We start from the raw sequence: 63701 nt of genomic DNA, 5'->3' as shown, positions 1-63701 counted from the left end.
CCGACATTCCGTCATTCGAGGGCGAGATGCTGTGGACCACCAAAGTTATGTTGAGCACCGCAGCGACGCACGGCTAGTTTATTACATTGCAGGTTATGTGGCGAGAAGACGTGTTTTGCCCACACATTGTGAAGACTGCGAAGCACCATAAAGGCAATATCCCCAGAGAGCTTCCACCAGAGGCATCCAAAGAGTGGGACCTTCAGGGCCTTTTATATCCCTCAGAATCGTTCTATAAGCTGGATAATGCCCTTGAAAACAAACTCACTCGTTTATTCAGTGTAACACCCGCCGTGGTTGCTCAGTGGCTATGGTGTTGGGCTGCTGAGCACGAGGTCGTGGGATCGAATCCCGGCCACGGCGGCCGCATATCGATGGGGGCGAAATGTGAAAACACCCGTGTACCTAGATCTAGGTGCACGTTAAAGAACCCCAGGTGGTCAAAATTTCCGGAGCCCTCCATTACGGCGTGCTTCATAATCAGAAAGTGGTTTTGGCACGTAGAACCCCATAATTTTTAGAGAGAGAGAGAATGAAAAGGAAAGGCAGGGAGGTTAACCAGATATGAGTCTCCGGTTTGCTACCCTACACTGGGGATGGGGGATAGGGGTTAGAAAGATGACAGAGAGGGAAAAAAAAGGAACGCGCACACATGGAGACACACACACAAAAGGCGTTCCAGTTAAAGTCGTTCACACAGGCCGGTAGATCGCAAGAAGCGCAAAAGCGCTTGCACGGCCTTCTTCTGTGAAGGTGGGTCCTTTCGATGTTGTAGAATTCTTTTTTCGGATAGCGGTTGGTTGTCCAGTTGGTCAAGTTCGTGGGTAAGGCATGCCTTCTGTGGACTGTACTGCGGGCAGGCGCACAAAATATGGCCAATTGATTCTTCATGGCCGCAGTGGTCACAGGTTGGTGTGTCGGTCATCCCTATGCGGAAGGCATAGGCTTTAGTAAAGGCAACGCCCAACCAAAGTCGTTATAAAAGCGTGGCGTCTCTACGGCGAAGCTGTGATGGCGCTCGAAGACTTAATGTTGGATCAAGTGAGTACAGTCGCGTATTTCTTAAATGTGGCTCATTCCATTGCGACGCGGTGCACTGCCGAGCAAGTAGGCGGAGCTTCCGTGCCGCGTCAGTTCTAGAAACAGGAATTGGGACGTGGCGCTCCTCAGTATGGGCTGAGCGGGCAGCGTGATCCGCCCGTTCATTGCCGATAATCCCGCAGTGACTTGGAAGCCACTGGAAGGTTATTTCATGGCCTGCATCACTTATATGGTGTAACGTCTCTGTAATATGGAATATTAGCTGTTCGTGCGGTCCGCGTCATAAAGGTGACAGTAGAGACTGCAGTGCCGCCTTCGAATCGCAGAATATTGTCCATTTGTGTGGCGGTTCATCACCAATGTGATGAAGGGCAGTAAAGAGCGCTGCGAGCTCTGCTGCCGTCGATGTTGTCGCGTGGGTCGTCCTAAATTTAATCGTCATACCAGCGAAAGCTACAACCATAATTTTTAATTCAGTGTAACACGCTAGCATGCCAAAGCTGTGGCCGAGATTTTGCAGTCATTTGGTCAAATGTCAAGATTGGTTGCCTAGACCATTCTGCTACCCTGACAGCCTCAGTTATACGTTTTTATTGCCTCACAAGGATTCACTTTTTGCTTAAAGGTGTCAATCAGCAGAGCAGTGAGAAGAAACGGAAAACACTGAAACCTTGTGTGTTGTAAATTTTTTTGCTCACTTGTAAATAAACGATTTCATGACCAGATCTGTTGTTTCACTGTCTGCAATCATAGTAAGTTCCTTATATGAGCGTCGAAATGACATACTACAGGTCTGCAAGCGCAGACAAAAAGTGGTTTGTAAATACGTCCAGACTTTATCAGGTAATGTCTGCAGTTTACAGGTCTTACGGCACGCATAGGGTGATTGACTGCTGATCTCGAGGACGACGGTCGCATTTTCAGGGAGGCGATATGCAAGGCGCCCGTGTGCCGTATGATGTCAGTGCGCGTTGAAGAACCCGAAGTGGTCGAAATTATTTCGAAGCCCCCACTAGCTCCTAACACCCAAAGCCAGCTCACGAAATGCGCACAGACAAAACGCGTTTGAATCTCGATAAAGTGCGAACTGGGCCCGTAAAATTTCACAGGAGTAATGATTTGGGCTGACATAACATTGTTTTCATGATAAAGATTCATTCTTTGACGCTCGCAGAAAGCGCGCGATACCCGAAACGGGCTCACTTTCACTTCGGTGGTAGAGATGCAGCCGACGCAAGGCTGGCGAGGCGCTAATTTCGGCTGCGTGCTTACCCCGCCTTGGTCAACAGCGCCGCCCCGCGGCATCGGTGCGCTGTGGGGTCACGTTTGCGCCGCCGGTATTCACACCTCCCCTTCGAGCCACCCTACCCCTGCTGCGTTACAGGTCTGACCGCCGCCTTGGACAGGTGCTGCGCAGCTGCTGGGGACTGAGGGAGTGTCTTTGCTAAAGCTTAAATATGATGATAATATATATATATATATATATATATATATATATGTATCAAGCAGCGTCTACTTTTGGCATCGTGTTCCAATTTCTAACTTTCAGAGCGTGAAATTTTCGCTTGGTCACTACCTGAAGGTAGTGACTTCCACATGAAAGAAAAATTTCATATTTAGCAGGCTTTCTCCCAAATAGTTTGTAGAGATAGCACCTTCACTTGCACGTACAGTTCTGATAGCGATCGGGGCCGATCCGGATCGGATTTCTTGATCGCAATCAACAATGGTCGCTGCCATTCAGTCCAACGATCTGGATCGAGTCATTATCGTCTGCTGATCGTCAGAAAATCGCAGAACTGCATAATGTATTGGCTACAAATTCAGATTTTAGAAATATGGTTAAATTTGGACAATATTTCAATTGTACAGCTTATTATTGGTGGTAAAAAGATTTTTAAACGTTTTTTATTGGGCTGCCTGCACTTCTTGTTTTTAGCGTGTTCGCAATACTGTGCTAGAGGGTGCAGACGTTAGCCTGCGATTGCGATAGATCAAGGCATTACCAAGCGTCGCGATTCGCGTATGGCGATCGCAAATGACCGGGTGGCAACACCCGATCCGGATCAAGCTCGATCCGTATAGGCCCCGATCGCGATCAGAAGTGTACGTGAGACACCGGTGTAAGCATCAAACAATTTCAGGCACTGTGCACGCGGCACTTTCGATCGCAATTAAGCCCGTCAAATTCCTCAAAATCATGCCATTGGCTTCCTTTCGCAGCTTGCTCAAGGGAGCCAATCTCGACCGCGTAGTTCGGTGCCCGATCGGGCTTTATCCGTGGGACTGTAGTATTACTAATGCGCAACACCCTTGCTTAAAGATTGCTAAAATAAAATTGCTAAGTCAAATACGTGCGCCTGCCAACGACTGGTAAGGTGCTCCTAGTTAATCATGTTGTGGAAAAAGAATAAAACTATGCATAAAGAGTTGACAACGGTGTCCAGATACATTCATTTTTTCGAAAGCGAAACTGAAAGTCACCGCATGGGGGACACTCGTTCTCTCGTTCTACGGTTGACAGCAACCGAACTACCTACGTAGCGCACGTCGTGCGGGACGCCGTGGTGTAGAGCAGAATGATGTCAAAAAAAGATGGAAAATAAGTGGGTGTTGTAATTTGTTCAGTTTCCTTAGTGGAGAGCGCTATTTTGGGAAGATCTTGGTATGTGAAGTAGGAAATCTGCACATCGTGGTGAGTAATGTTGTTGCGCCACGTGATTTAAAGGGAGTCGACAGAATAGTTGGGCAGCTGTTACCACTTGCTGGCGTGATAGGCTGCATGTTTTATGACCTATTCGTGCAGTGAAAATGTGGCAGCGTCTTGTCAACGTCATATCCATTGATATAGCTTTTAGCTTGTACTTCTAATAGCGAGCACATATAGTATTGCTATGCATTTTCGCTAATCTGCATGCGCTCTGTTGGCTCTGCATATACACAGGTTTTCCACACAAAACAAGCAGATTGAATACTGTCTCTTCTTCTGTGGTAATGAAACAGCAAATGTATTGTTAATTGTGAGTCAGACTTGGAGTGAAGGAATGCGAGTAACTGTCATGATGAATATGTGAGGAAAATTTATGCCAAAACAAATGAACCATACCCCCTTCATTTCCCACAGATTACCTGCTCAAGCTGAAAGGCGGAATAGGAAGGCTGTGGTGTTGACTGTAGGGAGATGAGAAGTTATCTGCGGGGAAAGTTGTGTATGCCATAACGCCGCAAAAGTAAAGTAAGTACAAGCTATTTTGAAAACAGGCAGACACGTGCGCAAGGTCTATCACGACTGCTAGCTGTACTATAAAACCATCTAAATTTCGGTGTGTAAAAAATTGCGAAAATGTATGTAGTTTTTCATATACACACACAATTCGTCTAACGAATGTCACTATAAGCTTGACATTTCGAGTAAGAGTTAAATTTTAAATAAGCAAATTCGTGTTGATCACTTATGGCCTTTCATATTATGCGTGGGTAATGAATGAGCATACAGATCTTTTACTGCAAATTGTATAGCGGTAGTTTTCCTCAGCTGGGATAATCAAATTTAGCTGAATTACCTCCATTTGATATGCTTGGCATTTGGTGACCTGCATTTGCTTTTATCACAGTATTGTAGGTTGTTGAAGCTGCACATTGCATGCAGTATACTTTCTGTACAGCTCATTGTATTTGCGCCATAAAACCCCACATATCATCATCAGCTCATTGTATACATACTGCCGGTTTTGATATCCCAACACTTCATTGTGCCTAGTTTTGTGTTGGGGCCTCTCACATGCATGTGAAGTTTGTGTGCTTTCTTGAGACAGCATAGTGTTACAATTGTTAGTTTGTGAATGATCCATGCTGGGGTTATGAAGTATTGATAGTTTGAGCCACATCGCAGTATGCAGTGAAGTGACTTCTTATATCTTATATTATTATGATAAAGGCCTCCACTGTGCTGTGTAAGCAACAGGGGAGAGACACATACGTTCTGTGGAATCCTGCATGGTGGCGAAGGTGTCATGAAAGGGAAGATTGTCATCCATCCAAATGTAGCATGAAGCTACAACGGAAACCCATATGGGTTTGTAATAAAATTTTGCATTTGAGGAAACATTCATCTTTGTAGCTTTGTGCTAGATTCGGGTGGATAACAATTTTCCGTTTCATGGGAAAGACGGCTTGAAATATTTAGCTGTGGGTGGTTTCATTAATAGCATTAAATGTACAGCATGTTATTGGCTATGCTTTAAACATTCTTCAATAGCTATGTGCAGCGCATTTAGTTAAGGGAGCCAAAGTAATTTTATGCAATCCTTATTGCAATTTTAAGGTGTTCTCAGTTGTCATGGCTAGGGGTGTGCGAATAGTGATTTTTGAGACTGAATTGACTACGAATCGAATAGTGCCAGCAGTGAATCGAGTACCAAAAGGATTTAAAGTAATGGTCAGCCTTTATCACAATTAATATAAAATCATGTTCGCATTCTACCATTCTTAATGTTAGCAAGTTTGAAGTTTGAAGTTTGAAGTTTATTTCCTTTCTTCACTACAGAAAGAGGAAGCAAGAGCTAAAGGCCATTTGGCCTGACAGGGGCTCTTGCTCCTAAGTGCGTTCGGCTTACATGATGATCCCATGTACTAAAAAAGCAAATATAACAAATATAACTGTAGCAAATATAACTGTCATTATATGGTATGTTATGAGGCGTTGTTTATTAAAAGCACGAATGGAGCATTAGGAGCAAACAAGCAGTTTCTTCGCATGCGCAGGAATCTTCAGAGAGTGTGAATGATCGCTGTATAGCCTGTATATTATGTCTACCTAAGCAATGTAGCCTGTGCTACTACGCAAGTTCTTATGGTATATCTATACTATGCCCGTGGGAGTGAACATTTAGCATAATTTCTTGCTCCAATTTTATGCTTAATTGGGAGGATTTGACGTTTTGAAATATTCAAAAAAGTATTTGCTAAATACCTGCATTTACTAGTAGGGACTATTCGATTCAAAGACCAAATCGAGTGGGACACTATTTGATTTGTTATTCGAAAGTTTCAAATATTCACACACCCTTAGTCATGTCATCATTCTGTGAAAGTATATGCCTATACGTTAGTCTATTGTTGTTTTCCTTTGGCTTTAGATTTTCACTTATGGTGCAGTGCAGGTGGGGACAAAATTTTGTGGGATCTGCGAGCATGTGCGAAACGGCATTCTTGTACCCCTGAAGAAGCAAGTGCCTTATATTGTGTATTGGCTGATGCATGAAAATGAAAGGCAGCGCATGTGCAATGCCATGTCTGGACACTTGGCGCTTGCTTCATCAGACAGTGCAAGAATGCAGATTGGCAAGTGCTTGCAGATCCTGCATAGCTTTGTCTCCACCTGTACATAATGGTTATAATGCTTTGAGTAGTTAACTGTGCAAGCTGGGTGAAAACGTTACTGGTTTGGGATCCTTTCTTCTGGATGCCAGTGAGTTGTCTGCAGTGTTCAGGCTGCTCATACTAATTTGCAAAATGGTGTAGTTTATTACTTAACGCCTTTTGTGCGCTTTCTTTGTGTGTTTTGACTGTTCTGTGTCTGTTTGCACCTTTAACCTTAGGAGAGCAGTAAGAATGCCGCCAAAGTTTAGAAGGTATCTTTCTGAGGAAGATGTCACAGAGGCTGCTGAACCTGAAAAGGCAAGCTCACTTTCTTTGCATTTGGTGCCATTGTACTTAACCTTTGTAGGCACTGTGTGCACAGTTCTGCATGCCAAGGTAGTGCATCAGAAGCAAAAGCACTGTCAAAATAATGATATTTAATATGTGTCATATACATCTTGAAAGACTTGGATAATTGGATATGTGCTACAAGCTTTAGAATACATGTGAAGTGTTTTAGTAAAATGAGTTGGAAGGTTTCATGGCTCAATCCTTGCTTTCAGTGTCAGTATGCCATCATGTTGCAGGTTCACATCTTTCATTGTTTTTCACGCTGCTTTATGTCAGACGTAGCCTTCAAACAGCTAGATTGGTGCTTTCCAAGTATGCTGGGCTTGATATAGTGGATGTTCACATATCTGAAGTTCCTGCGTTCCTGCAGAGAGTTCTTGCATGGAGCTCATATTCTGTAAAATTGAAAACACTTACAGAAGAATTGAAAATTCTTAATCAGTTATTCAGCTTTGTGCTTTTCACGATTCTGCAGATGCAAGAAATGTGATGAAACTAAATTTTTGATGGACGAAATTACTGACACTTAAAGGGGAGGAGTAGGGAATATGTGCTTTTCATTTGCAGTTGCATTATATAAATAGATGTCATTCATGTGCCTTCTTTTGCAGGAAAAGCTTTTGCAAGATGAAGATGAAGATTTTTTCCTTAAGTATGTACACCCTATTTGATCTTTATATTATTGAATTACTGCATGATTAAAGCCTTGTCTGATGGACAATGCATTTATACTGAAAGCCTTAATCATACTATATTTGAAAATCTTTGTACTGAAAATGGAGTATGCAGAATTTTGCAGAAATTGACTTGAACCTGCAGCTGCTAACAACAGGGCTGTGCACATGTTAGCATATTCGCATTTGTGTCTTAGGTGTCTGAGCACATTTCTTCAGGAAAAAATAGTTTTACTAAATACTCGCTGCCATAGGAGAGAGCACCAATTTTAAAAATGCTTTGATGTAATTTTTTACTGTAAGAACTAGTAGCCATAACACATTAGTGGCGGTTGTTCTTCCAAGGTAAAAGTATAAGAAGTAATTAGTCTGGTGTTTTTCCAGCATCTGTCAAATTAGGATACTCAAGAAAACTTAAAAGGAGAATGCTTACAGCTGCATTTAAATGTGCTGCAGTTGAATGGGCTCTCGAACTCAAATTAAGCTGCTGCTTATGTTTTGTTGTCGGGTTAGAGTGGTTGTTGATGCTGTCAGTGTTTGTTGTAGCACCAATATCAAAGTATTTATTGTTTCAATCTCTCCAATAATTCAAAGCACTTGGGCTGACTGCAATCAACACACAAAGCGACGGCTTCAGCACCACTGTAAAGGAAGCAATGCCATCTGTGGTGCCTCTCACTATTGGGTAAACCCAGAGTGTGTCAGCAATGTTTCTAATCAGCTTCTATGTAGGGACATATGTTACACTTTTTCTTTTAAGCTTTTCAAATTCTTTCATACCTGTGAGAAAAATGCTTGGCTATATAGAAGTGATGCCCTAAAGTTGTGCAAAGGGTGCTGTCTACTTCCCACTTCTGGTCGCTTTCCTGCAAGGTTAATTGGTGAACTTCTCTGATAATGTGACCTGCATGTATAGACAAAACTTTTTTTTTTATTATGAGCAGTAGGAAAGCTCGCTGAAATGGGTAACCACAAAGCCTAGCCTTTTCGGGAGTCATCATTGGACAAATACATAGTGCATTGGGCATGTGTAATAGTGGAAATAAGCAGGTTTGAGTGTACAGAGAGCAAAAGAAAATCAGCTCTGAGAAACAATCTACTCAATGATTCTTTTGCAGTTTTATGTTTTCAGAGTGCCGATGCTGGCTCTTTTTAAGTGTTTGGATGCAGAGGCAACCATAGTGGTGTCAATTTTCTCTTATGTATGTGCGATTGGTACTTGGTACTGTTGCAAATGGTGGTGTCAGTGGGTGAATGAAGAGAGTAAGGGATGGTGCAGAAAGTTTAGTTGTGAGCAGCCTTTTGTTCATTTGTGTTGTGAAAATTCTTGATTGAATAACTGCCAATCTCGTGTTAATTTCCAAAGTGTTTTAATAATATGCCCTCAGGTTACATTATAAGTTGATTTGAATCATAATTGGCACTGCGGGAACAGCATTGGAAGGCTCTTTTGAGAAATTTAATGTATACGAGATTTGTGCCATGTGGCATAGATCCATCTTATGTACAACAAGGATCTAAGAAAAGGTTCCTATTTACTACTAGAAACTTCTAAAAATGTCTTTTTAATTAAAAAATAGATTGTCTTCATATGACAACCTACATGTCCACATTGCATCCAACATTTTTAAGATTCCCTCCCCGTGTTTGGCCATTGCAAGCAGACAAGTGTGGTGCATTGATCATGCAGTGGCGATTGTGTTGGCAAATTATTATCCTGATGTATGCTGCAAAGACAGCTGGAAATTCAAACCAAAGTCTATGCACTGTTCTTCTCGGAGGAACTACTCTCCCTGCCAGTGGAGTCATCATCACGGCTATGACCTTCACGTCACATACAAATAACCAGCAGCAGTGGGAACAACTTCAGAACTCCTTCGAAATGCAGTGTGGGCAGAAGGGCTGCTGAAAGTGTGCTGTGCAGAAAAGAAGGAAAGAAGATAGATAGATAGATAGATAGATAGATAGATAGAAAGAAGAAGGAAAGATATGTGTGATGTAAATGTCACGTGGGTCCTCTGCTGTGATACGGGAGAAAGCAGGGGCATGCCACTTGTGGCATCACCCTCTCAGCTTGTGAGTGCAGAGGCGCTATCTTGTACGCGTTCGAAAAGCCGACGTTCGGTTTCGCCTCACGCGATTGGCCTAGATTGCCCTAGGCCACGATACTGGCGCGGCCAGGACAATCGCATGAGACGAATTGGAGCGTCGGCTTTTCGAACACATACGAGATAGCGGCCCTGGTCTAGGTAATGGGGGAGAGATTCTGCTGTGGGGACGGTAGGTCACCTTCTTGCACCATCACCTCACAGCATTTCAGTTCTCTCTGCTGTTACGAAACACTTAAAAAAAATTCTTGCTGCAGAAGGCTCCTTAGATGGTGCTTTACAGCTCCCAATGTATAACCAAAATTTCTTGTGGGGCCTGGCGAGGTGCCCTTAAGGCACTGATATAGTGCAGCACGAGTTTTTGCAGCCCGTTGCTATCACTTGATGCCATATCAAGTGCTCATGGCACTTTTTACATATGCAGGAAGGAGTTAAAATGAGTGGAATGTAAGACAGTCTAAATTTTCGTTCTTTACAAGCTTTCTTCTCAATTGCATGCACCCAGTCTTCATTGTTCAAAAATGACCAGCTAGGTTTTTGATCTATCTGTCTGTAACATGCTATCTGGGAAGTGCCTGTGAAGACTACAAGGCTGTTTTCTACAGTCTATATCTCAAACTATAAGGAAGGAGATGTTATTTTCTTGCCCTTCTCCAATTCCAAGTGACTGCCTAATGTTTGGCTGCAAATTGCTGAATTTCCAGTGGATTGACATCTCTTTCACCACTCTGACATTTTGAATACGTTTTAAATAAACATGCATCGGGTACAGAATACTGTGATGGTCATCTTTGGTGAATGTGGTAGCCCTACGTACTGTGGAGCAGCCACAAATTCTAAATGATCAAGTAGGCTGTATTAGGGAGGCAACCGCAATGGTGTACGTGAAACATCTTGTGCATGCGGTGGGGGTATATGGGCACTAAGGTGTAGAAATGACGTAACCAAATACACAAGTCACATTTATACATGCATTACAAAGCTTACAGGCTTAACTTATGATACACTTCGCAGGGGTCCTACGCTTTCATTTTGCAATCGAGCTCACTCCCTATTCATAGTGAGGCTGCCGTGGTCAAAGGTGGTGGGTGCGAAATGGCATCCCTCTATCGCTGTCCAAGTCTGTTTGCTCTATTTCTGGGCCCAATCTGAAATAAGGGGGCGCCATAGCCGAGCAACTGTCAAATTTCTGTGACCAATTGCCCACTTGTAAGCCTTATAACATCTGATGAGCACAGGTTTTTGAGTCTCATGAATTATACCTACTATGGCAGAGGTGAGCGCTCTCAAACATGACCACTCCCTCTCGGATTGACAAAGGTACTGCTGAGAAATGCCTCTCTGAACGCCAAGTGAGAGGCTAAATTTAACTCCACTTGCATCTTGCACGAAATGGTGGCTACGCCATCTCTGCATGTGACCCATGCATCACTGAGTAATGCTTTCTTTGCATTACACAACGAGGCCAAAGTAAGGTGCATGGGTAGTGCAGTTGCAAAGATGTAAGCAATAATAGTATTACATGTTTTCGTTACGTGCCGTTTTAGCAAGTGATAGAGGGCAATTAGGGATGGACTATGGAGGAGCCTTTCTTCTTGTGTGCTGATGGAGCCCGCAGCTTTCACTACACTGCATGGAGTTGGTGAGAGTAGGCGGTGAGGAGGAGAAAGCGCTAGTGTGGAGGTTAGCAAAGGCATGTGAGATACCATGGTGGCTACGTAGTTGTTCATAAAATGCTTGTAATCTTGTTATTACAGCATCATTTTGAAAAATTCTCACAGCTGTATGTTAGCAGTAGACTGGTGCACAGCTACAACCACATAACAAATTTTAGAGCTCAGAGTAGTTTAGGGGCCCTATAATTCTTTCAGTGTTAGGCTCTTTAGGTGACGCACACCCAGTGTTGTTTTTTTTCTCTCAGATATTATAAAATGAACACAACGGTTTATTTTGGGTTGTGAAGAATTGAAAAAAATGACACAGATAATTGCAAATGCTCTCTTGGTGTGGTCCTTATATTACAAAGAATAAAAAAAAAAATGACGGGACAGAAATGAAGACACATACCAGTAGTTCAGTGACACTGGAAGGGTTAATAAAGGATCACAGGGCATATTTCAGAGGTGGTGGGCTACTCTATAATCTTAAGCATAGTAAATCGTGGAGGCAGTGTGTTGTTTATGATTATAAGGGGATGACGCTGGTCAATGAACCTCTGTGTTGGAGTGAGCCTCTGGGACAGGTGCAGGTTGAGTTTTATCTCGAAAAAGAGATAGGCCTGCTTCTGCGAAACTGTATGCATACAGTTTCGCAGAAGATTGTTAAAAGCTGCAGATGTGTTTCAAGTCTTTAATTGCACAGTTATAAATTGAAGACAACATTCAATTGCTTTTTGTGTATATTACTGTCCAGTGGGTGCCGAAATTCTCAGACGTACATTTGTTTTCAGGGGACCAACATCAAGTGGGAAAACTCTTACCATCCAGGATAAAAAACTACGAAGGTAAGCTTGGGGTGTTTGGTGAGGCAAGCTTTATTTTAAGGACATCTTCATCTAGCAAATATCACTGACACTGCATACAGTGCAGGAGCATAGTTTAATGGGTTAAGAAAGTACAAATCTTGCAACAAGGCTTCAATGTGTGCTGCACCCACTTTCAGATGCTAACTGGCATGCTGAATCGAGTTTTGAAGACGAAAAGTCTTCAAAACTAAAAAAAAAGTAAGGAAGTGTCCATGTTTTGAATGAGTTATTTGATGGTAGCACATCAGGCATTCAAGTTCTGGCTGTATGTACCCTGTCAAGTACCTTATCTGTGAAAAAGGTGACTATATCAAAGTTATGTCCTTCCTGCTTAGGTAAGTAGTGTGATGAGTAGTTTGGAAATCTGTACCTGCATCCAGCCTTTTCTAACCCCTGCATGGGATGCTGATCTTGCAAACCTACTGATCTAAATGCTTTCATTTTTTGCAGTTGAGATGCATTGTGTGAAACAGTGGCATTCTGTAATTATTTGATGCAGCAGTAGTTAAAAGGTTGCAACTATGTTTGCTATGTTTATCTTGCCGATCTGTTCTTTTTTTTTTTTATCTGGCCCTTGTGCAAATAAACTCAAGTCTTCATCATCATCATCATAGTTTTTTCTTTATTACGCCTTCATGGTCATTATCATGTCATTGTCAGGCTACCTCCTCATCCTCAGCTTCACCCTTGCCATATTATGAAGAAAAACCGAACTGTTACCGCTGCCACTGGGGATCGAACTCGTGCTCCTGCTGCAGCAATGTGCAGTTCAGAGCCAGATGCACCAATCACTGCTGTATAACACAGTGATGGAGCTAGGCAACTTGTGTGGGGTTTTATGGGCCATTTAGCTTCTGAGAGGGGCAGCATTGGTGCATGTATTACAGAAGCTACTGCTGGCAATAATGTAGCATACCAAGGTGATGTGTACATTGCGAAGCAATTCTTCTGGGTATGGCAGTGCCTGCTATGGGAACCTGTTACAATAAATGACCTCAGAGCCAGGGTAATTGCTGAAGTGTGCTGGTTTTTTTAAAGGACATTTTAAGAGCATTTCTGGATTTTAAGAGCATTTTCGGAATGTCGAGGGGTTCCTTTGTCAATTTTGTTGGTCTTGCCAGTTTTGGTGTGCTACACATGCTTAAATTTTTTGTGTAAGCTGCTGTGCTGCATTATGTGTGGGATCTATTTGTTTGTGGATCCATTTGTGTGGGATCTGAGCCTGGAAACATTTGTTGATCTCCCTGGTCTATTCTCCATTGCACTTGAACATTGTTATGGTTTGTTGGTGGGCTAAGTGGTTCTGGATCATGGTAAACATTTTAACAGCTCAAACGGACGAAGGACAAAACGAGAGCGTGGCACACGTGGGTTCTGCCCGTGTGTCGTTTTCTCATCTTGCCCTTCGTACGTTTGTGCTATTAAACATTCACCATGCACCTGAGCACATGCTTCACCAGGAACGTGCACTTTTTTGCATGTAGCACCGTTAAACTGTAACACCAATCACTGACTGTTTGGCAGGTGCCCATGCCTGTTGTGAAAAAGCTAGATGATTTTTATTCAAATGCCAGTGTTACATTGATGCTGTCTGGTGGTTAAATAGAGTTGGATATTTGGTGAACGTTTCTTGGATGCTGTAATTTCTTGGACCTCTTTTTATGTGTTCTCTATATGCTGTTAGGTGTGCAGCAACTTTTTAGTGTGATAGCTTTCTTTGGCTCTTCCCCCACATTGCGGTTTGTATGTTTCTGTCTGGCTGTTTATATGGCCTTGAGGGTGACTGACACGTGCCTATATATAATACAGCATATAAAAATAAATTACATTTTCGATGGCTGGTTTCAAACCTGGTTCCCCCAACATAGAAACCTGATGCTCTAACCATTAGGCCACGGGCACATGCCTAAAAATGTGGAATAAAACACCTTTACGAATTTCCTTCATGCAAGCCAGCTCTTTGAGATGCCTGGTGTATTAGGCGCATAGCATAGCAAGAATTTACTTGTAAAAATTAAGCGTGTGCATCTTCTAGCTGATGATGAATATAGAAGTTACAGGATGCATTCGTTGCCGAAATTCACTGTTCATCTCTCATCATGCTGTGGCACGTTTCTGCAAGGGCAGTTACATTATGTCTTGTGATTCAAATCATTTTAATGCTGAATAAAAGTTCCACTCTCTCTGCATGGTCCACCATGGTGGCTGAAGAATGCATTAGCCACTGAAATCTGCAGCGCATCTCTAGTCCTAACGTGCCATTCTGACTTGCTAGCTCGTGAAAGCTTCGCATACACCAATTCCCACAGTGCATGGAACCTTAATTCTTTTTATTGTATTGTATACAAATTAAAATTTACTACTATGAGTATTAGAGAAGTCATTGTTAAACTCTTGCAGTTCTGTTAATAGTGATTGTAGAAGCGTGTTTGATGACATGAAACACAAGAATGGATGCGATATGTTGCAGATGATGTTTATGTGTCCAACACGGAGGAAGCACTCAAATAAAATTTATTGTATAGGTTATGGGTCCCGATTTTTGTTTCCGACTTTTAGTATGGCCAAGCAAGTCTGTATCAGCAGCAGTGACTCAATGGCTGTAGCATTTTGCAGCTGACCACAAGATTGCCAGTTTGATTCCTGGTCATAGCAACTGCATTAAAAAAAAGGGGTTAGAATTCAAACAACACTTGTATACCAAGCATTTGATTCATCTTAACAAACACAAGATGGTATAAATTAATCTGGAGCTCTCCACTATGGCATCTCTTGTAGTCCATATGTTGCTTCAGGATCCTAAACCTTATCAATAAATCAATCAATCAATCAATCAATATTTCAAATGGCCTTTATGTAAATTAATGCAGGTTTTTATTGCCAGGTTGAACTGGTCATTTTGAAACGCTTTAGTGCTATGACAAAGGCCGTTTTACATGTTACATCATACTGACATTACTATTTATGCCCTTCCAAGGCACTCTGAAATGGCCTGTTGTTACCATAATTGTAGAAAAAAATCAAAGCCCCTTTCTTAAAGAAAGATGGTTGAACACGAAGCTTTCCGCCAATCCAAACTGAATCAAAGTCCTAAGCCAGCAACCACGTAACGAACCCAAGAAATGCTGAGCGACCCGATGCTGTGCATATGTGATTTGATTGCTTGTTAAGATTGTATTTTTTGGACGTTGAAGTTGAATGAAGACACATTTCGTGAAGTTGCATAGCCTTTATTTTAGATCATGTAGCCATTGATTACACGCACACTCACACTTTCGTGGACAACTCTGTACTTGCACAGTATTGCCTTATGATCGCTGTGGTAGACGGTCAGAAGCTCTGCTATTGTAACGTGACGCAGCCTGTTTGCAAATGTGAGATCAACGCAGGAATGGTGTTGCTTGGTGTGTCTGTGTAGCGTCTTCAGTTGCAACGAGTAGCGATCTAGCATGAAACTCTCGATCCATTTGCCGTGCTCTTTTGCCACATCTTTGCCATGATGTCTTTTGCCATGATGTTAAAGTCACAGCACACGAGGATCGGCATACTATATGGCTTTAAGGTCTTCATGATTTCTGCCAGGAACGTTTCCGCATCACAACGAGACGTGTTCGGTCTGATGTACAGGCTGATGATCACAAGACCAGTAGGCATCTCGACTGCACAAGTGTCTCCCACATGCCTTCTGCATGCCGTTGCCAATACACGGGATCGGCCTTATGGGCACGATCGCACCCGCACTTACGTTCACGTACGGCAGCCTCTTCTGTCGTGCGCTGCACCCGCGGCCTACCTATGGTGACGGCCAGGAATACATGACGTGCGTAGTGCAATGCAGATATATACAGTTCGTCTGGGTAGCGTGGTGTTCAACCATCTTTCTTTAAGAAAGGGGCTTTGATTTTTTTTCCAGATCCTAGGGCGAGCGCGTGTTCACGCGCACTTGCTGTCTTCGATAAGTCGGGAAGCTCAGTCAATCGTGACGGCAGGACTGGTGTCACCTTCCGTGGTTGCTCAGTGGCTATGGTGTTGGGCTGCTGAGCACGAGGTCGTGGGATCGAATCCCGACCACAGCGGCCACATTTTGATGGGGGCGAAATGCGAAAACACACGTGTACTTAGGTTTAGGTGCACATTAAAGAATGCCAGGTGGTCGAAATTTCCAGAGTCCTCCACTATGGCGTGCCTTATAATCAGAAAGTGGTTCTGGCACATAAAAAAGAAAGAAAGAAAGAAAGAAAGAGGCTGGTGTCATGCTTACCAGATGCAAGTTGCGCTTCCAGTGAACTTTGTGTGCGTGCGCGACCCTTGCTGAGCTTGTCGCTTCACGCTGTTATCAGGCATTGACCGGCTGGTCAGTCGACGCTGGCGCGGTAGTGCAAATGTAAACGGTAGTGTTCTATGCAGATGTGTGAGTTGACTTTCCTGCAGTGCGTTTTTGGCGCTTACGGACAAATCAGTGAGACATAGACTTTAAAAAAATCTTTGCCACTGTTACGTAGGTTCAGGAGACAGCAGTGTTCACTTTTACTTTCGGTTTTTGTAGTGAGCTTACATTCACTCAGCAATGGTGGCAGCTTATAACTCTAGCTCAGTATTCATGTAACTCAGCGAACTTAAGCTGCAAAACAGAGTAATAGACATTTTCAGCCTGGATATGTCACTAAATTCTCGGAGGAAATCTTGGACATGCCTCTGATTATTTGGTTCTGTCCTTCGCAGGGTGCAATTTCAAGTAGATGAAGTCTCAAGCATCATGAAGGACAATATTGAAAAAATTATGGAACGAGGGGAAAGGTTGGAAGACCTTGAAGAAAAATCAGGTATGACGAGAACTTTTTGCATGAAACTTTTCTGTCTTGTTAGTTCCAATGCAACACTTGCCACAGTTGCCTAGTAGCTGTGGTGTTTCACTGCTGTGGATAAAGTTTGACCTTGTTTTCCAGCCATGACAGCTGCATTCTGATGGGGTAGGAAATAAATGTAAGAAATGTATTTGCTATGGTCACAGCAGTGGTTGCTGCAAGCTGTGGACTCATTTTGATTCAGTGTGAGGCATGCAATGCTACAAATGTTACAGAAACTGTCAGTTATGAAATGCGATTCTACTCTGGCCTATCCACTGGTGTCAAACCCTCTGGCTATATTGCAGTCGACTATAATATTGCAGTTTAGTAGAGTAGTTTGCTGGGCCAGTTGGTGCATGGTGAACATAATGGTTTCCAGCAAGTACGGACGCGAGCACAAGAAGTAGAAACAGACAGAACAACGCTGGTGATCAATGCGTTGTCCTGTCTATTTCTACTTGTGCTCGCATCCGCACTTGCTGGAAACCATTATAACATTGCAGTTGACAATAATTTGCCAGCTGGTCCCCTGGTCACAAAGTAATCGGGAGGTGCGCATGTTATTTAAAAGCACATCTATTCAGATGAAAGCGTGTCTTGTGCTGCTGCTGTGCTATAAAGGAATTTGTGAGGCCTGTGCCACTGTGACCCCTTGTAGCTGTCATGAGATGAGAATTGCGGTTTTCATGCAGATATGGTTAAAGGGAAATTTGGATATGGTATGGTATGGTGAAACTTTATTCTGGTCCTTCGGAACGTGCGTCAACACGTAGTGGGCCGCTCCCACGTCGGTACAGAAAGGCCGCGCCTCTCTGCTGTGGGTAACAGATTTCTTGAGAAAAGAAGGGCATGTTGATGTAGCGAGCATTTGTTTCAGGTTTTCTTGGTCCATTTGATAATTAGGTTAATTTAGATATTTCCTTCTGGCTGCATATAATCCCAGTTAACAAGGTTTTACTGTAATGTGCTATTCTCCTTGATAGTGGAGTGCTTTATAATAAACGTAATGCCTCCAAATTGAACACACCTCCACTTGACCTTACCTGTCCAGCATGCTAAATGAAAACCTGCCCAAGCATTTGTCACCTGCTATGGGAGTGGAGAGCATTCGCCTGCCAGTATTCCAAGCACCGAGGCATGGCAGCTGACATTGATGATTGAATTCGACTGCGAGTGAATAGGCGGGGCGCTCTCAAGGCGGGCCTACACATTTGCTCGTGAAACAGGTGTCGTCCACCTTGTTTAAAACAGCTCTAGGTGACATCCTCAAGGTCAGCTGCTAACTCCCACGATGTCCCTCCTCTCTCCTTTGCTCCCATACCCACCTCTTCCCACTTAGGCCATAGAGCCAGCATTTATGTTAATAAATGCTGTATTTATTCATTTATTGAAATGTATGTTTGTCCAATATTTGTTGCTGCCACTGTTAAGAAAACTTGGTTTATAGGTTATTAAACGTATTTCAGATTCTCTTGCCACAAATGCTGATCAGTTTTGGTCTACGGCAAAGAAAATGCAGAGTCGTATGTGGTGGCGCAACATGAGGGTGAGTGGCTGTACATGCTTTGATTAGAAGTGCCATGAAACTGACGCTTAAAACGGGCAAACTTGGTGTACTACAGCTTTTCATGCCACTCAGTGCACACAGAAGGAAAGAGAAACAAGGCTAGAGATGTGAAAACCAATACTGGATATTCTTTGAACATTGGCCCTAATAAAGAAAGTTCGACTTCTTGAGGTGTTGACATGAAACTTAAGCCATGCCTTGTTTAATTCTAGCATTAACATATTTACTGGTAATTAAAAACTGCTTATACTTTTGTTCGACTTCTTGAGGTGTTGACATGAAACTTAAGCCATGCCTTGTTTAATTCTAGCATTAACATATTTACTGGTAATTAAAAACTGCTTATACTTTTGTTCGACTTCTTGAGGTGTTGACATGAAACTTAAGCCATGCCTTGTTTAATTCTAGCATTAACATATTTACTGGTAATTAAAAACTGCTTATACTTTTGTTCGGCTTCTTGAAGTGTTGACATGAAACTTAAGCCATGCCTTGTTTAATTCTAGCATTAACATATTTACTGGTAATTAAAAACTGCTTATACTTTTGTTCGACTTCTTGAGGTGTTGACATGAAACTTAAGCCATGCCTTGTTTTATTCTAGCATTTACATATTTAATGGTTTTAATTAAAAACTGCTTATACTTTGTGCATTTTTAAAATGACCAACCCTCATAGCCAGCTTGAATGAAGAGAGTGGGTTGAACTTTTCACTTATTTCCAGGTGAAGGTACTACTGGTTCTAGTCATCCTGGCAATTTTACTAATCATATTTGGTGAGTTGTAGATTTTGTGAAATAAAATTCTTACTTGTATTAATGTGCATGAAAGTTAAGGGCACCTATAATTTTGAATATTCTTAGGTTATTGTATATTGCTGAGTATAAGTCAGCATTAATATTATGATTGTCCTGAATTAGGACAGTCAGCCTATATGTGGAAGAGCCTGTTTACACGTGGCATGCATGGTGGCACACATGTTGAACCAGCTTCATGTCACAGATTTACATTATCCCCGCAGGGGCGTCTGCGCATGCAGGCGTTTGGTGTGTTGCGACACCACGGACCCGAGCACACGAGGGTAGGACCCTCCCGCGTGTAGCCGTGCGCGGCTTAGCCGTGTCTGGGGAAAAGGGGATCCTGGGGGTTGAGCCGAAGCTGGGTGCTTGGACCTTTAAGGCCCCCCGGCGGAGGCAACACACCTCTTCGGCCTCGGCTTCACATAGACGGCACCTCCAGGCTGACCCACCTGGAGGACATCGGCAGTCGCCTTTTCCTGTCTCTCCCTCCTCGAATCTTCGTCTTTATCTCTCACTTTTTGACCTTTCCTGTCTCCTTCTCTCTTCTTTTTACTTCCTTTCTCCTGGCGGCAAGGGTTAACCCTGTGTGGCTATCCAACCTTGGGTACACCATATTCGGTTATAGTGACGGCGTACGACTGGCGTCGTGCAGACTTGTACGCAAGCTCTGCCGCGTCCCCTCGTTGGGCTCCGTGGTGGGCGGTCGGCGCTGTTGCCGAATGCATACATTTTTCATGGAAACTTCTTTCCCCTCCCTTACTGATCGCCCTCAGAAAGGAGGGCGCACCGAAGATGTCTTCAAGTTTTTTGGACGCCAAACCCAGAACTTTCCCCGCTTCCATGTTATTCATTCCGAAAAGCCAAACAAAGCAGTGCGAAACATCTCACCATTCCTTGTTTCAAAGTCCCTAACTGATATTTTTGGTCCAGGCTACAAAGTGTCGAGGATGGCAAGCGGCGACCTCCTCTTGGAGCTCCGCGATGCAAAACAGTATGAGAAACTACCGCAACTAGTGTCATTTGGAGTGACCCCCATAACAGTAACCCCGCACCGCACAATGAACACCACCCGTGGTGTTGTGTCAGATGATGATTTGCTTGAGCTGACTGAAGCGGAACTACTGGAGGGCTTCAGCGAACAAAATGTGATCAATGTCAGAAGAATTAAGATGAGGCGGGATGGTAAAGAGATTCAGACAAAGCACCTAATAATTACATTTGGATCAAGTATCTTGCCCGAATCAATCGAGGCCGGGTACATCAAGCTCCGTGTCAGGCCGTACGTGCCAAACCCACTCCGATGTTTCAAATGCCAGCGCTTCGGCCACAGCTCGCAGAGCTGCCGAGGCCGCCAAACATGTGCAAAATGCAGTGCCCACGAACACCCATCTGAAGCTTGTGAGAATGCTCTCCACTGTGTAAACTGTGATGGGGAGCACGCCGCGTACTCGCGGGCGTGCCCATCCTGGAAAAAAGAAAAGGAAATTGTAACAGTTAAAGTAAAGGAAAATATAAGTTTCAAGGAGGCACGCAGGCGGGTATCGTACCTGCCCAAGAAAACCTTTGCCGATGTGGCGCGTCAGGGGGCAGCGTCACAACGGCCTCCGGCGGCTGTCCGACCCACAGGCAGTGAGTCGGCAGTTACGCCATCTGCCCCCGCGGCGGTTGCAGCTAGCGCTGCTCCGTCGACCCAGAATGAGGGACCACCGACCCCGAAGGTGGCCGCCGCCGAGGCTGTCCCAACATCCCCGGCCCCTTCCAGCGCTGGCAACAGCCGGCGCAGCCAGATCCCTCAGGGAGCCCCATCGACCTCCGGGCTGGTGGGCGCAGGGGTCTTGCCCTCCAAGGCGGGACTCTCTCGGGAAACATCTCGCTCGCAAGAGCACGTGTCCGGCGCCTCACAAGAGGCAATGGACACTACACCCATCCTCAAGGCGCACCAAGCGCCTAAGGAGCGTCGAGGTTCCCTCGAACGCTTCCAAAAGAGTAAAACCCCGGTTACAGGGCCTCGAAAGAGCTCTGGAACCTAAGCTCTGAAATCTCTGTAATTAATACTTCTGTTTCCGTATACACAGCACTTATTTACTACCAATATGGATACACCAATAATTCAATGGAACGTCAGAGGACTTCTCAGGAACCTTGATGACGTGCAAGAGCTTATCCAAAAACACAATCCAAAAGTGCTGTGTCTACAGGAAACACACTTAAAACCACAACACACAAACTTTCTCCGACCGTATGTCACGTTCCGCAAAGATCGCGATGATGCTGTCGTATCATCAGGCGGTGTTGCCATTTTGGTTCATAAAAATATTTCCTGTCAGCGTTTACAGCTACAAACGCCCCTTGAGGCAGTGGCGGTTCGAGCTGTTCTTTTAAATAAACTCGTCACCATATGTTCCATTTATATACCCCCACACTACAAACTAAGCAAACATGAATTTCAGTCCTTCATAAACGAGTTGCCAGAACCTTACGTTGTACTTGGGGATTTCAATGCGCACAGCTCCCTGTGGGGCGACTCTCGTATAGATGCGCGAGGTCGTCTTGTTGAACAGTTCCTTTTTTCTTGTGGTGCGTGCCTTCTGAATAAGAAGGAACCCACATATTACTCTCTAGCAAACAGAACCTTTTCTTCAATCGATCTTAGCATAGTCTCTCCTTCTATTCTGCCCGAACTCGAATGGGAAGTTACAAAGAACCCTTACGGAAGCGATCACTTCCCCATACTACTACGAACACCTCAAGAAAACGAATATCCACCACAGACACCTCGGTGGAAGATTGAGACAGCTGATTGGGACAAATTTCGAATTCTTACTGGTATCTCATGGCATGACATCTCCTCGTTAGAAATTGATGCAGCTGTGGAGTATTTTACAGCCTTTATAATAGATGCCGCATCTAAATGCATATCACAAGCAAATGGCCTCTCGTGCAAACGGCGCGTCCCGTGGTGGACCGACGATTGTAGGATCGCACGTAAAAAACAGAACAAAGCGTGGGGTTTGCTACGCGCTTCTCCCACTGCAGAAAATCTTATCAACTTTAAAAAAGTAAAATCCGAAGGCAGGCGAACCCGCCGACAGGCCAGAAGAGAAAGCTGGCAGAAGTTTTTATCGGGCATCAACTCGTACACAGATGAGGCCAAAGTCTGGAGCAGGGTTATTAGGATAATAGGGCGACAAGCACAATCACTCCCTCTGGTAAACACACGAGGCGATACCCTGCAAGCTCAGGCAGACTCACTTGGGGAGCACTTTGAGGGCGTCTCGAGCTCAACCCATTATTCTCAGTCCTTTCTCAAATATAAACAGATAGAAGAATGTAAGCCAATAATTAGAAACTCCAGGCAGAATGAACCCTATAACCGGCCTTTCAGTATTGCCGAGTTGAGAGCTGCATTGAACACATGCAAAAGCACTGCACCGGGACCTGACAGAGTCATGTATGATATGATCAGAAACTTACATGCTGACACACAAGTTACACTACTCACACTTTACAACACTATTTTAGCTACGGGATACCTCCCATCTACATGGAAAGAGGCGATTGTCGTTCCTGTCCTGAAGCAAGGAAAAGACCCCTCCTTGACAGCAAGTTATCGTCCAATAGCTCTTACGAATTGTTTGTGTAAGCTCTTCGAAAAAATGATTAATCACAGACTCATACACTTCCTTGAATTCAACAATATACTCGATCCCTATCAGTGTGGCTTCAGGCAAGGGCGGTCAACAACAGATCATCTTGTGCGCATTGAAGGATATATTCGCGATGGCTTTGTACACAAACAGTACTTCCTCTCCATATTCCTTGATATGCAGAAGGCATATGATACAACATGGCGTTACGGGATACTGCGAGATTTGTCGGGAATGGGCATCTGTGGAAATATGTTGAAAATAATTGAAAGCTATTTGTCCAATCGTACCTTCCGTGTAAAAGTTGGCAATGCAGTGTCACGTCCCTTTACCCAGGAAACTGGTGTACCCCAGGGAGGCGTGCTCAGCTGCACTCTCTTTATCGTTAAGATGAACACCCTACGTGCTTCACTACCACCTGCCATTTTTTATTCCGTATACGTAGACGATATACAAATAGGCTTCAAATCCTGCAACCTCACAGTATGCGAAAGACAGGTACAGCAAGGCTTGAACAAGGTTTCTAAGTGGGCAGACCAAAACGGATTCAAAGTCAACCCCCACAAAAGTTCTTGTGTTCTCTTCACAAGAAAGAGAGGCCTGGTCCCAGATCCTTGTGTAGAACTGGGCGGACAACAAATTCCTGTAAACAAAGATCACAAATTCCTTGGTGTTATACTTGACTCCAGGCTTACTTTCATTCCGCACATAAAACATCTGAAAGAAAAATGTCTTAGAACAATGAACTTACTTAAAATCCTATCCCACACAACGTGGGGTAGCGACAGACAGTGTTTGTTGAATATTTACAAGAGCTTTGTTCGATCACGGTTAGATTATGGTGCCGTAGCATATCACTCTGCCGCACCGAGCGCACTTAAGATGTTAGACCCCGTTCACCATCTGGGTATCCGTTTGGCCACTGGCGCATTTAGGACAAGCCCTGTTGAAAGCCTATATGTAGAGTCAGATGTGTGGCCACTCCATCTTCAAAGAACAAACATCAGCTTAACATATTTTCTCAAGGTTCGCTCTAATAAGGAACATCCGTGTTTCACAACCGCTAACGACTTGACGTGTGAAACACTTTTTCATAACAGACCCTCTATGAGACTTCCTTTCTCACTGCGTGCAAGAGAACTTTGCACGGAAATGGATGTCCCAGTTCTCGAGCAACGCTTAATGCCTCCAGCTAAGCTAGTACCACCCTGGGAGTGGCAGCTGATAGAGTGTGACACATCCTTTATAGAGGTTACTAAACATGCGCCAGAGCCACATATCAAAATGCATTTCTTGGAGCTCCAGCACAAGTACTCGTGCGCAGAGTTTTACACAGACGCTTCTAAGTCGCATGCCGGGGTGTCCTACGCAGCCATTGGTCCATCCTTCTCGGAATCCGGTGTACTGCACCCTGAAACAAGTATATTTACGGCTGAGGCGCATGCACTATTGTTGGCTGTGAAACATATCAGAAAATCAAATATTCAAAAGACAATTTTATTTACAGACTCCCTAAGTGTCGTAAAAGCCTTGAAGTCACACTGTAAACACAGAAACCCCGTAATAACTGAGCTCTATTCCATTCTCTGTAGAGCGTATATGTCTAACCAGCATGTCATTATATGCTGGGTGCCCGGACATAGGGGCATTGAGGGTAACGTTCTAGCGGACCAGATGGCCACATCCATTTCATTGCATGCAGTTAGTCCTACTGCTTCGGTCCCTGTCACAGATCTGAAACCTTTCTTAAGAAGAAAACTGCGAAACCACTGGCAACGTATGTGGGACGCAGAAGTAAATAACAAACTGCACGTGATAAAACCACAGTTAGGTTCTTGGCCCCCCGTAACAAAATCACGGCGAACAGATGTCCTATTCTGTCGCCTGAGAATAGGACACACATTTGGCACGCATATCTTTCTACTCACTGAAAATGATCCTCCAACCTGCGGTAGATGCGGGGAGAGGCTGACCGTCCTCCACGTCCTCCTGGAGTGTCGGGCAGCCGAATCTGAAAGAAGAAAACATTTTTCCCTAGCATACCGGCAGCACATCCCCCTACATCCCGTAATGCTACTCGGTCCAGAACCTTTATTTGACACCAACACAGTCCTAAGTTTTCTGAAAGATGTTGTCTTGCATGTTTTTAGCCCCACGTGTTCGTAGCGGGTCCTCTCTTCAGAGGATGCCGCTGTGATAGCTCTTTCGTATAGCACGCGCCTCTAGGCCCTTGTGTTTCAAGGGCTCCGGTGAGGCAGCAGTGCTCCAGGTAATTTTACTATCTCATATATCTTTTATTCTGCATCATTCCTTTACGATGGATTTTAATGTTCAAAGTATTCGTCATGAGTGATCGCCATAATTTTATAGCACGTAGATTTTACGCACTTTACAGCGACAATTTTTAGGCCAGTTTACAGCCAAGTCACATCTCCATAATACATCGTCAACATCACCACTTGTCATGGCGCTCTTTGGCCACACCTGGCCCTTGCGCCATTAAACACCACATATCATCATCAGATTTACATTATGTTCTGTGGACATGATTTTGGACCACATTAACACCTTTTGTGCCAATATATTTAAACCAGCTCTTATGAATTACCTTGTGCATGTTGCACACAGCTGCTGATGTCAAGCTAGCTTGCGCAACCATTCATGTGTATATTGTGTGTTTTGTCCATTTGTATTTCTTTGTGTCATCTTCTAACTTTTGCTATTCTCTGTATCCCCAGGAGAAAAAGGAGTAAGGGTGATGGCTAAATGTACCACAACATTAAAATTGTCGAGGTTGAATGCTTATTTTCCTGGTGAAAAGATTTTGCAAGAATGTTCTCAATATTTTCAACAAGAAAATGAAATTCACTTTGGTCTGAGTGAGCTTTTCAAACTTGAAAAATATATTACGATCTTTAATAGCATTGTAAGACTGAAATAATTTTTGTTTTGGTGCTGTTTTTTAGTTAATAATGTAAAGACAAAATTGTGGAATTATGGAACAGTTAAAACAGCGATGCTGCAAATGTTAAATTTCCAAGGAAGAAGTTCAAAGGTGTATTTGATACATTTATGGAGTCCTACTTGTAATCTAATACTGTTTAAGCATGATGTTTCTTGTAAAATTAGCAGTGAGCTGTAGATAGCAAACAAAATCTTGGGTACTGTTCCAGTTAGAAATAGTGTTGAACTGAGAACTGTCAGTAAACAGGAGTTTTGGCTGGTACTGAACCTGAACCCAGGTATTCTTGAAACGTGCCTGAACTCAAACTGCACAAAAGGAGAGAGAAAAAATTATTGTTCAAAACAAAATGATTGACAAGGTGACATACCAGTGCTCTGGGAGTCCTAGTCGGCATCTGGGGCTTGCATGTGGCACCTGTTTGAAGCAACTGATGTGGCTGCAATGCAATGCAACAGACACCACAGAGCTATATTCTCAGTTGATAAACACCAAGTGTGATGTTTCGCTGAGGCAATGACCATCCTATGTGCAGTTGAACCCACTTATAACAATATTCAAGTGCCACGAAAATTCCGTTGTTATAACCGATAATTTTTATAACCAGGTTGCATGAAAAAATCAAAATAGGGGGATGGCAGAGCTGATAAGAGAAAACTATATAGGCAGGGAGGCCAGTGCCCCTCCCCACCACCTTCCTCCACCCGGCTGCTGATTGTGTTCACTTCTTAAACTGCTTCCTGAGCACTCTGATCGCGTGTAACAAGCCGCGGCTGTCGACGTTAAGGAATGACACTGCTATAACAACTGCAAAAAGGTGTCACGGGTGGCAAGTGATATGTGAGCACCACCGAGGCATCACTTTGGTGGCCCCAAAAGAGGCCTTTTAAGAATTGCGAGAAGGCTGCCGCGGCAGCCTGTCAGCTTGAGAGATCCAGAAGAAACGCTGAGGAGAGATCGCCACAAGCATCTCACCACGTACTTCTTACTGGCTTGCACGAGAAAAGCCTGTCTGTCAGCCATGCATGCTTTACGCGAAGCTTGTCGACATCCTCCTCCAAGGCATCCAAGCGCTCCACGTAGTGCACCGGAAGGTTCCTCGCAAAAACGAAGCCCCGGAGGGACTGAACCATGCCGGGCCTCTTGTGAGGACAATGTTGAGGCAGCCTGCTCTACCGCGTCATCGCTACCGTCGTCGCTGTCGCTATCTGATGCAAGCACGTTCGCTACAATCGTCTCATTGGTTAGAAGCACTTAGTTTCCAAATCTATAGCCTTGTGCTTTCTTTTCACCGGCAACGGCGTGCATTGCCGATGATCAACGGGCGGATCAGCCATCTTCCGTTTCAACGGCGAGTCAAGCAAAGTTGAGAAACCGCGTGGCCAGGAACGACTGCACAACCAACAAAAACGAATGCGAGCGAATAAGCTGTTCGCATAACTGCACTGAATGAGGAGCCAGCGAGCAACATGCGAGCAATCTGCTTGAGGTGCAGTTGGCACGGTCCATTTGTGTTTCGGAGGATGGGGCGGCAAAGAGCTATGGGCGCAGCCCATTCGTGTTTGGAGGGGTGGAAGGGCGACGGGAGAGAGCCGCATGGAGATGGCTGGAAAATGAGCGCACAATGGCTGTTGGAGCAGCGGCCCATCGTGCAGCAGCTCGAATTTCTCATTTTTCGTTTTTTCTTTTCAAGGATTTCGCATTTCACTACCTTTCGGGTCGGACACCCAGCAGCCAGACTTCATCATTATAACCGATAATGTGGCATCGGGGCATTGTAGTAAGCTGGTTATTTCACCATGGAAAACATAAAAAAGTTGATGGTGCAGCAGCTTCTCATTGATTTAACTGATATATATTTTAAAACCGGTATCGTTATAAGTGGGTTCGACTGTTATGTACTAAAGAATAGCATGACCTGAAAATAATGCTAATGGGAGATGTGCTGTTTTTTGTTGCATTTGCTTCCTCTGGCTTATCCAGTGTAATGCAGTAAAAGTGATGTCCCTGAAAGTGGTTTGTTGAGAATGCAGTCTCTGTTCAGTGGCGCTGCAGTTTCTGTAGATGCTAAGGGAGCAGATTTGCATATCTTCCTTTTGTGCGTCACTTGATCCTTCTTTGTTGAAAGCAGTCACATAATTGTAAAATATGCATACGCAGTGGAGCTGCTGCAACTAAAACATGGCTTATTAATTTTGGGGACAGTGGAACTGCCCCATCAGATTCTGGCACTTTCTAGGCAGATGCCCAGACTTCTGCTTCTGAAATAGGACTTTTTTTTAATCCAGCTGAGGTGGCGGGCGATCGTGCAGCGGCCCGCATTTGACTTTTTCTTTTTTCTTTTCAAGAATTCCATTACCTTTCCACACGGACACCCAGCAGCCAGATTTCATCTTTATAACCGGTAATGCGGCATGGGGACATTGTAGTAAGCGGGTTATTTCCCCATAGAAAACATACAAAAGTTGACGGTGCAGCAGCTTTTCATTGTTATAACTGATATGTTAAAACCAGTATAGTTATAAGCGGGTTCGACTGTAGTTCCATCGTCGTCATACAGTCATGATCATCCCGTTCTAGTCATGTCATACTCGTGATGCTGTCGTACCATCGTCACTTCAGAAACGTCATGAAATTGTTGGCATACCCTCGTCGTCATACTGCGTTCACAGTTCCATTGACATCCTTTTATCATAATCATGCTGTTGTCATTCAATCATGATTATGTCATGGCTGTCTCGCCATAGACACCATTGTGTCGTCTACATACAGTCATTATCATGCATTTGTTGTCATACCATCGTTGTAATCCCATCGGGGTCCTTCCATCGTCATCATTCCAACTTCGCCGTCTCATTCCCGTCATACTGTCATAGTCCCACCATTTTCGTCAAATCATCGTACTGTTGTCATCACACCATCATTGTAGTACCGTTGTCGTCAGTCCATTGTCGCCAGGCCACCACCGTCACATTATTTTCACAATCAGTCAATTGTGATTGTGCCACTGCTGTCATGACATTGTAATTTATTTATCGTCATCACTTCAGAATCATCCCATCGTCTTCATGCTGCCGTCCTTATAATGCCTTCATCATTCTATCGATGTCATTCCTTCTTTGTAATTCCATTGCCATCACTGCATGCATCGTTGGCGTATGGTCCTCGTCCTACCATCGTGAGATAACTTTGGCAAACGATGGTCATAACAAAGTGGGCCAGTCACGGAGACAGTATATGTCGCATATAGTCGAAGCCTTTGAAATCTTGGAAGGACCGCTAGAGATTCTAAATTAAGGTGTCTTACTCAACATGGTGTGTTGCTACGTGGTCGCTACATTGCATGATTGCTTATTGCATTAACTTTGATGGTCGTCTTAATATGGGTTCTGCCGGAATTCTTTCATCTTTGCGACACTAAAAAACTCTGGTCAACATTGTCCTTGGGTTTTAAGACATCGAATTTCTAGAGGTGATTGTGCTAAGGCGTAAGATGGCTCCATGTTTGATGGAGGTAGCACTGTGAGTTTGACAGCGGCCCCGCCCATCAACAAGAGGAAGTGCGTTTGGGTGGTTGGGAGTGGTGGCGAAGGCAAACTTGAAGAGTTGCTAGACATCACAGAGTCGAATAAAAATGATGAAAAGTTAGAAAGCTATGTGCATTGCAGTCGAGACAATTGCACAAGCTGTTGCTATTGCCTCATTTCATGCAGCGCATGATTTTGTGCGCGGTGCACGAGGACACCTGACTAGTTGTATAAGTCAATGCTGCACGAATACTGAAGCAGACACAAGTAGATCACAGAGCATGATCCCATGCTGAAACACGGTAGAAAGTGAAATAGTTTTGATGTCTGTGCGTGCCTGTACGACATGGGAACAAGCAGACGAAACGGAAGTACATCTCTCTTGCTACGGTGCGAAGTAAAACAAAAACATGCAGACATTCGGTTTGTGAGTTTTATTATTTTTGTAAGCTTTAATTCATCTATTCAAGCAACATATTACACAAATAACAGAGGTTGCCTTGAATAATTCTCGAAATCACGTGTCGCCACGAGCACGTGTACATCATCCTCCGGCTTGGAGTGCAGCGGCCACGAGAAGAGAAAACGGCATTCGGTTTGAAATTTCAGCTCTTTTCGCGGCGCATAGCGATGTATTACTTTGCAGACAGAATTGTTATGGTGCATTGTATGCTCTGTGCTTGTCAGCTCAAAATGGCCAGACCTAGTGAGGGGCCCTTTAAGCCTATGGAGAGGCTGCAAAATTTCTCAACATTGGTGAGAGGGATGTAAAACAGAAAACAAAACTCAGAAAATTTTATTGTCTCAGCAAATTTTTCCTTTGAATGCTATTTTCACACGTTAAAGCGAAGCTAAAGAGTCTGCCGAATTCAAAAAGATGCTCATATACGGATGCGGGAACATTATAAACCATGCAGGTAAAATTTTGGGGGGGATTTTCCACTTAGGAGCGACGCAATCGTCGGTTAAAATTGCGCTGTAGCTCAGCCCCCTGTCGAGCGCCGCGCGCTGCTGCTGATGCTGACGATGCGGGCGGAGACTGGAAACCGCGGCGTAGTGACGTCAGCACTGGTGTTCCGTTCCTTCGCAGTCTCCGCGACTGTGCCTGACCGGGCTTATTTCTGCGTGCATGCCATCCTAATCTGCTTCGCTCGACCCTACATTCCTTTGTTTGTGCGTATATAGGAGTGCTAGTTGACGTGCACAGCATCAATTGAACTTGTAGGCCAATCATGCCGGCGTTCTGTGCAGCCTACGCTTGCACGAACGCCAGCGGCTGCGACGATGTTCCGATGTTCCATTAGTTCCTGCAAGACAAAAAGCTTTCAGCTAAGTGGGAGGCTGCTGTGAAGCGAAACAACTTCAAGCGCTCAAGAACAGCAGTGTTGTGCTCTAACCACTTCCGTGATGATTACTACCGAAGTTTATCAATAATGCGTGGTTTGGGTTCTCCTTCGTGTTAGCACGCTGAACGGAAGGTTCATGTTTATCTCCCACCCTTGACGTAGGTTTCATCACCAAGCGCCGCGAATTTTCTATTTGCACGTGTGTTGTGAAACAGCCTGCATGCAGCTACCATAACGCAGTGCAAGCGTAAAGTTGGCATGTGCTGGAAAGCCTGCTCATGCCAGGACGCTGCGCTCCCCCTTCTCTCGCACACATAGAGAAACCGACCATCTCACGTAGCCGACGGAATTTGCCGGTTACGAGTAGCGTGTGGATGCTGCGCTGATGAAGGTTCTATGCTACACGAGCTACAACAGCCGGTAAACTTTTCCCGCGTTTAAACGGTCTATGTAGATTGCCGACAGCTTTGGGGCAGCGCACAAATGCCGAAGATCGCATCACCGCTTACGTTCTATGAGGAGGCATGCAGGAACATAACACTACAGTTGTTTGCCCGGAAACGTACTCACTGGAACGCTGAATGCAGCTTAGCAAAAAACATTCTCGCCAAAGAACATTTCCAACACAAGGAGGTGCTAACACTTCGCCTTCGTTCGCGTGGAAAGCAGTGCTTGCACCAGCATTTTTTGCTTCTTGGAGAGGCCGGCTCTTCGCAATCGGCTCGTACATGTAGGGAGTAAAGTATAAACCCTTTACAAGTGATCTTGCACGCGACAGCGCGACAAGCAAGGCGATGGCTGTCATGTTCACTCGTCGCCTGCAAGCCGAACTCCACGCGAGCGACGGCTTTGAGCGACGACTTCCCGCTATGAGGGCAGCAATATACGCGCCGAAACTAGCGTGATGCATGCTTTATCAATTTAAGTTGATGTATTTTACTGAAAAAGGATCATAAAATATTTCTGAAGGTCTTGCACTAGGTTCTTATTCTTGCATGTGTAAAATTCAATAGTTTGCTCGTTCCGTGTGACAAACAGTAGTATTTAAGTTATGTACATCCAGTTCCGGCTTCGCAGTATTGGCTAGTTGCTCATAGCGCTTCCGGGCGACGAGTTCTACATTTCTAGAACCGAGCGATCTGTTCAAGCGACGGCCAGTTTTGTCGCTCGAAGCCGTCACCTGTTACCGTCGCGCGCAAAATCGCTCTCGTGGAGTTTGGACTTAACGCCGAACTCCTCAGAGAGACGCAAGCTCTCGAAATTTTCCATGACCGTCTCAGCAAAACAGCACCAAGCTACCTTGCACCGTGCTTCGTGTGTAGCGGCAGCAGTCAGTCCGGACAAACACCATTGTTGACGTCACGAGGCGCCCGACCAATCACAGGCGGAAACGAGGCGCGCGAGCTGGGCGTGTCTGCTGCTGCACTTTTCGTCGAAATAAAATATGTTTGCGCTTTCTTTCGCTCAATTTCGATGCGATATTCAAATTCAGAGGGTTGAATTCAGAGGGTCCTCACTCATTTTTTCTGGAAAAGCTTTCAGCTTCCCTTTAAGTGGCTCAACCCTCATGTTTGCAGCCTTGTATATGTTTTTCAAGCACTAGGTGGGTCCCCTGCGAATTTATGTGAACAAACAAGCAGATCATATTCCAATGTGATGGGGAAAAAAAACTATGTTGCACTGTACTGAAACAAAAGTAGACAGAGTCCAAATTTGCATATATTGTGAAACGAAAATGCCTAAATTGCTGACTCAATAACTGGCATCGTTATTATAAAGCCGAATAAAGCAACAAAAAATGCCATGTTCCATGTGAAAATATTATTGCACATGAGCGTAAGCCTTGTAGATCACGAATTACTTTTTAATGAAGAAAGCTTTTGGTGCCCGTGTATTATAGTATTGTTGAAAGCCAATAGATCAGCTTATTTAAATTTACATTCATGGCAAATTTATTGGCTCGTGTTCCGTCACTGTAGATCCAAATGATTATACGAGATCCAAAAGTGAGATGAAGTGGCTGGCGGTGTGTACAAGAGTGTTTGCCTTAGTCTTCGCTGTAGTATATTGCCACGCAACTATTAGGAGATGTAGTACAACTGTTCATATCACACTTCAAAGCTTGAGCATGGTGATGAACGGATGTGCTTTTCTATATAATCCTCCTTGAATATAAGCAGGCGTTGTGCCACTCCCAGTGGCTGTTGCTAGCCTGATCCCTCCCTATTCTCCTAACATACCAAATATTCGAATAATATTCTGTGCGTGTTTGGATAGCAGTGAAATGAAATGTTGATTTCTCGTACAGTTAAAGTAGCTAGCAAGAGGGCATGTAGGGCAGAAAGCTGCTTTGATTCAGCTTGAAGACTGCCCAGTGCCTGTTGATCACATGACAGTATCCTCACAATAACCAAGAACTTGACCTAGCTTCGTATAGCCTCAAGGGCTAAGGGGCTGAACAGAACTGGGCTGGGTCGGGTCGGGAATCTTTCGGGCCCAGGCTGGGTACAGGCCAGGTTTAAAAATTACCTGGCCTGACTCGAGCAGATCAACGGATGGTACTTTTAGGCTCGTGCCGGGCGCGGGCCTGAAAAACCAGCCTGTGCAGTGTTCTAAGAAAAGACTTATTGCCAGTGTTGTACCTGGCCTTGCTCCTATGAGCATGAGCTTTCTTTTACTGCTCTGGATGCTCTGACATGCAAGATGAGAGTCTGTTGCACAACTCTGCTCACATTTGGAGCATTTTCTGTAACTCTTAAGTGGTGCTATGCTGTAGTGAACAGCCAATGCTTCGTTTACCAGCATCTGCACGAGGCACGTGTCAACATATCCCACTGAAATGTAACAGCAGCAGTTGTAATGATAGTGTGCAAGGGCATTGTTGTTAACTGTTTGCACTGCAGTGCCCATCTTGTTTTGTTTTGGTGGTCATGTTTGTCTCTTTAGAATTCACTGCACCTTTAATGTAGCCTGACATGTTGCATGTTTATACTTTACATAATTGCAGGTGTTGGGCGTTACTTACTGGACACCTCAGCAAGTTGGAAGTAGAATGATGTTGCTGTAGCCTTAACCATAACATACTTGCCAAAGAACGCAGTTCTTGACTACTTGTGTGCTAAACACCTTTCCTGATAACTTACTACTATTACTGAGAGAGGCATCGAAAACTTCACTAGGGTTCAACAAACTGATTCCACATTAAGTATTGCATAACTTTTTCAGTATGCTAGCATTGTCATTATGTTCAGTGTTCTGTGTTTCAAGTGTATTACATTTTCCTGTTTTTTCCTCTTTTCAGTGCCGATAATAGTGCGGAACTCTTGAAGGTGTTTGTGCACACCATGGTTGAACATTTTCACTATAAGCAATGTTGTAAATTTGTTGCTTGAATTCATAACCTGTATGTGCCACGGTGACTTTGTACTTCTACATGTATTACTTATTTTTTTACTTGTAGAGCTTTGTAAATGTTGGCTTTCTATGACATACCACAAGTATATTTCTGGCAACTAAATTTCGGCATCTATTTCTTGGCGCATTTTGCAGCATTGCTGTTCATTGAAGTATGCAGCAAGCCATCTAGTCGTGTCTTAGCATTTAAGCTTTGAAATCTCAAAATTGCTTTTGTGCACAAGTGTGTGTGCTGAATGTTTATCAATTACTTCACCGTATGTCGAATGGCAAACATTGGCCAGCAAAGCATTACTCATTTACTGTTTTCAGTGCACATTTTCTGCTTTCTTAGAATTTTTATTGAAATATTTGCTTGTTAGATGAGTTCCGTTCAAAGTGTTGAATTCAAATGTAACAAACTGTTCTTTATATAATGCAGCCAGATATTTTTCAGGAGATGCAAGAAAGCTTTGTGGCCTGTTTATGAGGGATACTAGCTAAAAAGATGTCTAGCATTGTGATTCTAGTACCGCAGCAATGTGGGTTTCACGAGGAGTAGTTTGCAATGCAAGTACAGAATCCTGAAGCTTCATTGGAGAGGCTACCTGCTTCAGTATAGCCTATACTGTTATAACCTACTAGGTTAACGTGCATGAACCAAATATTACCATACGTCAAACATTTATTTATGACTGAAAACTTCCGTATGAAACATGAAAGCTTAAAGCATAACTAATAAAAAGATTAGTGTTTATGATATTTCTAGCTCAAGGTTGTCTCAAGACGTTTACTGTGACGTGGGTCACTGGTAGGTCATGATGAAATATGCTGTGTAGAGGGCTGTGCTAGAAATCACAGGAGGGGAAAATTCTTGTTGCTTCCGATGTAATGCATCATAGCGCCATCTCTTTGGGGCTTCAGGAAGTTTCAAAGAGGCATAACCCCCCGGTGACTCGCTGGTGGGTCACAACGCACCAGAGGAGTATGACAAGTGAGCCACTGGTGGCTCATCATGCACAGAAATCGGGACTTCAAAAAGTGCTGCCACAGTGAACATGCTAAATGATACGCAAGTTGTCTTTTCTGATCTGCGCACTCGTCCTTGTGTTTTCTCGGCTTGTCCTGGTGTCTCCGCACAAACGTATTCAGTATGAATTTTAGCACATTGGCTATTGAATACGGTGAAGTTGTGGGCCTGATCCACTTATAGTGGCAGTTGGAATATTCTGGGGCATCTGGAATAGTACCAGGTCAAGCAGTTGTGTGCGATGATGATGCTGTCCATATAATGCAAGCACTTTTGTCAGGGTATTTTTGCAGATGCCATTGTAATGAACAGCCTGTTAAAGTGAACTAAGAAACCTGCACAATCTACGTTTTGGCATTTTCACCAAAACAAGAAGAAACAAGGCAATGATTGCATTGTCTTCCGTATTGTGCCATGTGCTCCATTCTGTCGTTCTAAAATGCTGCTGGGAAGGAACAGCGCTAGCTTGCTTGAAGTGTCCAGTCTTATTAGTAATTCTGAGATTATCACACGTGAGAGCTGATGAATTGCTGGAAAGAGAAACAGAAGAGTTACGACTGGTTTACTTGCTGTAGAATTGTTGATAAAGATGTAGCTTGCATGTCTTGCGAAATCTTTAATGAGCTATAATCTGACTTATGTATATGAACCCAAAGGTAATTGTCTTATAATTAAACTTCCGGCTTGGCTGATCAGTTATTCTTTATAGTTTTGAGATAGTGGGCTTTGACTGTACGAGACAGAGCAGGTGCATCTGCCTATAAAGGAAATGGACTCTAATAAATTGGAGGGTAAAGCATAATGCTTCAGGAAATCAATGGCACGAAATGTACACAGACGAAAAACACAGGACAGGATGGGCACCAACTTCCATCTGAATTTATTTAGAACAAGAATTCACTTATATGCACATGCAAGTCGCGTAATATAATGAACATGCTACAAAAACAGCACAAAGCAAATGCGAAGTGATCAACTGCACATGCTAATCAAAAAGCACACGTAGATAGTTGCCCAGGAAAAGCAGTTCCTCATCAAGAAGGCATAAAAACTTCATGCTGACACAAGCGTCATCACGTTGCTTGATGTAACAGGCCTTTATTTTACCCCCCCTCTCAGTCTACCTTTACCTGTGCCAATAAACTTGGTTTGAGTAAACTTCACACCCACATTCCTTGCAATGCATGGCCATTAGGCTGCCAAAACCATTCTTGACATAGCCTGTGTTGCCGTGCATGATCATGCGATCATTAAATGACCAGTTTGCCCGATGTACTCGTTCCCATAACTAAGGAGGATGAGGTACACTACTACCCCTGATGCACACTCCGTAAAGTGATTAGTATGTGCGATTGGTCACTTAGCATTTGCACATTGTTATTGCTTTTGTAACATGCTCACCATGATCACATAGCTTGGCTGTGCATAAAAGCAAATTGTTCAGAATAAACGCAGTTGGAAGTTGGCATCTGTGTTGTCATATGTGTCCTTTGTGTCTATATTGCACCAATGATTTCCTGAAGTATGACACACCAACTAACAAACTAAGATTTTGCTAAAGCATCATGATTTCTTCCTGATGCTTCAGTGCACTGTATTGTTGACCGAATTATTTAAAAGTAAGCCTCTGATCACCTCAGCGCCTCTACTACACTGGACTTTCTAAATATCACGGCTGTAATGCAAACAAAGAAGCATTTATTATTGCTGTTCTTTAGAAAAAAGGTTTCTGTTTGCCTGTGGCCCGTGTTGTACTCTCAGTAACATGCTCGGTGTGTCGGAGAAAGGGGTGTCCTTCAAACTTGATGTTAGTAACGAACAAGCTTAGCTGCTGGCAACACCATCAAAGTGACGTGCCAATTATTTGTGACTAGTGCATTCATGCCAGCCAAAGTTCTTGTGTGATGCTAGTAGTTAAAGCCACAAGCTTGTAAAACTACTAACTAGCTTCTGAACTATATAAGCAGCCAACAAATGGCATGTCATCACAAACCACTGCACATTATTTTTACTCGCAGAATGAAGTGGAAATAAATGCTGGCATGAATGTAACGGCCACAAGAATAATGCAGTTTGAATGGTCCATGTTTGCTGATGGTCTTCATGGTGTTACTTAAGGTGCACAGCAGTCTATACATAGCATAAATGTGCAGTATACACTATTTTGCAACGCTTGCGAATGAACGGAAACCAAAAGCAGTAGACAGGGCCATTAGCATGTAGCATCTGATGCAGAGTGCTTTGCCCAAGATTAGTCATGTGCTTGTAGTTGCAAACGTTTCAAAGCAAGCAGTTTGATGAAGCAGGCAAGAGGTAGGATATGACATACGAAGTGTGTTCATCTAGTGTGTGTGCATTCTGTTTCGACAGCTAGCCCACCAGCACACGATGGAATTCCATGAATGTGAAGAATGGTAATGTGTTTGTCTAATGTTGAGAATGCTGCCTTTGAAGCACACAAGGCTGCCTAATATAATTTTGTGTGTCAGAGGCAGTCTACAAAAAACACAATGTACATGCTTTTTGGATGAGAAGAGAGACTTATAGTTGCTCCCATGTATGCTTTTATCTTCCCGTGCTAATCTCCTGGCATCCTTACCTCTTGATGTGTGCCACTAAGCAGTGTCCGTTGGTTTGGACAGCATGAGACATTGCACGGAGAATAAGTCGCTTGAAGGAAGGATGCCACCAGACAGCTGCATTGATGTAAGAATGGCACACAGAGGCAGTAAGTTCTTTGAGCCCTGGCTGGTTGGAGGTGGTTGGGAGTGGGTTGCGACTGTCTAGCAGGGACCTCTGCATGTGTTCCTGTATATTGTGTGTTTCAGCGAGCACTTTGAAAAAATTTTTAAAATTGCCTGTGGCAGATAGTACAAATCTGGTCCATGAGCTGGTCTACTCAAAGAGGTGGACTTGCACAGTAGATTGAAATGCATAATCGACTCATTAACAAAAATCACTGTCTTTATCTAATTACTTTATGGCACATATTGCAATTTACAAATTCTAGCTGGGAAGTTTGCAAGGCAGATCCACTTGGAACGAATTCTCAGGATGACACCAGTTTCAAAATATTAATTCCCTAACGTTGCGGGAAAATGCATTGGCGTTTCAGTTACTTTTGTGCTTCAATGCAGAAAATTGGAATGCTAGTGCATTTTTACTGCAAGTTTGATGGCGCATTTCTTGTAAATGGTGTCATCCACACAATTTTTTTCAAGTAGATGTGCCTTGCAGTCTACCCGCTAGAATTTATAGCGAGAGAAAAGGGAAAGGCTGGGAAGTTAACCAGAGGGGAAGATCCGGTTCGCTACCCTATGCTGGGGAGTGAGGGCGGGGGAGATAAAGTGACGGGAAAGTAGAAAGAGGAATAAAGGGAGCACAGTTACAAAATCGCAGTCATTGTCACTTCATACTATTGCCGCACAGCACAGTAGCACCTATGGCACTATAAACATCAGGCTTCAGCAGCTTGTCCAGATCTGTTGTTCTTAAAACCTGCAACAGTGCCCTCATTGCCCTTCGCCCTGATGGCTTGGGGTGTTGGCATTCTAAAATGATTACCTCTATAACTGCAATATATGCCATAATTATTTAAAGTTAATTTGTGAATTTTTGTTAATTAGACAATTATGTAATTCAAATTTTTGTGCAAGTAATGTCCACCTCTTCGAATACACCAGCTCATGGACTAGAATTGTACTATCGGCCACAGGCAATTTTAAAAAAAGTTTGGGAGTATTTGCTGGAACATTCTGTATTGCTGCTACAGGGACACTAACCACTGCTTCAGAAGACTGCCTTCTAGAGACCCACATTCTGCCAACGTGTTCCATCTGGAAAAGCAATGTCTATTTATATATGCCTTATTGTACATGTGGGTTTGTGTTAGGTGTGCATAAATCTTGGAGACGTTATCAGCGGGTAACTACTGTACTCATAGGCTACTGTAAAATAGGGTGAAATTGGAACAGGTTGAAAGATTGACAGCAAGTATGCACAGCTAGTTATGCCAACAAAACTACAACTTTTAAAAGCTGTTTTCAATAGTCCTTGACGTAATGGAAAAAGTCTGATGAATATCTATCGTGCACTGCTCATAGTGGTACTGCTGTGGTTTGGTTGCCAAGCTGTCTGTGGTGAGGTCGCGTCACCGGCTGTCGAATGTGGGCTAGTGGTCTGTGGTAGTTTGGGTATGCAGTCTTGACTTTTGTGTGATGTCGAAAGGACAGTGCATTAGCTCAAACTTGTTTTTTGCACACATTATCGTATACGGTGGCGAAAATTACGTTGGCTTTTAATTGTTGAATGACAATTTTGTGTGACGTTAATGGCATCCTGTGTAGAGTGCCCTGTGGTTTCTGAAGTAGTCACCACGTTACCAGTAGCGCTAATGATGCCGACTGAACATTTATGTACTGTTATGAGCTTTAAAAACATTAAAAATAACTTCTGCAATCAACTGGAATGCACTCCTTTTACATGAATTACTGTCAAAACCCTTGCACGACGACTGACACTTGGATAAGCTGGTAAAGATTCATACTGAAAAGGGCAAGAACGAAAGTGAAATAAAATATCACAGCTCCAACTGGCAGGTGAAGTTTTCATTCAACAGAAATTCACAATCAACCACAAAATATTACGCATAACAGAATCGTGCAAAAAGCTGCATATCTCCACAGCCTCGCAATGCAGCCTGGCATTCGCATTTCCAGCCTCTGCTAGTATATGTGAACAGCATTATGCTGTACTGTTTTGGTGACTGTTGTTGCAGGCTGCTCCGTAGTTCAACATTTACCGAGATCCCATGATTTCTAAACACTTGGGGTTGACTGCACCTTGTGCCAGGTGCACTTCCAGTGGTAAAATAATTACGGCACTACAGTTAAAAAAGGGGGGGGGGGCAGAAAACGCCCCTGATGTCTAGTCATGTAAGCGAAGCTTTCGTAGTTTTGAACTGTGCATTGAAGCACAGTGCAATGGGGGAGGGGCGGGGGGCTATTCTGCAAGTGTCCACCTAGTTAACTGTCCATTTCAGTTGAAGTGCTGGTTGGCTGGGCTGAGGTTACGGTGAAACCTGGCAGGTGCCAGCCTTCCTCCTCCTCCTCACTTGTACTGCTCCAGCCAATCAGAGGCGGCAGAAATGGACAGATGACTAGGTGGACACTTGGGTGCTGAAAGCAGAGTTTCAGGCCATAATTACTAGAGGGAACTCTGACGCTAGTGTGTACAAGAGCTGCAATTGGGACGGTTCAGCCAGCATGGTAATTGTGGGATGTGCACCAGTGAGCAAAAGTATACGGACCACAGGGTCGCCGAAAAAACGGAATTTCTTCGTAATGATCACGCATGAATAGTAACTGACGAGTGTACTAGAAAATTCGTAATGCCAAGTTTGGACTGCAGTCTTTCCTGTCAAGTTGCATTCACAGACAGAGGAGTAAATGAGTTTTATTGCGCAATCCCTGGTCCGCATAATTTTGCTCACGGGTGTACATAGATTTGGCCCGATGGCAAGATTCGTACGCAGGACCTCTAGCACAGAAGCTGAATAAAACTTTTATGCCAAGGATGCACGCACCGACGTGTAGGCGTATCTACCGGGGAGGGCCAAGGAAGTAGGTGGGCAAAGTATGTAATTGACCCCCCCCCCCCTTGCCCCACTTTTGAAAGCTGGTAGTTTTGGCTGCACGCTGAAAAGTCCAACAAACTTACAGCTGAAGCTAAATTTTCTTGCTTAAAGGCCCCTCGCCAGATCCATAGCAAATTTTGATTGTACGCTAGAAGTTGTTACATGTCCTCTGGGGAGCGTTCTGCCGCACTCTGATAATTTTTCAAATCGGCTCATTAATAGCCGAGATAGAAATATTTCAGTGTCGCGAACCCATGATTTCAGGAGGCGAGCTCCACTGCATAGCGAGACACTCTCCACTCGCCCCGTCTAGCCTCCACAAGTGAAATTCCTTCCCTGCGTCCTCCCATACCAGACTTCGAGGATGCGTGACGCATACATCACGGGCCACGCCTTCATTTCTTTCTCCTCGGTTTTTTTTTTGCAACGCTGCGCACTTCCGCCGACGGCGTTGCGCGAGAGCTGTACACCATTATACGCAGCACACCATTTTGCACGCTGTGCATAAGGGCACATGACTAGCGGTATAATTCAGTGCTACAAGAATACTGAGGCAGAACAAGCGGATCGCAGAGCTGGAACACGGTAGAAAATGGCATAATTTCGGTACCTGCGCACGGGACTGCACGACCGTGGGAACAAGCAGACGAAGCGGAAGTACATCTCTCGCTTCGGTGCGAAGTAAAACAAACACGCGGACATTCCGTTTGTGTGTTTTATTTATTCTCCAAACTTCAATTTGTCAATTCAAGCAACAGGTAACACAAATAACAGATGCTGCCTTGAATAATTCTCGAAGTCGCTTGTTACCACAAGCGACGTCACACTGCGGACACGGGTACGTAGGCACAGGGACGCGAGTACGTCACCGTCCGGCTTTGAGCGCGATCGCTGCGAGGGAAAGAAAAACCATTCGGATTGAAATTTCAGACCTTTCCCTGGCACGTAGGAATGTAATTTTTTGCAAACACAATCGTTAGCGCACATTGTATGCGCTGCACTTGTCAGCTCAAGATGGCCAGACCTGGTGTGGGGCCCTTTAATAGAGTGATTACTAAGTTATGCGTTATACGCGTCCCCTGCTTGGACAGCGAGGATTGTCTTTTGTGACTTTTCGTTACGCCCTGTAGTGAATGACGTGCGGGATTGGCCTTACACACTCGCGTTGCTGAGAACGCCTGACGCCCGGCAGTTCCCGCCCTAATAAATATCAGCTTTTGCAACTTGCATCATGCCCATTTTTTTTTTTTTTGGTATCGCTATTTCCGTATTTAAAAACATAATCAGCTTAGTACATTTAACCTGCGGGTGAGGGGGACATCCGGATGAAATATAATAAACCGCACCCAACAACTGGTGTGTCTTACAGCATGAAATCGTTGGATTATGAAATGCTAGAACTACTTATTCATCGTTTAGAGATAGCCTACATAGCATTGCAGTCTCAGTAGCTTATCACCATCAACAATCTAATCAAACCTCTTACAGGTATAAGTGTCGAATTTCATCGTGTAAGCATGACTTGTAGATATGCTCGTGAAAGTGACCTTGGTCGAGCGTGCAGAGCCATTTGAATACCAATAGAACTGACATGAATTTTTTTTCTAAAGGCCTGTGTCACTTCTGACTTCATTCAGGCTTTCAGACGATTTAATTTTCAGGCTGTTTCTAAATAAGAGCTACACTTTTGTTTTCAGGCAGGAGAAAAAACAGTACATATTTCTTATTTCGAAAAAATCTGGGCCCCTTTTTGGTGACATGTACCGAAAGTTTGCACTATGTAGGTTGCTTATGTGCTCTAAAACAGTTATTGATAGTCACTTTCTCTCAATTATTATGCGTTATACAGGGCATTTAGTTGTTTTTCCCCGGTATCCTCGGTAAAATATGCGGGGCACAGATTTAGGTGCACATTAAAAGAACCCCATGTGGTCAAAATTTCCGGAGTCCCCTTCTACGGCAGGCCTCATAATCAATCAGATCGTGGTTTTGGCACGTAAAACCCTGTAATTTAATTTCATGCGCGATATATTATTTTCGCGTGCTGCCCTCACTGGAGGAGGCAGCTTTGTTATCTTTGGTTACTGTAAGGACAAGTTAATGGATGATGTGTAGATGTAGTTCAAATTAGATGGGTAACTGGGTCTTTCACAATAAATTATGTATGCAAGCACTCTAGAGTGTTACGAGTGGGAGAAAATTAAGCCTGCGGCCCCAGCAGAACTATAAAAGCCACCAAGACCATTTTTAGCAAAAATTGGTGGTACACTATGGAATCTCTGTGCAAAGTATACTAGGTCAAACAGCTTTTGTACAAAAATTCTTGTTCAAGTGTTACAGCGTGTGATATGGCCGCCATCAGCTATGCTTCCCAGTGTCCCGACGTATCTCTGGGTTACAGCAGGTTTAAATTTTGTTCAAGGCTGACGGGGGACATGGTAACTGCAATGTGCGACAACATTTTTACGTTCCTGGTCCGGTTAGAAGCATTGCACATAATTACTGAGCCATTGTTTTTCTTTCCCTATCTTCAGGCATCGATCATAACACGTTATAACTGGGTTTTAGCGATGTCCTCGGTGAACTAAACAAGATATTTTGTTTGTAATTGGCGAAAATAAAGGGCGCGTTATGGGCAATATGTAGGTAAACCTCAAAGACAGTGAAATATAGTTATGGCATTTGCAGTAAATTACGCATGCAAACGATCCGGAGCTTTATAAATGTGTCTTGTGAACAGAGAATTTATTCCGTTGCCCTGGGAGAACTGTGAACTCAGCCGATATCACACCTAGCAGAAATTAAGTTGGGGGGGGGGGGGGTGCGGAGGACACCATGGTAAATATTATGGGGAAGCAACATGTGTGTTAATGAATTACTATATTTGTAAAAATTCCCAACAAGTGCTCCAAAACATTACATGCGGGCAAGGTTTCAAACGGAACGGTCATATATGTGTGTATGTGTGTGTATGTGTGTGTGTGTGTTATAAAGGGGGTTTGTTAGTCGATGGACCGATGACGGTTAGTGCACTTCACCGAGCAGTGTCTAAGCTCGAGCATCTGTGGCACCCGATGCTGTTGGCAATCCTGTTGCCTACGTCCATGCGTTCTTCATTACAGTGGACCCATCGGAAAAAGGAGCCATCCTGGCGACTTAGTCTGAAGATGAGGCTGCAGAATCATGATAGGGCTTGAGCTGCTGGACGTGAACGACTTCGCTGTTACGACGACGCATGTCAGACGGCGGTGTGAGTGCCTCTATGAGGTAGTTGACGGGAGAAGTTCGCTGCAAAACGCGGTATGGTCTATCGTATTTAGGAAGAAGTTTTGAAGCGAATCCTGGTGTGCGGGTCAGTACGGATAAACAAACGAGGGTTCCCGGTAGAAAAGTTGGAGTCGAGTTGCGAGCATCGTGTTTGAATTTTTGGCGATTCTGATCGTCCGAAGTGAAGCGGCGGGCCAACTGACGACATTCTTCAGCTTGTCTTGCGGCGTCCAAGATTGGCAGGCATTCTGATGGGTCTGGGTGGTAGGACAGAATGGTATCGATTGTATGAGAAGAATGACGACCATAAAGAAAGAAGGGGGAGAAACCGGTAGTGGCTTGCGTTGCGCTATTTTAGGCGTAGGTGACGAACGGAAGAACTAGGTCCCAGGTGGAGTGGTCAGATGCGATGTACACAGCGAGCATGCCACCAAAAGTGCGATTAAAGCGTTCCGTGGCACCGTTGGTTTGCGGGTGATAGGCGGTGCATGTGCGATGAAGAGCGCATTCAGCCAGCAATTTTTCAACTACTTCAGACAGGAAGGCGCGGCCTCGGTCGCTGAGGGGTTTAAGAGGGCCTCCGTGACGAAGCACAAAACGGCGCAGTATAAAAGTGGTGATTTCCTGTGCTGTAGCAGCTGGGAGGGCAGAAGTCTCTGCATAGCGTGTTCAGTGGTCGACGGCAACTATAATCCACCGGTTGCCGGACGTAGACAAAGGAAGTGGACCATATAAATAGACACGATCAAAAGGTTGACGGCATGGCAGGGGTTGTAGTTCACCGGCTGGGAGGTGCGGCGGAGGTTTCCGTTGCTGCATTCGCGGCAAGAGCGGACGAAGTTCCGAACGAAGGTGTACATCCCCCGCCAGTAGTAGCGGTGCTGAAGTCGCTCATACGTCTTGAAAACGCCGGCGTGGCCACACTGGGGATTCGAGTGGAAAGGGGAACAGATCTCTGAACTCGAGGCTCTCGGGATGACGAGCAACCACGTACGTCCCTCAGGTGCATAGTTGCGTCGGTACAGGAGCTGATCACGGATCGCAAAATGAACTTGGCGCCGAAGTGTCCTAGAGGCTGGAATTGTTGAGGTATCCGAAAGAAGGTCGAAAATGGACGCAATCCAGGGGTCATTGTGTTGTTCGGCAGCAGTAGTGTCAAAGTCAAGAGACGACAACGTGCGCTCAGAGGGGGACTCGCGAGTGGCCTCTAGCGAGAGTGGTGGGCGGGAAAGAGCGTCAGCATCGGAATGCTTCGCCCGGAACGATACACCACGCGTATGCCGTACTCCTGTATTTGCAGGGACCAGCGAGCGAGGCGGCCAGATGGGTCTTTTAAATTCGAAAGCCGACACAGCGCATTGTGGTAGGTCACGACGCCAACAGAGCGGTCATATAGATAAGGGCGAAACTTGCCAAGCGCCCAGACGATGGCCAAGCACTCCTTTTCCGTGACGCTGTAAGTGCCCTCCGCCTTGGTCAGCCTGCGGCTTGCATAAGCCACGACGTATTCTGCCTGACCAGAACTGTGCGAGAACAGCACCTAGGCCTACACCACTCGCGTCGGTATGTACTTCAGTAAGAGCTTGAGGGTCAAAGTGGCGAAGAATAGGTGGCGATCGTCAGAAGACTGCGCAAGGTGGTGAACGCATGATCGCAGACAGGGGACCACGATGAGAGGTCTTTGGCGCCACGTAGCAGTTGCGTGAGGGGTGTTGGTAGCGATGCAAAATTTCGTACGAAGCGCCGGAAGTAAGAGCATAAGCCGATGAAACTGCGAAGTTCTTTCACTGTAGTGGGCTTAGGAAACGCAGAGACGGCCCGCAATTTCTCGGGATCCGGAAGAATGCCATCCTTGGACACAACGTGGCCAAGGATTGTCAACTGGCGTGCGGCAAAGTGACATTTCTTGAGATTAGGCTGCAGACCGGCATTGGTCAATGAACTCAGCACGTCCTGAAGGCGGCGCAGGTGTGTTGCGAAATCAGGGGCGAACACCACGATGTCGTCAAAGTAACATAGACATATCTTCTGGCCGCGCAAAACGTTATCCATCATCCTCTCGAATGTAGCAGGCTTGTTGCAAAGTCCGAAAGGCATGACGGTGAACTTATATAGGCCATCTGGTGCAACAAAAGCAGTTTTTGGGCGATAGGCCTCCGCCATCAGGACCTGCCAGTAGCCTGACCGCAAGTCCAATGAAGAGAAGAACTCGGCTCCTTGTAAGCAGTCCAGAGCATCATCACACAGTTTTAGTACTGCGCCATGACGATGCGTACGCTGCACGCAAGCGCTTTGCGTAGGAGCGCGTGTCACGTTAGGGCCTTTAGTACTGCGAAATGCCTACGTACGTAAGCGGGCGAGCGTTAGACGACGGGTGCGTCGGAGCGCGTTGGCCGCGTCCGCCAGTACCTCGAACCATCGGTCGAACTATAGACGCTGTTGATCTCGCCAACGTGATGTAACGTGTGGGGGCGTTCACGCTACGTCGAACTATATTTAGGCCTTTAAGAGACTCTACTTTTAATACGGATGCCATACACGAATCATATCAAGAAAAATAAAGACCGAGTACTCGCTTTCTGAGGCTGGCATGGTCATTTGCGACGAACTGCACCGACAGGAGGTCGAGCCTTTCGCGCAAACAGCGCACATTGAACACTTTCTCAAAAATTACTGGGTTTCTTAAGATCTCTCTTAAAGAGGTTGCTCAGGCACGTACCCAAGGGGGGTGCGTTCCTGGACGTGCCCCCCCCCCTGAAATTAAGCGGAATACCCCCCCCCCCCCCCCCCCCCTCCATAAACCCACGCCATCACTCCTCAAATACATCCCTAAAGCGCCGACAAATCAATCTACTTGCCGGTCAACATTGTGCCGTCTTTTACAGCGAAAGCAGTGTATGACTAACTTCTGTAGTTTTTTTCGGCGTCCGTTCATAGAAAAAATCATCATGTGGGCCGATCATGCATGGTGATAGTGAAGAGAGGGTCCAAGGTCAATGGCACATACCCCTTTGGACTCGGGAACCTACAGCGCGCCCTTCGGAGTCTTCGGGACGGGCCCATGTATGGGGAGCTCTTAACGCTTGCTTATATCTTCGGGATCGGCCTTGGGGAGTTCTTAATGCTTGCTTCACCTTCCCCGTGGGTCGTTCCGGCATTGCACTTACTTCGGGATCGACCCACGTATGGCGAGCGCTTAACGCCTGCTTTACCTCTGCTGCGGGTGGGCCTGGTACTGCAATATCTTTGGAATAGCCTACGTATGGGGAGTTCTTAATGCCTGCTTCACCTCCGCCGGGGGTCGGCCCGGCATGGTACTACCTTCGGCATCGACCCACGTATGGCGAGCGCTTAACGCCTGCTTCACCTCCGCCGCGGGTGGGCCTGATATTGCAATATCTTTGCAATCGGCCTACGTACGGGGAGTTCTTAATGCCTGCTTCACCTCCGCCGGGGGTCGGCCCGGCATGGCACTTCCTTCGGAATCGACCCACGTATTGCGAGCGCTTAACGCCTGCTTCACCTCCGCCGCGGGTGGGCCTGATATTGCAATATCTTTGCAATCGGCCTACGTATGGGGAGTTCTTAATGCCTGCTTCACCTCCGCCGGGGGTCGGCCCGATATTGCATTATCTTCAGGCCGACCCGCAGCGGAGGTGAAACACTTTGCTTTTCGCTTGAGAGGTTTGACTGTCGTCAGCTTTCGCTGCCATTCCAATCTTCACAGAGTGGAATGGTTGTCAATTTTTGCACTCGTTTTGGATAGCGGTAGTTATCGGCATCTCCTGGGGTGTGGAGACCAGTTTTCTGATGGATTCGGTGCCCGCGCTACTAACTCAAAATAAATTCAGGCAGAGCGTAGTTTATTGTTTTAATTATAATATTTTATTTTGTTTATGATGCCCAACAAAATTTTTATCTGACCATCTATTCAACGATCACGCGCATCGCTGTTGCTTCGTTAGTTCAACCTTCCTTATTTAGACTCATCCAGGGGCCAGGAAAGGGGTTCGGTTCATAGTCAGCTGTTCTGTATGCTCGTGGAACGAGTTGTTGACGGAGAAACTGTCAGTTGCATTTAACTTTTCCTTTTGCTTCATTATTTCCTCAAGTGACGGCTCGCCGCGACGCTGGCAGATCTTCTGAACCATATATCCGCGATATGGGTTAGATATGATGGAAACTTAGATATTACGAAACAGCGTGCAGTACAGACCCTGCAATAACCGTTAAACCCATAAGCAATATGACTGTCACCCTTTACCTCGTATGGTTTTTCCCTAATTGTACAGCACTTTTCGTGCAAAATTGGCAACTGGAAACAAAAGTCGCAAGGAGATGAGAAATTAAGCGATCTACTAAGGGAGAAAGCCACGGCAACAGCTAAACAGGGAGGAAAAGCGAAAATTGTTTGTTACAATATTTATGGATCAATATCTTTTTATTTAAAAAGGAAGTAGAGAAAACGACACCGGAAGTAGAGAAGAATTCCGTGTGTTGAGTGACGCTTCTACAGTTATGAATCGAGCCGCTTGACGTATACACTTCCCTGCTGTGCTAATGGGGTTTTTTCTAACCTTCCGCGGTGGCCTCAGTACGTCTAGAACCCCACAGCGTCCTGCGCTCTACGCGGTTGTACGGGACTGGGGACCACGAATCGTTACGCAACTTCCCAAATAACAGTACGAATCGGTTTTGGAACTTGGTAGAGCAGTAAACGAGGGATGCAAAAGAACTGTGATTGTTCCGCAAATATACATTTCTCTATAATTCTTCCAGAGATAATTCAAAAAACGCTACTAGAAATCCTTGTTTGGCACTTTCGCTTGTTAACTTGTTCTTGGCAAGGTTCTTCCTGCGCATCTTTCATGCGCGAGTCCATTTGATGTGGTTCTTTGTTTGCCAAGTAAAGAAGAGGTGTATCTCACAGGTGTACCTGTGAGATACACGTGATTTCAATTCTCTTTTGCGGGTTTACGCGTCTTTATGGCAAATGGTGGGCATTATTCACATTTGTACTAGTAAAAGTACCCTCCCCCTCATTTGCATAGAAATTTTACCTTTGGTTGCCCCCCCCCCTCCCCCCGAAAAAAAATTCTACGTACGTGTCTCAGGTTGTTGTTGTTGTAGCCTGTCACACGTGGGGCTCCTACCCACGATGGGGGATTGGCCAAGAAATTGGTGGATTATTCCAAATTAATATGGAGCATAAATTTCCTAATATCTATGGAATTAGCATTGAATGCGTAGAATTACCTGTTAAAATAAAATCAGGAAGGTCATATTGTATGAGTAATAATTAATTTAAAAGTAAAAAAAGAGAATTTAGCAGGGCATTTGTTTAGATTCTGTAAGGAATGTTTGGACATCGAAGCAAGCATCCCTGTGGCTGAATCCCAAAGTGGACGCCCCCAACGAAAGAATAGGAGGTCCTGTTAAGTCCAAGCCAATTCTTCGAAAGGTATTTCCAACAATCTTTTTCTTGCCGCAGTAAAGCGGCGACAAGATAGAAGAAAGTGCTGTATCGTCAACTCCTCATTACAAAATGAGCAGAGGGGGGAGGGAACCAAACCCAACCTGTGTAAATAGAAATTCAAGGAGGGAGACCTCAAGCATCTTTGTGTAACAGGATTCGCTATGCTAGCGAAATGCCAGGTGCTTATAATCCGGAGAAGCAATCAAATGTGGGTTTGATAAGGCTAATCTAATTGATCGCATCCGAAATCTTGCCGCCGTGATCTGTGCTGTCACTGGTAGAATAGGAAGAACAGGGCCTGGTAGTGATGCCTTTGCCAGTGAATCGGCAGTTTCATTAAAAAAAACAAACCTTTATGCCCAGGCACCCAAATCAAATAAACACATTGCACATGAGCAGGAACTACTAAGTGGAAGAGTTTTACCATGGGTGACTCATTAGTAGCCGTAAGGCAAGAGTATACAGAAAGGGAGTCAGTAAGAATAGCAGCTGTTGTAATCATTTGGTCTAATTTACGTAAAGCTAGGATTACTGCTAAAAACTCGGCCAGAAAAATAGTCACAAAATCAGGCAGTCTTAAAGAAAAAGACCAGTCTAGTGCAGGACAAAATATTCTAATGCCAGCTTTTCCCTCGCACTGTGAGGGAAAATCTGTTGCAATGATAATGTTTGTTTCTAGGGTGCTTAGGTGGTCTTGCAACATGACGTTTAAGATGTCGTAAGGGAGTAGCTACGCGCCATTTGGGAAAATGTCATCGAACCTGATCTCTGGTTAATTTGAATGCGTAATATTAAGACGCAGATCTCGAATTTACACATTTAGTGGTTCAAGTAATGTTTGCACAAATGTAATCTGTGGTGTATGAAACCTGGGCCAATGAACAGGAAAAAATAATTCTGGATCGGAGATGAAAATTATTCGAGACTGGTTTAATGGTGATTCATATAGCCTTAAGAAAGTCTGAACGGTCAGAAGGTGAAATCGGCATAAACTGGGTGGGATTCTCGCTTCCAGGTACAATACGGCATTTGCAACGTATTTTGGAAGGCCTAAGCACAGACTTAGCGCCTCTCGTGCTAACAAAACTAGTGGCCGAAGCTTGTATGATGGAACACCTGAGAATAAAACACATCCAAAGTCTAACACCGGACGAACGTACATTTTATATGCCATCAAGAGAGATTTTCTTCGCATACCTTTTATTCGATTGCTCAACTTGCGCAAAATGTCCATTGTACGAGCTCCTTTTGTCGCAATATATTCAATATGCGGCCGCCAGTTAAGATTTGCGTTGTAAATAACTCCAAGGTACTTGAGTGACTCTACTTGTGGGATATCTTCGAGATGATAGTTAAGCGAAATGTATACTGGGTCTTTAAGGGAAAAACAAGGATAACATACTTATTAGCATTCAGGTTTAAGCGTAAGCTATCCAGCCAGCCTTCCTGGGTCTTTAAGGGAAAAACAAGGATAACATACTTATTAGCATTCAGGTTTAAGCGTAAGCTATCCAGCCAGCCTTCCAGTTCCCTTAGATACGACTGCAAAATTTCGTAAATAGAGTATGTGTCACTAGCCATACCAAAAAATGGCAATGTCATCAGCATAAACGTAGGTACTGACACCTGAGTGAACGGGGATTCCCTGCTCAGTAAAATATTAAATAATACTGGTGAAAGTACCGATCATTGAGGCACACCTCTTGTTTGCTTATGTTTACTAGAAGAATAGCCTCTTCGAAAACAATAGAATTCGCTGTATTTTAAAAATTCATGCACCCATGCTACAATATGGCCTGGAAAGCAATGGCTCTGTAACCGACTTGTTAAAATTGCATGTTCAATGCTGTCATAGGCTTTACATATATCTAAGGTAACTAAAGCCGCGTATTGTTGTTTCTGTCTGGCGATGTTAATGCGACTTTCAAGGTCTACCATGCGCGTGCCATATTGAATAGCCAGATCGAAATCCAATTTGGCAAGGACTCAAGAATAGATTTTCTCCAATAAACTCTATTATATGTCCGAGAAGCACTCTTTCAATAAATTTCACTATGACGTCAAGGCAATCGGTCTGATGTTGTCGATAGTATACCGTGCCCCTTGCTTTTTGAGTAACGGAATAATTTTGGCGATCTTCCATTCTTGTCGAATCCATGCATTACTAATAGAGTAGTTTAGCAACTTCAGAAGCTCACGTGGAGCTTCTTGAAAGAAAATCTTTAACATTGCATTTGTTATTCCGTCCGGGCCAGGCGCTGTAGTTGGCAACCGTAACATAACCTGTGCTACTTCCGAATAGGATATCTCTTTGTAGTCCGACAATGCAGGAGTAAAAACAGAAGTTTGAAGGTGCGTTGCGAGCCGGCTCTCCAATCCTTTAGCCAATAGCTCTAAGGACTGCTGCATTTCCTGTGAGGTATAGACGACTGAGTCTGCATTAACGCTCATTGGGAGTCTGTTTTTAAAACAAAGGTAAATAAATAAAGCACGTGTGTTTTTGGATTTAGATAGCTAATCGAAAAGGATCAATGAAGTTGAGGTCACTGAGCTCGGTGAATTCAACCTCGGCGCGAGCGCAATCGATTAAAACGTTGTGGGAAGAGAGAAAATCCCATCCTAGAATAATTGCGTAGGAGCACGATGAGAGCATTACAAATTCTATAGTGTACATAACGTCTTGAATCAGGACACGGGCTGTACAGGCTGCGGTTGGTTCGACGGATTGAGCACTTGCAGTCCGAAGTGACAATCCAGAAAGAGGCGTCGTTACCCTACGAAGTGATGGGCAAAATCTGGCATCCATAACAGAAACAGCTGCGCCGGTATCAACAAGAGCGACTGTAGCGACACCTTCGACAAACAGGTCAATAACATTAGCAGGTAAGGAACGAGGACTTCGGCATTTCGAAACTTGCACAGTTCTTGCCTCGGGAACTGCGTCGTCTAGTTTCCCTCGTTGTTACAGATGGGCCGACGATGCATCGATGAAAGCGACCAGCGACGTGGGGACGGCGAGCGGCGATGGTCGAAGAGAGGACGATCAGTCAGAGTAAGAGATGGCGGTGGGCCGGATGGAGTGTCAGTTGTATTGAAGTTGACCGGATAACAAGGCGGCCGGAGATCATTGTCGATAGTTTGCACCCGGCGGCAGAACCTTGCGACGTGTCCGGGATACCTACATGCAAAGCATATAGGCCGATTGTCGTGGGTGCGCCATGGGTTGGCAACATGAGGGCCGGCCCAGGAGATGGGAGGAGAAAGGCAGCGCACGGGCTGATGAAAGGGTCGTATCGGCTCTTGGCGTGGCCTGGCAGCTACCGCAGCATAAGTTAGCGGAGCAGATGCAAGCGGCTGCTGGGGAGCAACCGGTAGTGCGTCAGCGACTTCTTCTCGAATGACGTTGCGCAGAGGACTAGCAGGGACCTGAGTGAAGGGTAACATGGACAGCTGTCGTGCGACTTCTTTGCGGACGAAGGCCTTGACCTGCGTGATCAGCGACGCCTGGTCGGAACCAGTGGCCAGGCTGGAGATCGACGCATCAGGTGTAGGAGGCCTCGTCAAAACTCGTTGTTTTCGTAGCTCGTCGTAGATCTGACAGGTTGATAACGTCGGCAACAGTGTTCGGGTTCCTGGCCAGCAGCATTTGGAAAGCATCATCATCAATTCCTTTCATGATGTGCTTAATCCGGTCCGCTTCCGACATGGTGGCATTGACGCGTTTACATAGATCGACAACGTCCTCTACGTAACCGGTGAATGTTTCATCCGTTTCTTGTGCGCGGGTGCGCAAACTCTGCTCGGCTCGGAGTTTGCGGACGGCGGGACGGTTAAATACCTCTGCAAAAGCCACCTTGAACGTAGACCGGGTACGGAAATCCGCCTCATGGTTCTTGAACCAGAGGTTGGCCACGCCCGCGAGATAGAAAACGACGTTGGTTAGCTTGGTCGAGTCTTCCCATTCGTTATGAGCGCTCACCCGCTTGTAGGACGCAGGCCAATTTTCAACGTCGTTGTCCGTCCCGCTGAAGGTGGTAGGATCCCGCTGGCGAATAGCGCCAGCGCAGAGAACAGGCGGCGACGGGAGCGTCTGCTGGTCGGCGTCTGGCATGGCGGAAGGTAGCGTCCGAGTGCGGAGTTACAGGATGGTAGAGGTGAAAGGGACCCCAGCATCTCCACCAATTATTACAGGACGGGCCAATGACGGGTAGAGCGCTTCACCGAGCACAACCTCTAAGCTCGAGCATCTGCGGTAGGCGATGCTGTTGGCACTCCTACTGCTGCCTACGTCCATGCGTTCTTTTTCATTACTATACATATATAGAGACCTTACAGGCCTCAAAGTGAGGCATTGAGTAAGGGGGGCAGTACATGGAAAATACATAGAATATATGACATCTATAAAACCGCACCAGTTTACAAACTACAACCGCAAGTGCAACCGAGATGCAAAAGAATTATTTAGTTCACGATTTACTAGGGGAAAAAAAAGAAAACATAATAAAATAACAAGGAATAAATCACACAGATTGTTTTCGGTGAAGTCGTGTAATTAACAAGAGCAGAGCGTTAAACAGTATTAATGATCAAAAAAAGACAGGAAAGTTACTAACGCGACATTCCAACGGAAGGGTTAACATAGCGACGTAATGGTAATAATGGGACAATAAGCTGTAAAAGATAGTGCAAGTACAAGAAAGCATTGTGCGGCAACCGTAAGAGTTCACATTTCTTTAGTCATGTATTCAGTCAAGGCATCACGGAATGAATCGTAGTTGGACCGGCATGGAATGCTGCCCGGGAGCGAATTCCATAATCTGATAGAACGAGGAAGAGCAGAGTAATGGAATGCATTTGTAGAACCGTAAAAAACGGGCATAGCTAAAATGATTATGAAGCCCATGTGGCGTGGAGTAGGGTCGTTTCAAGCACGCGGGTGTTCGAGTGGAGTGAAGGAATTAGTGGAACAGTGATAAAAGGGCAATGTCTCGGCGGGTGCTCAAGGATTGTAATGAAAGCTTAACATTTATTTGTGTTACACTAGACTGGGTAACTGTAATCGTTTATGACGAAGCGGCTTGCTTTGTTCCGGATCCGTTCTAGCGTTTCAATGAGGTATTTCTGATGAGGGGACCAAATGGGAGATGCATACTCGAGCTTGGGACGAACGAGAGTTAGGTAAGCTAGCTTGCGAACATTTGAAGGAACATTTCTTAAGTTGCGTCGCAAGTACCCCAACGATCGGAAGGCGTTAGCTGAAATGAACGTGATATGCTCTGTCCAAGAAAGAGTCGATGTGAATAGAACTCCTAGATACCTATATTGTGTAGCCGTTGCAACAGTGTAATTATTAATATGGTAAGGATACGGTGAGGTTGCCAACGTCCGGGTAAACGACATTACTTTGGATTTTGAGGTATTTAAAGTCATTAGCCATTTATTGCACCAGCTAATAATTTGTTGAAGGTCTTGCTGAAGAACGAGATGATCATCTGAATTTTTAATTGGGCGATAAATTATGCAGTCGTCGGCGAATATTCTTATGGTGGAGGACAAATTTTGAGGTAGGTCGTTAATAAAGATTAGAAAAGACAAGGGACTGAGCACGCTACCCTGTGGTACACCAGAAGAAACTGCTGTTACGGAGGAAGCGTAGTTAGTTGCAATAGTAAACTGCTGATGATTAGACAAAGTTACAGAGCCATGACAAGGTAAGACAGTCCAATTTGAGTGCGGAGAGTTTTGATATTAGGCGACAATGTGCGACACGGATGAATGCCTTCGAAAAATCAAGAAACAAGCAATCAATTTGTAAGTTATAGTTTAAGTCAGTGTGTAGGTCTGTTGTGAATTCAAATAACTGTGTCTCGCACGAGAGGCCCTTCCTAAAGCCGTGCTTATTATGAAAAAGGAATTTGTTAGTATCAAGATGTCTGTAAATCTGCGAAGCGATCATATGTTCGAGCAACTTGCAGAAAATGTATGTCAAGTAAATGGGACGATAATTCTCACAGGAGTTTCTGTTGCCATTTTTAAATACAGGTATAACTTTCGCCATCTTCTAATCTGCGGGAAAGTGGCCAGTCGCAAGTGACTGTCTGAATATGTGAAAAAGAATTTTGCTTGATATTTCTACCGTATTCTTTAAAATCTTTGACTTTATACCATCTATGCCACATGAAGAAGACATCTTAAGGTTATTTATGAGAGAAGAGAGGCCCTCCAAAGTGACTTCAATAGGTTCCATGTATTGGTAGCTTAATTCTGAAACAAAAGGTATATTTGAAGTGTTCTGTGTAAATACAGATCTGAAAAATGAATTAAAGACCTCTAAACATTCGCTGTCTGGAATAGGAATATTGCTGCTGTTTTGTAATGACAATTCATCGGATTTGTTGTTAGGCTTTATTATTTTCCAAAACTTGGCAGGATTGTTCTTAAGCAGCTCAGGAAGACCATTAGAAAAATATTTATCTTTAGCTTCACCTAAACTTGAGCAGTACGATTTAAGGTACGTTTTGTAATTCTGCCACGCTGCCGATGTGCGATATCGCTTATGAATATCATACAGGCGTTTTTTTCTTGTTCCTCATGCGCTGAAGCTTTTTAGTAAACCAAGGGTTCAACTTATCGTTCGTTATATTAACGAGTGGAGCATACTTGTCTACAAATGCGCGCATTGCATTTTTAAACATGAGCCAGTTTTGTTCAACGGATCTATCGTAAAATGATGGCCACATTGTGTTTTCGAATAAAGTTTCAAATTCTGATATTATTGTTTTATAATTTCCCCTACTGTAATCACGAATTTGCTTTCTCGTTTCACCCGTAACCGGTGGCGTTGGGTTTATTTTTATTTGGAGCAAATGGTGGTCGCTGAAACCATACAAGTATTCTATGTGACCTATTGTTTCAGGTGCAGTACTAAGAATGAGATCAAGAACATTGGCACCACATGTGGGTTTCGTGACAGCTTGAAATCTAAAGTCAAGTTTATGAATTCAGACGATATATGACAAGGAGATGATAAATTCGTCCAATCGGTTAGCGGATAATTGAAATCCCCAAGAAGATAAATTAAATCAGCCGGGAAGAGTTCTATAGCTTTGTTGATAGTGTCGCGCAGAGCATTGATGAAAGAATTGTTAGAATCTGGTGAACAATTACCTATTAGTATCCTAGAAGATATATATATATATATATATATATATTGGTGGACGTGCGGGGTACCACGTGAGCCCTGGCACGATGATCGACAGCCAAAGCGCCACAATGACCGACCGCCCACCTCCGGTGCCGCAGACTCTGACCTCTGTCGTGTAGAAAAAGATTACTAGTTGTGAACAGATAAATCAGCTAGGATGTTACGGAAGGCGTCATGATTTGTAAGTGAAGCAATATTATCTGGGAGGCTGTCCCAGAGGCGGATAGCGCCTGACGGTGGAGAAAAGTTAAACGCCTGTGTCACACCGTATATGCGGGTATGGCTGAAGTAGTTGTGCAATCTGCGTAATGGGAAGACGCGGTATTGCAAGCATGGTAGAGATGAACCGTCGGAGTGAAGGATTTTATATAATAATGATGGCAGGGCCATATCACGACAAGTGTTCAAGGAATTTTATGTAACGATATTTCAATGTTGATTTGAATTATGCGTTACTGAGCTGTTTCATTGCAAAAAAATAAAACGACTTGCCGTATTATGAATTCTTTCCGACGCTTCAATAAGGTAATTTTGATATGGTGACCAGAGTGAAGAGGCATACTCAAGTTGAGGTCGAACGAACGTTAAATAAGCCAGCTTACGCAGTTGGTCGTTAAAAAACATTCGCGTTCTAAGTGCGATGCTAAGCGGGTTGATTCATATTTGCCCACATCTAGAATGCTCGTCCTTAGCCGCATGTTCATCCAACGTCTAGACTGCCCGATAGAAATTTACAAGAGGAATACGATTAATGGCGCCTAATTCACAAGGCTCATCTCTTTCTGTGCAGAGTCTTACAAAAGGACTGAAATGCAAAAAAAACCGCTATTAATTGGACTATAAAAGGATCATGTTCTAACCAAGTGGTGTTCAAAACATGACTTTCGGTTGTTGGCTTATTCTACGGCTTGTTGATTTTCTTTTTCCCTTCGTCCAGTCTAGCGCTGCTTCTTTTACAGCACATCTTCGATCTTGAAGATACAGTGACCTGCGCAGGGAATATAGTTGTGTACCAGAAAAACTTTGTATCTGGTCTTTCAAGCGTAACTCATTTGGCCCAACGGTACACGCTGTTAGGATCGGCCTGCAGCTATTTCAGCCCGCTGCACGTGTTCCAATCCAACCGGACGGGGTGCACTTCAGAGAACTGCAGATAACCGGCAACCACGTGGCCCGGGGTCAGCTCAGGGGAGTTCTCGAGGGGAGGTAATTGGCGGAACCTCCCCATGAGCTTTTCGAGACACCAGACAATGTGCTACCCGGCCGCGTCACCCGGGATGGCCCAGAGTTCTACGAAGCCCCTCTGACGTCGGCTCCGGACCACTGAAACCTGTGCGGCACTGAAACCTGTGCAACACGTGTATGTGAGCCCGCCTCCTCCAAAAGGGCGGGTCATCTTCAATGACGTCGAACTATGACGTCGAGTGGAATGCTTATAAGCAGCGATTGTCGGCTGCTAGTGTGTGCTCGTTGTGTGCTCGTTGTCGTGCTCGAAATGTACTAGTGAGCTGTGTGCTCGTTGTCATGCTCGAAATGTACTCGTGAGCTGTGTGCTCGTAAGCTGTTTGCTGTATGCTAAACATCACTAAACGCAAGATGGAAGAAGCAAAGGCACAACCGAAAGCTTCGTAAGAAGATAGCATATATCAATCGCCAGCTGGAAGAACATTGCCGGACCTTAAGCCGCCAACAATGGTATGACATCTGCAACGCAGTCGATGGGCAGCTCCACAATGGAAGCACGTGGCGTCTCCTTCGTCACCTCTTGGGGGAAACGCAGAGCAAGTCTGCTCAGCGAGCAAACCTGCAACGCCTTTTGCACAAGGAACAGGCTACCACGAGTGACCACCAGCTCGTGACACGCCTGTTAGCCAAGTACTTCCCTCAACGGCCCGATGTTCAACACGGAGATTACACTGGAGAGACAAATGTGACACTCGATGAAGAATTTCACGAGTCGGAGATCCGCGCAGCTCTCCATGACCTTAATGGCAAATCAGCACCTGGTCCCGACAAGGTTACGAACAAGACTCTAAGAAACATCGATGATGCCTCGATGACCACTCTTACGGCATACATCAACAAATGCTGGCGAGCAGGTCGCATCCCAGAGGCGTGGAAACGCTCTAAAGCAGTCCTGATACCGAAGCCAGGCAAGCCGTCCAGCCTCGATCACTTGCGGCCCATTTCCCTCACATCCTGCGTTGGCAAGGTGATGGAGCACGCGTTCCTCTCCCGCATCAACCACCACATCGAGGACACTGGAGCCTACCCACACACTATAGTGGGCTTCCTGTCACACCTCTCCACTCAAGACGTCATGCTCCAGCTCTACCACCAGATTATCAATGACCCAACTAGTGGCAACCGGGCCATCCTCGGCCTAGATCTGGAAAAGGCATTTGACAATGTAGCACATGCCGCAATCCTGAGCCGCATAAACAAGCTCAACTTGGGTGAGCGAAGCTACAACTACGTCAGATACTTCCTGTCTCGCCGCACAGTCACCCTCGCGGTCGGCAGCATGACATCCGACGAACATACACTAGGAAGCACCGGCACTCCTCAAGGATCGGTCATATCCCCGCTCCTTTTCAACCTCGTGATGCTGGGTCTCCCGGCCTACCTCGACGAGATCGATGGCCTCCATCACGCCTTGTATGCAGATGACATCACCCTGTGGGTCAACAAGGGCAGTGATGGTCAGATAGAATGCACCTTACAAGCAGCGGTCTCTGCAGTCGAAACCTACCTCCAAGACACAGGTCTCCGACTATCTCCACTGAAATCGGAGCGGCTCGTCTACCGCCCGCGCCGCCGGCCCAAGCCTACAGCCGAATCGCGCCAATGTGATGACATAATCCTCTATACGCAAGACGGCTCCTGCATTCCCCGAGTCCCGAAGATACGCATCCTAGGCATGCATATAACAGCCAACGGATCAAACATAGAAGCTATTCGCAAAATCGAAGGCAAGGTTACAGCGGCTACCCGCCTGATCAAGCGCATTACAAACAAGCACACGGGCGTGAAGGAGGACAGTGTCATGCGCCTCATACACTCTTTCGCAATCAGTCACATCACTTATGTGGCTGCCTTCCACAACTGGAATGCCACTGAAAGGGAGAAAATCAACACCCTTATACGCAGGACTTACAAGATTGCCCTTGGCCTACCGGAGTCCACAAGCACTGCTCGTCTGCTACAGCTGGGGGTATACAACACGCTTGAGGAAATCGTGGATGCGCAAAGAACCTCTCAACTCGAACGCATGTCTCTGACAGCCACGGGCCGGTACATCCTGCAGAAACTCGGCTTCAACTACCACGTCCAACACGGTCAGAAACAGGTCATTCCACCCGACCTCAGCGACACGCTGATTGTCGCCCCTATACCTCGAAACATGCACCCCGAATTTAATCGGGGCCGACGCCAGGCCCGTGCCAAGACACTGCTGCGCTCCTTGGGTGGAAAGAAGGCTACGCGCTTTGTAGACGCCGCAGAATACACACGAGAACACGGGTTCACGGCGGTAGTCGTAGACGTTAGCTCCCGGCTTACGCACGCGTGTAGTGTCGCAGCGGAATACCCCGAAACAGCGGAAGAGGTAGCGATTGCGCTTGCGCTTACCGACCCCCTCTGCGAGGTAGTTTTTAGCTACTCACAATACGCAGTTCGCAACTACGCGCGGGGGCGCATTTCCTCCGAAGCTCTCCAGATTCTAAGGAAAGCTGGTCGACAGCACTTCGATAACACCGCGATCATATGGTTTCCAGCGCACGTCGCCACCCCTACCGATGAGGGCCTCATTAACTTGAACGAGGTAGCACACCGCTCTGCGCGAGAACTGACCCGCCGCGCAGAATCGGAGACCGCCTCTTCGAGTTCGGAACTCCTGGTTCAAAACACGCGAGAACGCCTGGTCAGGTACAATGACATCACCAAGCACTACCAGCTAGGCAGGCGGTTGCTGCCCCCACCTCACCCTATGCTGAAACGTCGCCAGGCAGTCATCTGGCGACAATTGCAAACACAAACATTCCCCAGTCCGGTGCGATTGCAGCACATTTTCCCCGCGAAATACCCGACTGCTCTTTGCAAATTATGTCAGGAAAATAGAGCGACGCTGTCACACATGTTATGGGAGTGTCGGGTTACATCAGCTACAATGGCAGTAGCTCCGGAGGCTCTTGCGTCGAAGTGGGCCGCCGCTCTGCGCAGCTCCAACCTCAAGACACAAGAGTGGGCTGTCCAGCAAGCCCGAGAGGCGGCGACGAGGCAAGGCCTCGAAGTTCCCTCATGGGAGACCTGAGCCTGGGTCGTCAAATTTGCCGGATTCAAAATAAAGTTGTTTCCATCCATTGCTGTATGCTCGTCTTGTGGGCTCCAATTGGGAGTCACGCTAGACTGTCGATGTATCTCATGTTCAACTGTAAATAACATGTAAATAAATCCTGCTCTCCTAAGTCCCGACGAAGAGTCAAGGTCCTCCCTACAGCTACGACTGCCAAATCTTACATCTGAATGGCAGCGGTGAGATCGGGCTACAGCTAGTCGATCGTCCGACAACTCTAACAAATGGTGGCAGCGGCGAGATCGTCCGACGAATCTAATAACGCAGCACCTAGCAATAATTCTTCCCGACTTCTCCCGTTCGTGGCACAATGATGCCGCTCTCTGTTGTCTGCACTGCACGCTGATGCCAACCACAAAGGTAAAAGGTGGTGAAAAGTTCCTGTTGTATTCGAAGTTGCATTAAGTGAGAATGGAAAACCATCGCTAGGGTTGCGGATTGTTTGTCAGAAAACAGGTCGTCACGTTCATTTTCGTTGACATGGCGCTGCTGCCATGCGCGATCACTTTCTGAATACGCTGCCAGAAAAGCGGCACGATTGCGTTAGACATTTTACGCTATTCAAACGATTTACGATACACATAACTGACGCCGTACTTTGGGAGCTACGTCAACCATGCGTGAGCTCCCCGACAACGAAACGTCGAGGCGAACAACCAAGTCCTAACAACTACGGATGCAACAGAAAATAGGAGAGGCAATGAATGAAGCGGGGTTCGTCTTCAGCGCTTCTGGAACCAATATTTGACAGCTTCGTTTGAAAGGCGGGCTGGGTGGCAGTCGTGTGGTAGTAGCAGCCAGTGGCGTAGCCAGAAATTTATTTCGGGAAGGGGGGAGCGACAGCTGTCACTCCTCCCCTCCTTCACCTCTCTCCCTCTCTCTATTCATATATATATATATATATCTTCTAGGATACTAATAGGTAATTGTTCACCAGATTCTAACAATTCTTTCATCAACTAGTGTCATATATATATATATATATATATATATATATATATATATATATTGTCACGTGGTGGTGACGTAGAAGAACACAGTAGCAATACTGTGAACGAGAAAACTAACTTTTATTGGGCGAACTTGTGCCCACAAAACAGGCTACACTTATAGCACAACGAAAGCGGCGAACACAGTCGGCGATCGTCGGAAATCTGATTAGCGGGTCAAGCGCGTCGGCTTTTATAGATCAGTCGTCGAATGTTCCAGATTAACTGATGGGACCCGCGTGTCTTCCACAAAGTTCTACACCATTCGTGTCATGCGATGAAATCTGATAACACAAGGTTCGGCGACAACAGACACGCGGATAGAAGCGTCGATAACTTTCCAGAAACTTCGGATACATGCAAGCGGGTCCCGCGCTGTGCGATAAGATTTGTTAGGCGGCGAAACGTGGTCGCCCGATAAATATAAGTACACGTGTCAATACCCCCCTCTTAAAAAGCATCGTCCCGATGCTTCAAATATAAGAGAGCGACACACAAAAGGACACTTATTAAACATAAGTAACAAAACAACGAAAAGAAATCAAGTCTAAAAGTCAGTTACGCGAAGTCCCAAAGTTCGTCAACGCTGGTGGTACGGCTTGAGTCGCACAACGTGGACAATTTCAGGTCGTGAGCAACGCCGCTGTGACAGCGAAATGCCGTCTGGCACGACCTCATAGTCCAGTACGCCAATACGTCGGATGATCTTGTACGGTCCGAAATAGCGACGCAAGAGCTTCTCGCTCAGTCCTCGTCGGCGTATAGGGGTCCAAACCCAAACACGGTCACCGGGCTGGTACTCGATAAAGCGTCGTCGGAGGTTGTAGCGTCGGCTGTCGGTCCTCTGCTGGCTCTTGATCCGGAAGCGGGCGAGCTGTCGGGCTTCTTCGGCGCGCTGGAGATAGCTAGCGACGTCAACATTCTCTTCGTCAATGACGTGGGGCAGCATGGCGTCGAGCGTGGTCGTCGGGTTCCTGCCGTAAACTAGCTTAAACGGCGTGATCTGTGTTGTTTCTTGCACCGCCGTGTTGTAAGCGAAGGTTACATACGGCAGGACCGCGTCCCACGTCTTGTGCTCAACGTCGACGTACATCGCTAGCATGTCGGCGAGGGTCTTATTCAGGCGCTCCGTGAGACCATTAGTTTGCGGATGGTAGGCAGTTGTCCTCCTGTGGCTTGTCTGGCTATATTGCAGAATGGCTTGGGTGAGCTCTGCTGTAAAAGCCGTTCCTCTGTCGGTGATGAGGACTTTTGGGGCGCCATGTCGCAGCAGGATGTTCTCGACGAAAAATTTCGCCACCTCGGCTGCGCTGCCTTTCGGTAGAGCTTTTGTTTCAGCGAATCGGGTGAGATAGTCCGTCGCCACGACGATCCACTTATTCCCGGATGTTGACGTCGGAAACGGCCCCAACAAATCCATCCCAATCTGCTCGAATGGTCGACGAGGAGGCTCAATCGGCTGTAGTAACCCTGCTGGCCTTGTGGGTGGTGTCTTGCGTCGTTGACAGTCTCGGCATGTCTTGACGTAACGGGCGACGTCGGCGGTAAGACGCGGCCAGTAATACCTTTCATGTATCCTCGACAGCGTCCGGGAGAAT

At 45.2% G+C, this 63701-nt stretch overlaps 1 protein-coding gene across 2 annotated transcripts; it reads left to right on the top strand.

The window, feature by feature from the left end:
- The first annotated feature begins 3552 nt into the window (after positions 1-3552).
- LOC126547773 (vesicle-associated membrane protein 4-like) lies at positions 3553-39640 on the top strand. 2 transcript variants are annotated; one of them, XM_050195751.1, is made up of 9 exons: positions 3553-3736; positions 4166-4276; positions 6642-6720; positions 7365-7405; positions 11985-12038; positions 16782-16882; positions 18373-18452; positions 19198-19249; positions 34057-39640. In XM_050195751.1, the coding sequence occupies exons 3-9, from the start codon at positions 6655-6657 to the stop codon at positions 34080-34082; spliced, it is 420 nt and encodes a 139-aa protein (XP_050051708.1). In that variant the 5' UTR covers positions 3553-3736; positions 4166-4276; positions 6642-6654; the 3' UTR covers positions 34083-39640. The 2 variants fall into 2 exon arrangements, with proteins under 2 accessions (XP_050051708.1, XP_050051710.1); XM_050195753.1 differs by lacking the exon at positions 4166-4276.
- Positions 39641-63701: the final 24061 nt, after the last annotated feature.

This window comes from Dermacentor andersoni, chromosome 1 (assembly GCF_023375885.2).
Source record: "Dermacentor andersoni chromosome 1, qqDerAnde1_hic_scaffold, whole genome shotgun sequence".
NCBI lineage: Eukaryota > Metazoa > Arthropoda > Arachnida > Ixodida > Ixodidae > Dermacentor > Dermacentor andersoni.
This window is presented reverse-complemented; position numbering and strand designations above follow the sequence as displayed.

Bases quoted from the DNA above. Each gene is read 5' to 3' on its own strand.
- LOC126547773 (XM_050195753.1), top strand. From the start codon at position 6,655: ATGCCGCCAAAGTTTAGAAGGTATCTTTCTGAGGAAGATGTCACAGAG. The intron at 12,039-16,781 runs GTAAGCTTGGGG...TGTCCTTCGCAG, and splicing joins CAGGATAAAAAACTACGAAG to GGTGCAATTTCAAGTAGATG. The intron at 18,453-19,197 runs GTGAGTGGCTGT...ACTTATTTCCAG, and splicing joins TGTGGTGGCGCAACATGAGG to GTGAAGGTACTACTGGTTCT.